Below are 72,089 nucleotides of genomic sequence, written 5' to 3'. Positions count from 1 at the left end.
TTAAACAGGAATAAAGCAACACAGTGAGAGGAGATCGGCCATAATCCCCACTAACACATCTCACCGGCCCGCCTTAGGAAATGAAAGCCAACCGAACACAAATTCATTCATGTTATCGTGCTTGCCACCCTCGTAAGGAATGGCTTACAGCTGGAGAGCTGGGCGAATAAATACAATTTGTTTTTGACACAAAATGGGGTGATAGCAAAAACTCGGCATTTTTGTCAGCTTATTTTTATAAAAATTGAGTATCTATTACAACCCTTGCTATTCATTCTAAAGGATTTTCTATCTATTTAGTTATTTTCAAGTTGGTGAAGATTTATCCTTGTAGCACAATTAATAATAGAAGCACCATTTTGAAGCAAGTAGTATTTTGACCTTCATAAGTGCCACTTAGTGGTCAAAATTTAATAAAATGTTTATGATTTTTGGATTTTCATTTTTTTTGTATAGACTTGGTTCTAAAAAACACAAACATAACACCATAAAAATGGCGAGCTGTAGGCAATACGTTAAAATTATAATCGAGATAGGTTTTCTGTGCTGCATAGATGTAAGTACATTTAGGCTGGGTTGCACCATCTTACTTTTACTTTGACAAACATCAAAAGTCTGTCAAACTCCATACAAAAAGCACCGGTTATCGTCATAGTACCAAGTTAGGTGGTGCAAACCAGCCTTATACTTACTTCATTAAACTGATTTTTAAAGCATAGCCTTGCAAATTAAGTGGACTGCACACCGAATTGCAGAGGAATGAGAGTTGCAGATAACTCGTCAGACACTAAAGCGGTTTTCATGCCAATTTGCGCCATCTCCAATACTATCGAACTGATTCCATTAGAGCGCGTATTTGTGCTCGTGTTATGTGGTCCACTCAATTCGGCTGGCTATCCTAGTGGGTCAAAGTATTAGGTCCTTACCTATGAAATTAGTGTTAATTCCTTTCATATTATAGTTGCGTTCATTTTTCTTATTTTATTTTAATTTTAATTTTAAGGACTTACTTTTACGTACAAAATGTTTAAATTTTCAAGTTTCAATTAGACCTAAATTTTCAAAGACAGCTCATCCTAAGTAGAGTCCGTTTCCGTTACAAAAATAAAAATATTTTTATACAGATACCAATATTCTATCTAAAATTTTCTAAGCGTTTTCTATAGCTTAATTTTATTTAAATCTACCCACAAAATTTAATTCATTTTGAATTTGTGGTTCCTTAAAAATTCGCAAAAATGTTAGTATGGAAAAATGAATTCGGCGAAATAATCCATACAAAACGCTTATTTCATAGGTAAGGATCTAATATGTACCCGTAGTAAGAGCAATCATTTTATCGTTTCAGTCTTTGACTGCCCATTTGGACGTAAGCTGCCAAAGAGCTCTACATCGCACGATCGTCGCTTTTTTTCTCCAGTTAGTTACAGACTATATTCTCTACATGTACCAATATTCTGGAGGTCGTCGGTCCGTCGGGTGAAGCAGGTGCTTATGTAAGCAGTCACATCTGTCTAGATGTAAGCGCAATTGTGGAATAAAACTATTTATTTTATCTTTTCTTTGAGTTTCATTTTATGACAGCTTTCTATAAATATGGCAAGTCTCTTTAAATTCTGGTTCGATTTCGATTATCTAAAGTAGTGTACTAGCTTACGAGAATACAAAACTAGAATTAGTAAGCTAGGTACATCATTTATTGTGTAAAAATTGTATTATAATAGAATAACATCAGCAGGCTCACACGATGTAATGATAATATTTCAGTTTGGATATTAGGATCCATCGATGTTACGTAACATTGTATACCCAGGTGGATGTTGTGGGCTAAAGTAAACGTACACTATCATGCTCATACGAGAACTAGTACTTGGATTCAGGTAAAATAAATAACGGTGTTTTCATTCTATCGAAGAGAAATTGGGACCAACACTAAAAGCTACCTTCCAATTTTTCTGACACTTCTTGGCACTTGACACTTTTTTGTCTCAAGGGTAAAATATTAGGAGACATGTAAGCCCTTAAAAGCAGTACCTAAGTAAATATAGTAATATTTCATAATATTCATAGAGTCTTTCTAGGACAGTCATCTGTGAAAAAACACACTGTCTGACACTGATTGTCTACCTCGGACAAACGATTCAGCTAGGTAGATCCATTTTTGAGAAAGAGGTAAATCATCGAATCCTACTCGGTTGGGCAGCGTTCGGGAAACCACAAAAAAATCTTTTCGTCTAACACTGATGCCAATAATAATAATAAAAACACTTTAAGAACAATAAAAAGAAATACACAGGGAAAGTATAATTTAGCCGGTCTTATCGCTATAAAGCGATCTCTTCCAGACAACCTATGGAGAGGACAGTGGTATCAGAAGTTAGATACATTTTACAGCTGCCGAAGTGTGATATTATTTACTAATCATGACTCTATTGAGTCTATATAATCCTTCTCTCATGTACAGTCACGGAATGAAAAGGTTCGTCAGTTTTCAAATTGATTCCTTCAACTAATCGCGAGCACATATTACCTTTTGAAACTATGTTACAGAATAATCTCGAGTTAGAGAAAATAATCTTTAACTGTTCGTCAGTAAAGTTCAAAATTATTCAGATCAAAGTTGTTTGACGATTTATCTTGTCCAGAAGATTAATATGATTGATAAACTAAAACCTTCTTGTTGGTTCAACCTGCCATTATTATTTATATTAAATAAAAAAAACTATTGTCAATTGGTCAATGTCATCATTGCATTGCACTGATGGGATAGAAAAATAAACAAGCAAAACCTTATTCGTTAGCAAACGTCATATTTATTTAAATGTTAGCAGCACTGTTTCTTGCACGGTTATGTTGGCAGGTTTGACTCTTACAGTACCTAGTGCAAGCGAAAACCGACACTAAGGTGACGAACCTTTTCATTCCGCGACTGTACCTACTATATTGATTAATTATATTGATCCCAAAACGTTCATATCGAATATATAATGTTGGCGACAGATCTGGTAACACCGGTGCTAGGCTATAGCTTATGGACTCTAGCCTAGCAACGGTGCTAGCCATCTTGTATTTCTACATACTTTTTCGATACGATGGATTTGTGTTCCTTGTTTTAGTTTACGCGATCTAGAATACAGTTTTGTTTAAAGTTAAAAGCATTTCATTTCTGTCGCTAACATATAACTAGTTTAGTATCAAACTGGAAGCTAAATCCGTATCTGAAATCTCATATCAGTGAGTACTACCTTCAAGATAAGGCCCACTTACAAGTATCAGATCCCGCGTTGAGATCCACGCATCCGTCGGTTCCTTGCGAAAATTGAAAATCTTATGGAATACCGAGAATTCTAAATATAGTAGTAAGTTTCTGAAAATGTTGCTGATGTTATATTGTTACAGTGACTAGTATACATATGTAAAGGTCTTACCAAGTATGCATGTAATGTGAATTATGTTTAAAAAAATGCTTAATTTTTTTTGTTTTAATTATAATAAGCTTCCAAGTTCCAATGATTTTCAGCCCTAGACTAGATAGATATCAGACATAATCCCATCTATTTTTGGATATTCTTGTATACCTACTAATGACAATACAAAATAATCGTATTATCCGATTAAGTATGGCGTCCCGAGATAATATAATAAATAATCAGCCGATAAGAATAAGCTGGATAAATATTACAAACCTGTTACGTAGATCCTTTTCTATTGAGTGGGTAAGAATAACAACCTTAATATCAGACTAAATGAACCACCACAGACTTAACGTGTTCTCCAAACAAAGAACTATATCTATTTATTTTTCGGAAAATCAGGTTGATTCAAGTTTGCAACGCTATAATCCCTATATTGTTGACATTCCACCAGCTCGCACTAAGCGTTTCGATAACTCTTTTATAATGCGAACAGCTAGGGACTGGAATTCGTTGCCTGCTGCTGTCTTTCCCGAAAACTTATAATCCGGGCCTCTTCAAGGCGAGAGTGAATAAGCACTTACAGGGCAGATATGTACCATCCTAGACTGCATCCCACTTAACATCAGGTGCGATTGTGGTCAAATACCTGCCTTGTTATACATAAAAAAAAATCAACTATCACCCGTATTCACAAACGATGATTGCTTAAGTGAAGCAACAAATCGAACGCACAGCGTTGAATAGAGCTCTGTGATTGATTCATGTGTCACCCTGTGCGTTCATGCGCACTGTGAGACCTTATAGTAATGTTTCTGAATACGGGCGTATATTAAACTTTAGTTTATTTGAGTGTTTACACTCAAATAGATTTTATACTGAGCTTGTCCCTCTTGGAAGTTGAACCTAGAACCTCTGAATCTAGAAATTCGCACTCTTACCACTGGACCACAGAGCTTGCTTATGTATGCGCACCTGTCATATTAATTCCTGCCACGTAATGTAGGTGTGAAACTTCGTAGGTCAAACCCCGTTAGAGCAACTTAAAACACAACAATGTTGGTAAGGTTTCCCAAACTAATATAATTTGAGCGGAATTGCCGAACACCTAAATACCTCTTTCCAACAACTTTAATGCACGAAACTACGAGTAAGTACGAAGGAAGCAGTTCTACATGCTTCCGTGTTTAATTAATTGTTGCTTCAAGGAATTATAATATGAGGACTTACTTAGGCCGAGTTGCACCACCTAAATTTGACCGTAACTTTAGGGATAGCGGTGTTTTTGTATGGAGTTTGACAGATTTTTGATGTTTGTCAAAGTTAAAGTAAGATGGTGCAACCCAGCCTAAGATATTTTTCCTAATAGGTAAATAGCAATACATTTTGCATAGTTGCTTAGTAGGTACATTATCCTGTAAATGTCATTTACTGTAATAAAAGAGGTTAGCGTTAATAATAAGAGTTTCTTCAGCCATTTCTTCTCCGGACCGGCTGATAAGTTTTATTTAGTTCTAAAATGTGATGTCTAGTGCGATAGTTTATAAAATAGTAAAAGCGCGTTTTAAAAGCCTATGATTAATAAGTGTAGTTTTCCAATATCTTTAATGGTTCATCGTTAACAGAAAATTAAAATAACAATATATTTTAAAATGGTCAATAATTTTTCAACAGTCTGCTCGTAAAATGGCTTATAGCACCGTTTTAGGTTCATGATGCAGTTTATTACACACGTGTGTTTTTATTATCATTGCCACACTAGATCACTACTGAAAATCGTTTAAAAGTACCTACCCGAAGAGGTCTAGCCAGCGTGGGAATTTTAAGCCAAATCCTCCTATTGCCTCTGTTGAATTAGGGGGGTCGTATTCCTGCAGTTAATACTGAATGTCTCGATCATAAAAAAAAATATTAATGTCTTAATAAAAGCTTATTTTCAGCTCATAACATGAGAGATGAGTAATTCAAGTGCAATAGAAATATTAATGATGTATTGTTATTATGTAATACCTACACAATTATCATCGAAAGTTAAGTTAAATAGCTTTAAATTGATTGTATCCAAAATTAATCCAAAAAGAATTTACATGGGGAATCATTAAACTTTATCCTTAAATATATTACATTCACTAATTCTAGCTAATTAGTGAATATAATGTAAAGGTAGAATAAATGGGACTATTTTCATTATACAGGGTGTTAGGTAAATGGGTATATGAGCCGACACTAGCCCACGTTAACGTGGTTATATAAATGGTATGGTGAAGTCAGAAAATGGATATCTTCATTTTAATTATTTTATTTTTCATACAATTTAAATCGGATTTTGTAAATTTAATTTTGTATGAAAATTAAAAAAAAATAAAATGATGATATCAAATTTCTGACTTCACCATACCATTTATATGCCCATGTTAACATGGGCTAGTGTCGGCTCATATACCCATTTACCTAACACCCTGTATGTATAATTTAATTACAACTAGCTGAAAATAATTTTAGCTCTAATGAGTAGGTATTCTCTTTAAACCCAATTCAATAAAACAAAACCATAATTAAAATTTGTAGAATTTCAAACGTCCGTTTCATTTTGAATAAATTAATTTCATAATATGTTTGTGTGTTATTCGTTGAATTTGGAAATTTAACACAGAATATTGATAATTCGAGTACCTACTTGATACAATTATTATTGATAGAGCAAATATAGCATACATATCTAATTAACATTGATGATAAGTGATGTTAATTTTTGCATGAATTTAAAAGTAAATTACTATGTTTTTTTATGTAAAATATAATTTGGAAAGTTGCAAAAAGTCCTACAATCACACCAATAGGGATGTTTCCTGGGTCAAAAACCAAGAGTTTTAATTAGTCCGTCAGTTAACTTATCAAAAAATACTCTACACGTATTTTTCACTTTTTCAAACTAATGAAAATCGAATCAAATCAAATCAAATCAAATCAAATCATTTATTTGTAAAACATAGGTAAATGTATAAATCAGGTGGTACATAATAATGGGTAGAGCTCTATGTTTGGCCTATGAGTGGCATACAAATTATAAGTCCCATATAAAGATACAAAAAAAATTAATAGTTACATAACATAATAATTCAATGTTTAAAGAGATAAAGCGCGCTAAAGTTCATAAGAAGAGGCCCGTGACGTCAATGCTTGCATAAAAGTGCCGCACGTTGTGACGTCGTGCGGAACTTCAACGCACCATAACTATGTAATTATTTGTTAGATTGACAAATAAAAATATATGTGTCCAATATTTTTTGATATTAAACATGACGGACTGAAAAATTTTTTTTAGGAAACTAGCCTATTACCAAGTCCCAATTGAAACGGCAATATGTAGTACAATCAGCGTCAAATACTTAGTTCGTGACACACAAAGTGGCCAAGAAGTTGACAACACAACCTTATTCCTAGTGTAATAAAGACGTGTAGCGAAATTTTTGGCTACTTTGGGTGTCATGAACAATATTTTACGCTGACTGTACCTAATTATCCAAAAATCAAGGCATCCCATTGTCCATGTATAGTGATGTGCGAGATGTGTTTCGAGCGAGCATATTAAATCGGAGCATTGCTGTCCCGCTGCGTCATGTCCCACTGAGCACCGCACTAATTGAGGGCACTGCATAACAAATTGTTCCTAACATGTATGTATGGACGGCTACGTCATGCTAAATATAGTGGTAAGTATAATTGGGTAGGATTTTACAACAAATTCTCTGATGCTGACGACTAAGGGCAGGTTGCACCACCTAATTTTGACGGTAACTATGACGATAACCGGTGATTTTTGTATGGAGTTTGACAGATTTTTGAGAACAACGCGAACGATACAGTATTGTACGATCAAACACAACAAATTGTAGGTATGTTTATTCAATTATAAGTAAACTTTAGCACTTTCTTCTACGATCTGAGATAAAAACAATTGTCTTTTTACTAGATTGATATTACAGTTTGAAACAAAAAATAAAATACATTTTTGGTGTGAACAAAGGAATATTGAATGTCAACGACGTTTTAATAAGTAACTGGGTTTAGTAATTTGTAGGTATGTCTTTTACTCTATTTTATCCATTTACTAAGTAATTGCTGTAGTAAGTTTTGGGTCTAAGTAGCTAGTTTATTGTTACTAGCTGAATATTGGTAAAACCAAGTGGCAACACAGTGCAAGTAGCTTATTTTTCCTAAATATGTATCAAGCCAGGCGACAAAGGTACAAAGAGCATGCCTGGTGAAAGGAAACTTGGTAATCTCCTCTTCTCGTCGTAGCCATCACCGTCGCAATATAGCCAATATACTGCGACCTCTGGAGACGCCTTAAGGTCGTACTTCACAATCGCGCCCGCATTGATAACGGGAGCCGCACGGCTCTACCAAAACTGGTGATTTGACAATCGCTTTGTAACTAAGTACTTGAGCTGGCTATGAACATTGTTATGTCTAATCTCAGTCAATAGCCCGTGAATTTGTAAATAAAGTTGGTGACCGCCCTAACCGAAGATTTGGAAAGTTAGGCACGTCACGCGGTCGATGTGCCTGAGCCCTCAATGGACACAAGAACGTTGTTTACATGCGCAATAATAATAAAAAGTAAAGCTCCCAAAGTAGCAATAACCGAGCTAAATGTTCTGTTTGCCAACGTGAAACAAATTTGATCTTATTAATTGCGCTGCTCACGAAATTAATAAAATATTTTTCTCAGAATTGTATTTAATGCAATCTTTTTAAAAGCGTTAATTGCAATTTTATTAAGCCTTAATATTTACCGTATTAAAACATTAATTAAAAGATTACTCACCTTGTATTCTTACTTTGAGTAGAACTGTTTGTTGAGTGAATAAACAAACTGATACGATACATAAAATATCGAACAAAAGCAACAATTTATTGTCTACGAAATAAAGTTAAGTATGCCTTATTTACCCTGAACGTAATCACAATGTTTGGAACAATATGTACGTCTAGTTATTGGTTATGCGGTTCAGAAGAACAACATTGTAACTTAACATTAATTTATTTCAAACGAGCTCAAGAGGGTATGTGAAATCCAGCCAAAACATCAGAAGTACTATCACGTACGATACGTACTATGGCGCATAGAAGGCGGAATTATAGTCGGGGTTGCTGCTCAACATTATGCGTCACAATTGGACTAAATAGACACATTGTGTCGAGCGCACACTAATATTAAAGCCAATTCAGTTTCAATTTTCACTTAGAATTCGCAGAGTTGTAATTAAACTTCTAAAGCATTGAACAATGTACGATTGTACGTTTGTCGTGTTTGGAATGGAATGTTTTACAAATAGCTTGTTAGGACATCGTAAAACATGTAGGGTAAGTCCAGGATAGATGCCCCACTTTTTGAAACAGCTCTGTAACTCAGTCAGTAAGTTTTTATCAACAATTTGACCTTAGTATCTGTAAACTTTGGTCTTTCGTCTATGATATTACTATAATTATTTTAGTTTAAGTTATACCGATTCTGAGTAAATACCATTTTAATTGACCTCTAAAAAGTGGGATAGACGCCTAATGTGGGGGATAGAAGACTCACTGCATGATTGCTTCAAAGGATAGATGCCTGATGCAGGGATATATGACTCGTTAATACAGTTTTTGAATTCTAAGGATCAAATGCTTTTTGAAAAACAAGCCAAGTATTATTATTTAAGATGCATGTATTAAAAATGAAATTTAATATTTTTTATTAAAAAATAGTACATAGTACATCCACCCGAAGTCGGGTAAAAAGGTAATTCGATCAGAAGGGCACCCTATTTATTACTTTCCTAAGGTCAGCCGTACTACATTCTTTTTTTATTCTTACTTGCTACTTGTGACAAAAAGAGCAGGTTAGGATAGATGCCCCTAGGTGCATGGGACATGGCCCTAAGGGCATCTATCCCCAAAAAAAATTTGGCAACTATCCTTTTAGCATAGGATAGGTGCCTTTTTTAATAAAAAATATAATAACACTAAAAATCAATTAAACATAGCTATCCCGTATAATTTATAAGATAGTCTATCAAATTATATAAAAATCTGCTTCATTTTACAGCTAACAAAAAAATTATCCATTGTAAGATACTTACCAATTTTATTTCGACGCTCGCTAAGGTTTGGCCGCGGAAGATTTTTGCTCTCACTGGCTAAACGAACGCACTGTTTGATGGTTTGCGAGGCGAAAAGTGGTACGGGGAGGTTCCTTTCTATTATACGTACTATAACTTTAGGCTAAGTTGCTTGTAACATAGTGTACTTAAAATCGCGGCACCTATCCCACTGGGGCATATATCCTGGAATTACCCTAAGTACTACTATAAATTGTTTGTAGAACAGTTTTAACAGAACACTATTAGGCTTTTCATTATGCGGTTTGAAATTTGAATATAACTTTTTCAAATTCCATTTAATTAAAAATATTTTTTCATAAACTATAGAAAGCCTTTCGATCATACTCATAGATATATTGAGACTATATTTTCTAAGTAACTAAAAACTTATATCGTGACGCACATCCTGTAATTTTTTATGTAAACCCCTTTTCAGCCGCGCATCAAAGTTCAGCCATAAAAGTGTCAGTTACGACATGTTACGTTTTCCGCGCGCGCTGCAATGTGATAAATCATCATTTGCGAACAATATGCCAAAGTTTAGACAATAGGTAAAGTACAAGCATATCAACTGTACTTCTATGTAGGTATCTTTAACTATATGACGTAACGTTCAAGATCAATCAAAGTTTAACAAAATAATATGTTGATTACTTAGTAGAATTGCTGTACGTTACAACTTCAAAATTGAAGGGCACGCAGACAGCAGACAATCGATTAAAACAGGTACATGATGGAAACCGCGATCTAATTAATTCTCATGAGAACGTAACATATTGTATTAGTCAAACATGTTTGATCATGAAAGATTAGAAAATCGATTTCCTCGACCCGCCCGGTGACTGCGGAATGTCGAATCTGGTAACAGTTGTAGTTAGTGGTTCCCAACCTTTTCTGGACCAGGAACCACTTTGTTTTGTTTAGTGTTCGCAGGGACCTATAAAAATTCCTAACTAAACTTTNCTAAACTTAAAAAAACTGTATTTAAAATAACTAAGCAGGATTTAAAAGGATTTCATCTTTATTTAGAAAAGCAACTAAGTACATTTATATCAATGTCATTATTGAGCTTGCATTCTACTGTAATTACTAGTTTGGTAATCCTAGTAGGACTAATATTACTTAATCCCTCTCATGACGCGGAAGTCTATCACTCTCGAAATTTAAAATCGTTCGCGGACCATATTATTTTAACTCAACGGGTCTCACTCTCAATAGTTACCGGTAGTCTGTGGACCACTGTTTGAGAACCCCTGGACCAGATAGATGCCAGTAACGTTGGCTTAATTGAACTTGTGATTTTCCAGCGATGTTACTCAACCAGATTGATAATTGTTCTCATGAAATCGAGTTTGCTACTCGATTAAAGCAATATTTATTTACTCAGACTCCAACTCTCGGCGTACACAAAATACTGGGAACAGAAAATGTAATCGTAATCCGAGACAATCTACCTAAATTGAAGACGATTACCGGGGATTATTATGATAAAATAAACATTTCGAAATATATAACATTTGGAAGATAAAATCAAATATCAAAAGAAAGTCTAGGTAAATAGGCAAGGTATTTCAAAGTAATTTCGTATAAATAAATAATAGTCGAGATCTTCTAGACAAAGCCCTCCCTCAAGGATTTTTAAAACGAGCGATTCTGCTCGGTCGGCATCCAAATACTTTTCAAGACGATCACCATCCTCCGGTCTACCTTATATGTAATTCTGATTTAAATTCATTTTTACTTCCAGGCAGCGAAATTTGAACCAATATCAAATCAGATGTTGTGTGGTATGCTAATCACCAGATCAATCCGACTAATATTATCAGGTAAGAAGTTCATGAGTTCCTTTTTGGTTGAGGATTCTGTGTGAAGCTCGCTTCCACTTTCGGCCTGATTATCACTTTCTATCAGGTGAGACACAGGCCAGAGCTTCGCGATGTGGATAAAAAAGACTTTTCAAAGATTTCTAACATCTGATATTGCACGTGAGGTTTGTCACTTACCTTTCAAATAACACGCGTTTGGTCCGTACGAGGGCTGTAAAACCTGCGCCATTTAGTAAAAGGCCAGTAAGTAAATAACTTTTGTCGGCCGTTTGGTGTAGTGGTTCGAATCGGACTACTATTCCGGAGGTTGCGGGTTCGATTCCCGCACAGTACAAACATTTGTGTGCATGAACATATTTGTTTGTATTGGACTGGGTGTTTTCTATGTATAATATGTATGTATTTACAAAAAAAAAAAAAAAGTATTTAAGTATGTTTATATCCGTTGTCTAGTACCCATAGTACAAGCTTTGCTTAGTTTGGGGCTAGCGGCGCAGTGTAAAAAATGTCCAAGGATATATTTTAATGTCCAAGGATATATATTTTTTTAAAGACCCACTAGTTTACTCAACACAATTAAAACCAAATTAATATAAATTCGACTACAGTTCAAAACACTAACTAAATATTATCATAATTAACCGTTTAAAATTAGCTTTTTTCTTTACTTTGTATACAGAGTGAACGTCCAGACGTCTATTGTTAATGGTAGGGGAGAGACCGAGGAGAGTTATGACAGAAGAGAATAGAGACATGGTCGATTTTTTTAAACTACTAGCGAGCTCGTAATAGTGCACGTTTAGTGCAAATCTCGAGCTAAAAAAACGCGCTGTTGCTCGCTTAATAGTTACTCGTACTTAATAGGTTGCCAAAAATTGACAATGTCGTAACTCTCCTCTGTCACAACTCTCCTCGGTCTCCTTTAAGTTCAATCCTTTTGTTGTGAAACACAGTTAGGTAAATTTAGTGGTAGCTTGAATTCTACATTACAATAGGACTCATCGGCGTGAGCTAGGTGTTTCGCATTCTAGTTCATCACATAGTTTCATAGGCGTGTAGTAAACAAAAGCATTGATTAGCATTCACGGACATGCCAGGAGGTCTCGTGTCAGCTCCCAAGGGGGTAATTCGGAGCACTGCCCACGCCCTTTCATAAAAGCAGCCGTACTCTCAATAGGTAAATACAAATACGGTATGGAGTTTGACAAGATCGACACTGTGACGTGAAAGTGAGTTAGAAAGGCATTTACCTGCCTCGGCAGAACTAAGAACTATGTCGTTGATACACTCCTTCCCAATTCTTTTTTATGCCACGTAGATACATATTCACGTAGTTTTTGACGCCAATTCCGATAAAACCTACTAACTCGATTTTCGATTCAAATCAAATCAAATTAAATCTAATTTCTTTATTTGCGTAATTCCAAATACAAAAGTGGTTGGATTACCACAAAACCTGAAAATATGAGTTTGTTCTGAATCGATTCCATTCTATTACAAAGAAATGTAATTATTTTTACACATCCGTAAGTTCGTTCGTTCGTTTCAGCCGAAAGACGTCTACTGCTGGACAAAGGCCAGGATAACAAAGGATTTCCACGGTCCGGAAGACCGATCCTGCGCCGCTCGCATCCAGGCACCTCCCTTCAAGGTCACCCAAAGGGCGATGGAACGTGCTATGCTTGGAGTTTCCCTGCGTGATCGAATCAGAAATGAGGAGATCCGTAGGAGAACCAGAGTGACTGACATAGCCCGCAGAATCGCTTAAATCAAGTGGCAGTGGGCGGGGCACATAGCTTGTAGAGCTGATGGCCACTGGGGCAGGAAAGTTCTTGAGTGGTGACCACGAGCCGGAAGACGTAGAGTGGGCAGGCCTCCAACTAGGTGGACCGATGATGTACGTAAGTAATTTTATAAAAATTTAGAATTTACGACAATCTCTACTAATATCCATGAAGAGTAATGTAAAACAAAACTGAAAAAAGAATTCAATTTAAAATTATTACCTTAAGAGAAGCCAATAGCGATGTTAATTAACGCTAACTTGAGATGTTCAAACAGACTGTAAGAAAACACATAATTTTATTTTAATATTTCACCTTGGAGGTTCAAAAAGAAACATTTATTTTCTCTTGCAAATGTTTTCATGCTGTTTACTTACCATTGATATATTTTTTTATAAGAAACCTTTTTATAATAAGATCTAACACCCGTATTCACAAACGATGCTTGCTTTAGTGAAGCAGCAAATCGAACGCACAGCGTTGAATAGAGCTCTGTGATTGGTTCGTGTGTGACCTTGTGCGTCCACGCGCACTGTGAGACCTCATAGTAATGTTTGTGAATACGGGCGTAAGTATTGGCGGCAGTTCTGGCAAAACCGATGCTAATGATCTACATTATAAATTAGGACTCATGTATAACGACCGCCTAATTTTAACCGCAGAATATTAAAATACCTACTGGGTTTAACTTTGGTAACAGCTACGTAACAAGATACTGAAGAATTTTCTCGATGTCATGTCATTCATGTCCTCTACAATATTCATCATTTTGTCAATTCATTAATGCTATGATTTGTTTATAACTAGTCACTAGTTGGCTTTTGCAACTATTGGTAGTCAAATAATTTAGAAATTAGTATCCGCATAGTTTTGCCCAAGCTTCGCAAACATTTATTAGTAAATCTGCGGTAAGTTTTGAAAAATATTTTTATTCTTAGAAACATTAAAACTTTATGAAATTGGATTATAATACTTATACTAAGTGCGTCTCACTGTAGGATAATAGGAATAGAAAAATGATATACAAAGAAATATAAAAACAGGGATTTCCTTTATTTTACGTTTTATGTTGAAGTAACAGTACGTACACATAAAAGTTCGTCAAGCAAAACATCACTATTTCTCTTAGAAGTTCTAATATAAAACTATTTACAAGTATAAAATTCACTACATCCAACTCACGTTGCTGATAAAATCCGTTTATTTTCATTGTTTATCATTCCAATCACTAAAACTTTAGTCTAAACACTGATTTTAGATGAGAAAATGATGATTAGTCTTCAGATCATCGGATTGACCTGTAACAAACACAAATTTTAATCAGATTACTTCTTTTTTATTTAGTAATGGAATTTGGTTTCATAATGCAAATAAATTAAATCGTGTCAAGTTGATTATATTACAAACAAATTATGTTCAATTAATGCTCGAAACGCATTTAATGGTCACATTTTACCTACTGTAAATTAAAATAGATAAATATTGCCATAGTATAATTGTATTGTCATTCAAAGTTACCAGTTTGAGTTTCAGTTATTATTTGGTTTTGTTATTTTCACTAAAAACTACTAAACCCATCTTTTTCAATCTTTACAGTATAGTCAGGAGCACTCCAACTAACTCGTGCATAGTCAGAATCTACAAGTTTGACATCAAAAGAAACTCAACAAATCAACCCTACTACTGATAAACCTCAATAAAAATGTACTGAGAAAATAAACTCACCAATTTGTGTACAGTAAACAGTTGAGCACAGTCAAGGCGACGACCCGCGGCGGGCTCCACCGGCGGCCTGCAAAACAAACGAACGTCAATGCCATTAAGCATGTCACCCAGAACGGCCCGCGATGTGACGGGCCCACTCGACCGGACAATCACCCGCGCTTTACACAAACAATATCGATTAAATCTTTCCCAGATATAACACTGATACTTCAAGCGTAAAAAGGACAAAGTAAACAGAAAAATAGCGCTAAAATCAATCAATCTTGTTTGAATACTGAGAACCACTCATGAAAGGTTCGAATCGTTTGTTCAGTTTTCTTGAGACAAGTATGACAACGAGAGAGTTAATATTACTACGAATTTCTTGCTACGACATACAGGGTGACGTTGAAATCGTTAGCATCCTTTTAATATCTCCTCTCCTCTACACATGATAAATACAGGGTGTTAGGTAAATGGGTATATGAGCCGACACTAGCCCATGTTAACATGGTCATATAAATGGTATGGTGAAGTCAGAAAATTGATATCTTCATTTTAATTATTTTAATTTTCATACAAATCAGATTTTATAAAATTTATTTTGTATGAAAATTTAAAAAAATAAAATGATGATATCAAATTTTTGACTTCACCATACCATTTATATGCCCATGTTAACATGGGCTAGTGTCGGCTCATATACCCATTTACCTAACACCCTGTATAGTGCATTCCCCAAATATGAGACAAATCATGAGTAGTCTTATTTTAAAAGGATGCCAACGATTTCAAAGTCACCCTGTATACCTAGCACGTAGCTTCGTAGCTCGTAGCACTGAGAATCATGCTACATCAAATTTTATTATTCATGTTAATGTTTTTATCTGTCACGAGCTGATTCGGAGTTGCAAGCGACGGCTTTGATGGACGCGTTAACGCGAATTTGCATGGGTCTCTGAGTGACACTTTTTTCTCTGTATCGTTTACGCACTTATCGAAAGATATTTTATCTCACAATCCATGCTGACGATTCTATTGTAACAGAAAATTTACCGCTTTTAAAACAAGTAATAACAATAGTAGTAGTACGTTAATATACCCAGCATTTTATATATAGTAGGAACGATTTTGCAACAAAAATGCGTCTATTCAAATGTGCTGTTGTTTGTACTTGCTGAGTTTTATATTGGTGTGATTTAATTTTGTTGAATTCCCTACTTATATCCTGATTAATTTTCCTTAAATTTCAAAGCAATTATTAGTACCTATTATTTCATCGAACCTTGATATTTTCCAAGTATTTCTTGCTACCACCTGCAAACGTTAGCCAATATAAGTTATTAACTTGTACTTCCGCAAGTGTTAGCAGCCTCAGGCTCTGCCATATCGCTTGCAATCCGGAAGGATAGTGTGTCACGTGGAAATCGTTCTCGGTGATCTCGCCCGTGTTATATTTCCAGGAATCGTCCTAGTTACACACACGAATAAATATGTTCCGTATTTTGGTCATTGGAATACACAGCGCATACGATTTTGTGTCGTTTGGAACTTATTTTGACGTCAAAACGCTTATTCTTATTTGATTCTCTGAAATCCTTTTACATGTGAGCTAACAAAATTTGCAAAGTTTACGGAGTAATACAAAATGTTTTCAGGAAATTATACTTTGTTCCTTTTCTTCCACGTGGTATGCACAAGATTAATAGACATTCGATGGAGCCAGTGATGTAGGTATTTATTGTGATATAAGATTATGTTCACGCATACGTGTTATTTTTAGCCCAAAGAGTACGTCACGCGTCGCGTACCTAAGCTACAGGTAGATTCGACCAAAAAAGAGTAAATATTAATCTCAGAATAAATTGTCAATTATTAGACATTTTGACATATTTCCCATTCTGAAACTGTCAATGTGCCAGTTATACCAGGAGTTATTTTCGGATAAAAGTTTGGTCGAATCGGGCCTTAGAAGTTTAATCCTGCTAATAGTTTTTCGCAATTAAAAGTAAGTATATAAAATAATATGTATTTACATCAATATATCAAATGAAAAAGATACTATTAGATTGTTGAGACAACTGTATTGAGATAATTGAACTGAAGTTCAATATAAATTTTCGTAAAGTAAAGCAGTAAAGACGAAAAGTCGATTACATGATTGCCTCTTACAGTTCTAGATTGCTCTACATTCCTAGATTGGCGAACTATAAAGTCAATCTATACCATGATGCCATTATTTTTTGCTTGAGTCCTGTTGATATTTTAATTGTTATTTTATTTTGTAAGGATATACTTACATGAAACATTTTTTTTAATCACACGATTAGCTCTCCTTACGGTTAGTAGCGGCCTGCATCCAGCGCTTTCCTGCTACCTTTATCAAGTCGTCGGTCCACCTTGTATGTGGACGTCCTACGCTACCAACCGTGCGATGTGGAAGTCACTGGGGGAGGCCTATGTTCAGCAGTGGACGTCCTGTGGTTGAAATGATGATGATGATGATTAGCTCTTACCTGTGTTAGAGTCCCGGGAGCCCATAACGGGAGCGATCTGCGGCCGCTCCTCATCCAAGAGGAGAACTCCGCTGGCGGACCACACGGAGAGTACGCGCGCCACGCACGTCACGTTCAGGCGTCCCTGCATTGCAAAAATATCTTTAAAGTCAAACAAGAAGGGTCTAAATCGCATAGTAAGACAGCACGCAACATAAGTCACGTTCAAATGTACCTACCTGTGTACCTACCATGAGTTTACGTTAGGTATGCTCGCTAGCGAGTACGTCAAAAATCTCTATGAAGATTTTGTTTCTTAAAAGTAGCCGCTAGGGGCGCTGTAGAATATGTCATACAATTAATGTCATTTTTTTACGCAGTCGCTAGCGAGCTCACCTAACGTAAACTCATGGTAAGCCTACTGCATCGTAAAAGTATTATTAAAATCAAACAGGTAGGTAGAGTCAGAATTATAAACGCGTCACGCACGTCTCTTTGAATTTATCTCTGTATTTAGAAACATATAGGTACTCTAGGTGTCTCGAGTACCTAATCGTATTAATTCGATGAGTTATCAGCTGTGTTAAACAATAGATTAACTAGCAACTAAAGAGTAAGCTATTAATTATTACAAGTATTTTCTGATTGACAATCCCAACTAATATTATAAATGCGAAAGTAACTCTGTCCGTCTGTCTGTCTGTCTGTTACGCTTTCCCGCTTAAACCTCGCAACCGATTTTGATGAAATTGGGCATAGAGATAGTTTGAGTCCCGGGAAAGAACATAGGATAGTTTTTATCCCGGTTTTTGAAACAGGGACGCGCGCGATAAAGTTTTTCTGTGACAGACAAAATTCCACGCGGGCGAAGCCGCCGGCGGAAAGCTAGTATCAAAATATTGCGATTTTCAGATAAAAATTTACTTATTAAAAATCAACCAAAATGGAAACTTACAACATGTAAGCATTGAAATCATTTTATGCTTATTGCAAGGAAAAATAGCTATTCATCTAAAATTGAATAACTTTTTACAAGGTTTATGTAATAAGTGAACTCATAAAATTATACGCCAATCAAACAGTTACTGTGAATAACGCGAATAACGGAGCAAATCGACGTGAATTTCATTTCATTCACTGTCAAATACAGGTTTCGATTCCGCTTCGTTTCGGATCGACACACAAACAAATTCTAAAAAGCGTTATTACTTACTTTACGGAAATGTACGGACTTGACTCTCATAACAAGCTGGCTGAACGAGGATGATTTATTAGATTTCTCTTCTTCAGTGCTAATGTTCAATTTATTTGCTATTTGCCCGGGCGCGGGCGTGAGGCGGGTTGGTTCCTTGTTTTTCCGATCGGTATAAACGTCGGCCGAGGGCAGTATGCTGGCGATATTGCCGGGAATGTCTATTACGTTGTCGGTCGTCTCGTCGAACCCTGAGATTGCGTCCCATGGACTGAATATAATTCTATTCGCGTCTTCGAGTGACGCGTCCGCCGTTACAGGCTTCCGCGCGTACGGGAGCTCCTGCACCGGGATGTCGAGTCCTTTCACCTGTGGACGGTTGACGGGTTAACATCTTGTCACAAATGTTATTGGATTTCAATAAACAAAAGACGTGATCGGCACATTTAATACAGCGCTTTCGAGTCTAGTGGCAATATAAAGTTCTGCAAAGTTTTAAGTATCTATTTCAGGCGTCAAATATCTTTTGAGATTAATAAACTCACATTTAACGATGACATTTCCAAAGTCATAAGATACATTCTTAATTAAAGTAATTGTTGTACAATTTCTAAATATCACGTTAACACGTATTCAATTACATCTCTACTTAATAAACGCTTCAATGTTTCTCGAACAAAAGAATGCAAAACTAAAAACACAAGTAGGCTTTGCCATATTAAATTCATGCAGGATGAGGTCCCGGGGTTGGCTAATTATTTATAATTGGTGCGAAGCCCTCAGGGTATGAAGCTTGCTCGCTCACTTTAATTAAATATACTTTTAGCTGTAATCCGTTTATTGACAAGTGTTTTATAAACAACTGTCTATTTCACAAGTTCGCAACCCACTTTCTAGCTACTAGAAATCCAATATTCTTGGTAAATCAGATCAGTACAAAAGTTTTGAAAGTCTACCACAACTTAGTTATCTTAATTTCGTAGACAGACATTATAGAACATGTTTCGAAGACCTCCTGAATAGGGTAATTGTACGAGCAGACGCGCGACGAATTTTTGATATTAAATATCATGGTTTGTATTCAGAAACTATACTCAAACCTAGATTCAAACTCAAGAATTCAACCAATCAGAGTTTTGAAACTAGGGTTTTCGAGTTTGAAGGTAGATTCTGAATAGACAATAAATCGGTACTGGAATTGAAAGCTTGTGAAAAGAAAATGTTTTTGTTATAATTTTTCCTTGTTGTTAAATACTTAAGCCTTTAAGATTTAAATTCCTTACACGTGACGGCCGTTCTTAAGGGATGTTATCGATCTCCGTAGCCGATTCAAGTTTCTGATAGTTTCGGATAAAGCTTAATGATTTTTAATATTTGATACTTGTCTGACATTCCCTGGCATAATCTGATATCCCCGCCTGTTTTACTATTATTATAGGTGCCGTCATAGTACATAAAGTGGCTATAATTATGGATCGCGCAGCATCTTGTAACTTGAATTTTACATTTTTTAAATTCTAATAGGTATCTGTAACCGAAATTATCCGAAACTTTCGGATAATCCGAAATGATTACATATCTGTAACCGTATCAGAAACCGGTATAATATTATTCTAATCAAATCAAATCAAAATTATCTTTATTTGTGTAGTAGACTAATTAAATTAGTACTTAAAAATCGTCAAATGCTCTTAAGGAGCCTATACATGTCTCATTCTTTTTTTGCCCTACCATCTAATATCCGTAACCGTATCCATAACCGAAACTTCATATCCATAACATCCCTTCTTACCTCCTGCCCGTTGAGGAGCCAGGTGAGGTTGGCGGGGGGGTCGGCGGGGGGCGAGGTGCAGTTGGCGCGCAACATGTCGCCCGCCGAATACCAACTTTTCTGCGCTTGCACTTTCGGCATTGTATCCGGCAGTTCTGTGTACAAAAATATATGTTTTTTAAATCGAGCTTAGAAAAAATTGCAAATAGATAAATTGTAGGTAGTTGATAAAAAATACAGTCAGCGTCAAATAAGTTCGTGACACCCAACTTTACACGTCTTTGGTTGAGTTATAAACTAAGTAGGTANATAAACTATTTGGCCACTTTTGATTATAAAAACTATTTGACGCTAACTGTACCTTATATAAAACACGATTTGAACAATACAGTAACACGATAATATTATCCTTTCTAATCTAACTAAACTCAACTTCAGGAACTCATTAATACGTTCATTTATAATTGAATATAGGACCTGAGTATCCCACTTGCACGTAACTGGCTTAATTTAATCGCTTTATTATTCAATCAAAGGAAGCCAGCACAAGTTAAACTGGGGAAGTCCCATTAGTATTGCGCGTAGATTCAATAATAGCAATCCACTAGCACTGCAGTTAAGCTTTGCGTTGGAAAGTTAATCGTCTGTGTTATGGCAGCGATGAGCGACCTGAACAAGTCAGCGCAGTTCAAATCACGAGGGAATAAGCAAAATACTGATCGCAATAAATAACCGAGCGGAGTGTGCAGGTTTCAGAGCGCGACGGGTGGCGCGGCGGCGCGCGCGACTCGGCGCGATGCATATTCATCTTTCATACGCGTTTCCATTTTGCCCCACAATTTTGTAGGAAGCGGTTAAAACGCCGAACAGACAAAATGGCCGCCCAAACTAAAACTCGGCGTGCTTTTGTTTGCTAGCAGCGCCCTCTATTACTGCGAAGCGGCGGAACTCGGCGCCGAGCAAAGTTTTAAGTGTTTACATTCCTGTTCTGTCGCTTTTTGCCAATTCTACTTAATGGGAACGCAGGGAGCTTTCCAGCACCTCATTTAATTTGGCCGTCGCGGGTGTATTTTTAGTGTTTATTTAATTCAAGATTTTGGCAAAGGCGCCCTCCTTTCTCAAACAAACAATTAAGTATGCTTTCTTTACCAACGATCCTGTAACTTATATTGTTATTTTATACAAGCAGCGCGGCTAAGTAAACAAACGCGGAACCCTTGCAAGTACGATGCAGAAAGTTTATTATTTGGTTTTAACTTCGGCAATTTGAATAAAGGTTCAAAGCCATCGCATACAAATAATAAATCTAATTCAAAAGATTTACATTGGCTGTTGAATATCCAAACAACGTACACCTTTTATTACACTTTATAAGTACGAGGATACCCGACACATTCCTGAAACCGGTCCCCTAATCTCATGCAAACTACAAAATTAGTTCACGTTACACGTAATCTGTTTTGTAGCTATCTGACGGACGTTATTACATTATTTGCACCTGTAGGTACGGTTGCCTGTTTACCGCTACCTCGAGAAATACATCAAACGGGGATCTCTACAACCTAATTATTCAGAGCACTTACCTACCTATACAAATTACATTTCCCGTCACCTAGCGTTTATGACGTCACGGGCTGCCAACGGCGCACTTGGAGGCTGGCGCGACAATAATCGTAAATTAACAAAGATAAACCTTAATCAAACATCCCTTGTGTTCGATTCCGCATTTATTGCACAACAATAGTTCTGATTTACGATTTAGGACTGTAGGGGGCGCTGGGGGATTGTTCCTATTATTATTTGTAACTGCTGGGCCACCTTCGGACGACCTGTTAAATGTTTGAATTACGAATTAGATTTCAGTATTGTTTATTTTATTGTTAGGGAAATAAACAGCATTTTATAACGCACATAGAGTTACTAATTAAAGTTCACATTTGCCAAAAGAGATTCATTAAGTACTATACTGAAACAAAAGATTTATTAATATACTGAAACACCAAATATTAACAACATTTTCCTTATTTATATAAATAGAGTAGGTAGCATTTCATCAGAAATTTTCATTTCTTAGAATTGTTTACGTTTTGGTTCTTTATCCGATCATCGAACATTGAGAAAACAATTTTTTTTTAATATACCATTAATTAATTAAAAGCTCCTTTGTTTTTGCAATAACCTACTTAAGGAATTAAGAAATACTTTACGTGATGCTTACCTGAAAGTTGTTACTATAACTACAACTAGTCCTTATTAAAATTTTTGAGATCTATTGACTATTGTTTATTGGTCTACCTACGAGTATGTTCTATTTCTCCAAGGTCATAGTTTTTGATGAGATATATACGCCCGTCCGTATACACAAACGATGCTTGCATAAGTGAAGCAGCAAGCGAACACACAGTGTTGAATAGAACTCTGTAATCGGTTCGTGTGTCACCCTGTGCATCCACGCGCACTGTGAGACCTCATAGTAATGTTTGTGAATACGGGTGTTAAAGTAGGTATTCGCAAGATATTTATTTTGAAGGTATAATTATTCTAACATGGATCTTAAAAGCAGAGTTCTTTGGTCTCCGCTTCATTCGTAACAGCGTCAGTGCTGGGACGTTATGCAATCGCACGACCCACCGCAAACCGCGCGGTTGAGATTTGCGCGGTGAGCCGACCACCATCACTGAGACTCGTATTTACAAAATATAGAACTCAAAACTCGATTCAACCACCAACGAGACTCGTACACAAACTAAGTTCAAGACTCGATTCAAAACTCAAGAATGTCATTGGTAAGGATTGATGTAGATTTATACTTTAGTGTTATTATACCCGAGTAAGCGGAGTAAGTATACCTTGAATTAAATCACTGCGCCTAATCCAGAAACTTTCTTTAAACTTTTGGTGAATGATAAAGCTATTTTTAAATAAACTGATCTATTAGTACAGGTCGTCACTCTATGGATCAGCGAGCTTGAATACATATAGATAGATGACAGCGGCTTGATGGAAAAATCGGACCCGTTCGTGCATTTTAGCCTTCCTTACGACAGTCAGGGGACTACCATAGGCTTAAATTATGATGATGAGATGAGTAAAGTCACAAACATCTGAGGAAAAGATTCAGACAATGGCACAAATATGCAAAGATTTTTACTTCGCATAGTTAATTAGGTTTGCGATAGTTTAACCAGCCGCAAGCCACAGCTTGAGGTTCACTGCGGCAGCTAACTCCTCTAAGCCAGCTCTAAGTAGCATCTAATCGATAACGCAAACTATCATTGCTGCAACGAGATGCAAACTCGATTTACCCACGACACTTTCCTCCGATTAAATATTGAACATCCAGCTGCACAGATTCATCGGCTCCGGCATCTTATCGATTATAATGCAAATTCAATTTCGCCTCGATACTTTCCTCGGTTCGACACATGGATGTGGCAAAAAGATTCAGAAGGCTCTCTTGTGCCCAATAACACATGTGACAGATAATAAATGAAGGTGTTTTATAAACTCGCTTTAACTCATCAAGTGCCTGTAAACGAGATACAATAGTAGTCAATTTTTACACCGCTAAAGAAGTTTTTGGTTTAAACTAAAAAGTGAATGAATATTGTTTTTGTAAAGAACTTAATAATGCATCTGAAAATTTAAATTTACTAAGGATGTAGGTAAAGGGTAACTTTTTAGTGCTAGAAATTGCAATAATCTCATTTAAATAAAAGTACGGATACAGGTAATTGATGGTTATTGTCCGTGGTGCATGTCTTTTCTGCAAGGTTACTAAACCTTTGTTTGTCACCTGTCATCTGCTTTGCAAAGGGAAGTCGAACCTTTACTTCGAAATCCTCCTATGTTTTTCTGATTAATATCGTTGCTGATCCAGTGACAGTTTAACTTTCACCCGGGACAAACTTGACCTTCACTGGTTGGGTTTTTATTGGCGGTCAAGCTGTAGATCCTGGCTACACAGGAGTTGCAGCGGTGGGAAGGAGAGGTGGGAATAGAACCTACGGGTATAAACATTGTCACTAAAGGCCTACTGTAATAAATCTACATTGTCATATCGGACTCTAATGACGCGTATTGTACGATTCCCATTGAAGGTGCGTCAATAATAGCATTAGTTGGTACATTGTGCAACCACAAACCACCGTCCTGAATTTACCATACAATGCTCATTTAATCTATTCTGTCTATAGATTAGATCATGTCCAATGAGTAAACGCACTCTATTTATAATTTTGCAGTGTGTTAGCGCATTGTATAGTTGTCCATTTTGAACAGTGTGGATTAACTACCCAATAAAATGACAGGATGAAGTTTTGCTTTGTGTGCATATTGTTAAGTAGACGAATTAGGGCAATGGGAAAATTTTGAATTCTAGCTCTGTATGAAATATGAAATCCTGAATTAGCTATAGTTATCCTACAGTATCTTTCAAATGTGTATATTAACTATGTATCGCATGTACTTATATGTATAGGCAGTTGCATCCCAACTTGAACACTGAATAATAAACAAAGGGATTCCAATTCTTTAGTCAGAATGACGCAAATTTACGGATGTTCGCGGAGAAACGAATGCGAGGACAGCGCGGAATAACCTATTTATATGCATGGCTACATAATAACTTTGTTTTCGGCAAGTGATCTGTCACGAACTTACGAACTCACAACTTCTTACTACTTCTAACATAAACGAATTTATCGATATTTTCAACTCTTTCACTGTCCTTGATTTCCGTGTCATTGATTCGTGTTACTACAGAAAATTAACTAATGAACTGTTATCTGAAAAACAAAAGACGTCGGTGAATTTAATTTTACTTTAATGTAAAAGAAAAACTTTGCTATGATGATTTTATTTTCAGTTGTCAGAGTGTGGGTTTAATCCAGTTTAAAAGGTCTGAATGAAACTTAAATATGTAGAAACATTGCAATTTAAATAAAAGCTTGAATATAAAAATGAAAATATTCTTTTGACTCCATATTTCGCATTGACTTTGTAAATAAATTTACGTTCGATGTTTTACTTTTTATTCTTTTTCCGGGTCCCGTAAAGAATAAAATTTTAAAAACAGAATTATGAGCGACTGGCTCGCCTATTAAAAGGCACTTGTTCCCAATAAAGGCACAGCAAAAATCTCGAGCAAGCGCGACAAGAGGCCCCGGCTATTACGCCTTAATGGAGCTTTATCGATGAGTTTGCCTGTTTTTTATTTATTTATTATAGACTACAATGTAAAGTCATTATTAATAAATGTTTTGTATAATGTAGGTACTCGTACTTGTATCACAGTTGACACAAGCAACATTTACAATGTTTTTAGCTCTTCTTGCTTATCCCATACATCCAGAACTATTTAGGTCTCAGATATTTATGTCATTTGTTTAATTTACACCTTTTTTATAGGCATCGCAAGAGAACATGCACCATTGGGCCGTTTTCGTACCTCTATAATATGGGTTATCCATAGTTTTAATTTTAAAGTAGACAATTATAAGTACACGTTTTTACATTAAAATGCAATATTTTACTAGGTATTTAGATTATGAAAACCAAAACTGTTACATGTCTAGCTTTGGCACTAAAAGTTATAAGCTCTCTAGATAGGTGGATAATGTTAAGACAACTAATTATATTGTGTACAGTTTACACAACTTTAAGCCATGTTTCAGCAGCAAACAAACATTATAGAGCAACTATGAAATTTATAAAAGGTCTTATCATAACAAAGGGTTTGGTTCATATAAATGACTGTCAGAAAACGTAAGATTAAACAATTCCACACCTACAAGTACATTATTGTTTATACAGGAAAAAGGAAAATAAAAACCAACGTAATCCGCTCTTATTTATTGCGTCAGAATTGAGGGTGTTGATCTACTTACTTTCATAATTAGTGAACCACCTTGGCAACCCTTAGGTTGAATGCACCATCTTACTTTAAACATTGAAAAACATCAAAAATCTGTCAAACTCCATACAAAAAACACCGGTATACCGTCATAGTTACCATTATAGTTAGATGGTGCAACTCAGCCTTAAAGTACTTATGAAAGGTTTGGTGCTATCACGTAATGCTTTGTTTATTGCGAGAACGCCTCTGGTAATATTGACAACAGGTGCGCTATATTAATGTTCTTCTGGACGGAAAATGGACGATGGACAGTGTGAGACGAGAGATATTGCTTTTTTTCCACATAAACGTGGGGTAACGCCCGTATTCACAAACGATGCTTGCTTATGTGAAGCAGCAAATCGAACGCACAGCGTTGAATAGAGCTCTGTGAGTGTTTGTGTGTCATCCTGTGCGTCCACGCGGACTGTGAGACCTCATAGTAATGTTTGTGAATACGGGCGTAAATGTTTTTATAGAGACTAGAAAGTAAATATTAGAGCTGTAATTGGACTTCTAGGAACTACAATCCATGGCTATGTTTTTTTAACCGCACTAAGGGAAATCCTCTGATATACAGTGTGAGTCACGTTAAAGTGTACATANATCACGAAGTTTTTTCTATGCATAACAAAGCAGGTAGGATGCAGTTTAGGATGGTACAAAGTGCCTATACACTCTTGCCTTGAAAAGTCCCATTGTCTGTTGATTTGTTCTCTTTTGTTCTTAATGTGATCACGCCAGGTAAGTGTCACTGTTGGAAAATCTCATCTTCTTAGGGCAAAGGTATTATGGATAGATGTTAATGGTATTATATTAGAATTAATCAATGATTTAAGATGTTAATATCAATTATACTAAAAGTAAAAATAAATATCTGGTACGAGACATGTTTCATGCAGGGGTGACATCTCCTGGCCATCAGAAAGCCCCGATTTCACTCCAGGTAACTTCTTTTTGTGGGGTCACCAGGGCAGTTGCTGCATGGTTGTTGGATTTAAGAGTATATTTTAACCCCTGGTTAAAATAGCAACTGAAGCTGAACATTCGTCATGAAATCGAATCTATTTCGAGGTTACTCTAACGAAAGTTTTTTTAAATTTTGATTGTCAGATTGGAAGAAAAGTCAGTACAGTTGTTATGCGAAAGTCTAGGTATATTTCATATTTTATCATCATACTTATTCAATCGTAAGTGCAATTTGTAGGTAATAATTTCATACAACGGTGATTATAAATATACGGTAATTAGTACATGGAAATTATAAAACGATAGTTTTTCTTCAAAATTTCCAAAATCTTCAGCGTATGCAAATACTGTCTTACTACAACGTATGAAGGCCAAAGTACTGAATCTATTTAAATTAACAACGTGGATCTACCTTCAAAAATCGAGTATAAAAATAAGGACATGGTAAATAGAAAAATTGAAAACCAAAGATATGGTAATTATACTCTTACGCAATTCATCGACGGTACGCCAACGCAATAGACGTCTACTTGCTAACAGGTCTTAGAACTAACTAAGGGCTCGCGCCGCGCGCGTAAATGATGTGTCAAATATTATTATTTAGGCTTGTGTGCCCAAAAACAGAAAACGTCACGGGAATTAGGACTTTCGCTCGGACAAGCAGTTTTTTAATTCTAATTATTTACAGAATGGTTCTATTGAATAGATATTTTGCTATGCGTAAGACAATCTTTTGTACTCTTTAAAATGTTGAATGGAGTAAACCAAATCTATACGACATAAAAATTACAGCCAAGTTTTAACATTAAGTCGGTGTGCGGACGCGTAACGGTAATTAGAGAATAGAGGTTCATGAAATTAATTAAGCCACAAATACTTAAAATAGAGGCCTATGATTTAATGCACAACTGGATGGGGTTTTTAAGTAACATATAAAAATACTTGCATGTCTCTAATTTGTCATTTTTAACGATTTAACAGCCCGGACACCCAAAAACTAGCTCATCTGAGAATGGCCGTAAACATTGAACATCCAGCTGCACAGATTCATCGGCTCCGGCATCTTATCGATTATAATGCAAATTCAATTTCGCCTCGATACTTTCCTCGGTTCGACACATGGATGTGGCAAAAAGATTCAGAAGGCTCTCTTGTGCCCAATAACACATGTGACAGATAATAAATGAAGGTGTTTTATAAACACGCTTTAACTCATCAAGTGCCTGTAAACGAGATACAATAGTAGTCAATTTTTACACCGCTAAAGAAGTTTTTGGTTTAAACTAAAAAGTGAATGAATATTGTTTTTGTAAAGAACTTCATAATGCATCTGAAAATTTAAATTGACTAAGGATGTAGGTAAAGGGTAACTTTTTTCTGCTAGAAATTGCAATAATCTCATTTAAATAAAACTACGGATACAGGTAATTGATGGTTATTGTCCGTGGTGCATATCTTTTCTGCAAGGTTTCTAAGCCTTTGTTTGTCACCTGTCATCTGCTTTGCAAAGGGAAGTCGAACCTTTACTTCGAACTCCTCCTATGTTTTTCTGATTAATATCGTTGCTGATCCAGTGACAGTTTAACTTTCACCCGGGACAAACTTGACCTTCACTGGTTGGGTTTTTATTGGCGGTCAAGCTGTAGATCCTGGCTACACAGGAGTTGCAGCGGTGGGAAGGAGAGGTGGGAATAGAACCTACGACAGGGATGGCGAACCTTCAAGTATCAACGTGCCACTATTCTAAAAAAATGTTTGAAGTAATCATAGACACGTGCCATTAAATTAACACCTAATGCTATCAAGTGCGTGAGTGAGCACCACTGGTGAGTGACACGACCTTACTCTACAGTGGCACTAACTGATGACGGCAAATACGATAGCTCATAATCAAAACACATTATTTACTATTGAATTACTGAATTTGTGATTGGTGGCGTGCCATTGGTTCGCCAACCCTGACTACGGGTATAAAAATTGACACTAAAGGCCTACCGAAATAAACTACATTGTCATATCGGACTCTAATGACGCGTATTGTACGATTCCTATTGAAGGTGCGTCAATAATAGTAGCATTAGTTGGTACATTGTGCAACCACAAACCACCGTCCTGAATTTACCATACAATGCTCATTTAATCTATTCTGTCTATAGATTAGATCATGTCCAATGAGTAACACGCGCTCTATTTATAAATGCTGTTTGAAGCTATTATTCATTAATCAAAGAGAAATCATGGTCCATGATTCATTCTAAATCTCATCAATTCATGGAATTTGATGAGATTTAGAATTACCTTTGTACCTACAATAATTACACGGTCTGAAGGTATTAGGACCATTCTCTAATTTATAAATTCTACTACTGATAAATAATGAACATCATAATGAAGTTATTTTCATTGATAGAGGTTTTAAAAGTTAATAAAATGACCACGGGCTTCTGGCATTTCAAATTCATTAACTCTTTTATATCGCATGTATGTAGGCAGTTGCATCCCAACTAGAACACTGAATAATAAACAAAGGGATTCCAATTCTTTAGTCAGAATGACGCAAATTTACGGATATTCGCGGAGAAACGAATGCGAAGACAGCGCGGAATAACCTATTTATATGCATGGCTACATAATAACTTTGTTTTCGTCAAGTAAGTGATCTGTCACGAACTTACGAACTCACAACTTCTTACTACTTCTAACATAAACGAATTTATCGATATTTTCAACTCTTTCACTGTCCTTGATTTCCGTGTCATTGATTCGTGTTAATACAGAAAATTAACTAATGAACTGTTATATATGAAAAACAAAAGACGTCGGTGAATTTAATGCAAGTTACTTTAATGTAAAAGAAAAACTTTGCTATGATGATTTTTTTTTCAGTTGTCAGAAAGTGGGTTTAATCCAGTTTAAAAGATCTGAATCAAACTTAAATAGGAAGAAACATTGCAATTGAAATAAAAGCTTGAATATGAAAATGAAAATATTCTTTTGACTCAATATTTCGCATTGACTTTGTAAATAAATTTACGTTCGATGTTTTACTTTTTATTCTTTTTCCGGGTCCTGTAAAGAATAAAATATTAAAAACAGAATTATGAGCGACTGGCTCGCCTATTAAAAGGCACTTGTTCCCAATAAGGGCACAGCAAAAATCTCGAGCAAGCGCGACAAGAGGCCCCGGCTATTACGCCTTAATGGAGCTTTATCGATGAGTTTGCCTGTTTTTTATTTATTTATTATAGACTACAATGAAAAGTCATTATTAATAAATGTTTTGTATAATGTAGGTACTCGTACTTGTATCACAGTTGACACAAGCAACATTTACAATGTTTTTAGCTCTTCTTGCTTATCCCATAATATCCAGAACTATTTAGGTCTCATTTTTATGTCATTTGGCATATTTACAGCTTTTATATAGGCATCGCAGAGAACATTTAACATTGGATCGGTTTCGTACCTCTGGGCATATTATGTGGGTTATGCATTGTTTTAATTTTATAGTAGATTATAAGTAAACGTTTTTAAACAAAAAATATAATGTCTTACTAGGTATTTTGATTATGGAAGCCAAAACTGTTACATGTCTAGCTTTGGTAATAAAAGTTATAAACTATCTAGGTAGATAAGTGGATAATGTTAAGACAACTAATTAGATTGTGTACAGTTTACACAACTTTAACGTGTTTCAGCAGCTAACAAACATTATACAGAAACTATGAAATTTATAAAAGGTTACCTTATCATAATAAAGGGTTTGGTTCTTATAAATTACCGACAGAAAACCTAATATTAAACAATCCCACACCTACAAGTACATTATTGTTTATACAGGAAAAAGGAAAATAAAAACCAACGTAAACCGCTCTTATTTATTGCGTCAGAATTGAGTGTGTTGATCTACTTACTTTCATAATTAGTGAACCACCTTGGCAACCCTTAGGCTGAATGCACAATCTTGAAAAACATCAAAAATCTGTCAAACTCCATACAAAAAACACCGTTTATCGTCATAGTTACCATTATAGTTAGATGGTGCAACTCAGCCTTAAAGTACTTATGAAAGGTTTGGTGCTATCACGTAATGCTTTGTTTATTGCGAGAACGCCTCTGGTAATATTGACAACAGGTGCGCTATATTAATGTTCTTCTGGACGGAAAATGGACGATGGACAGTGTGAGACGAGAGATATTGCTTTTTTTCCACATAAACGTGGGGTAACGCCCGTATTCACAAACGATGCTTGCTTATGTGAAGCAGCAAATCGAACGCACAGCGTTGAATAGAGCTCTGTGAGTGTTCGTGTGTCACCCTGTGCGTCCACGCGGACTTTGAGACCTCATAGTAATGTTTGTGAAAACGGGCGTAAATGTTTTTATAGAGAGTAGAGAGTCCATATTAGAGCTGTAATTGGACTTCTAGGAACTACAATCCACTGGCTATGTTTTTTTAACCGCACTAAGGGAAATCCTCTGATATATTAACCAAAACCTCGCGTCGATACTTGATGTCCTGTCAGGTAACGTAGTGACCACTAAATGTCCGGCTTGTAAAACCAGCCAATTAAATTTTACCTATTGTTTTGCGCAATACGCTCAGTCAGTGTCACTGATCCGATCCGATAAGGAGAGTAGATTTAATATCAACAATGGTAGATTAAGGGCCGATTTACCCTCAATCGGGGTTTCAGATAGCTTTTAACTGAAGAATAAACTTGTCATTTTGATATATTTGTCATACTGAAACTGTCAATGTGCCAAACTTATTCTTCAGTTAAAAGTTATTCGACGATTGGAAAATCAGCCCTAAATTGTTGTAACTAAATCCAAGCTACGAAATTCGTAGCATCGTAGCACCGTAGCACTACTTATCTTATGCAATGAAAATTCATCCTGCGTCTTTCAGTGATGATAAAACCGGACTAAAACCAGTACCATAATAACGTTAAAGACGTGTTAGCAAAAAAAGTTTAGCATTGCTTAAGTCGTGCTTAATTAATATAACCGTATAATAATATGAACACACGACACTAAACACTTTTGGGTCTTATACAGTTGTAATAGGAGCAAAGGAACAAAAGTGAGTACGAGTAGTCTGATTGTTATCGTCTGACATAATTTTACTCATCTTCCCCTTATTTCATTACAAATGTACCTACCAAACATTTAACCGCCTCTATGGTAAAACAGTCATCTAGTAGTTAAGCTAGCAATATCAAGCGTGGTGAGATTTTTTTTAAATCTGTCTGGAAGAATTTATATAGCATAAGCATTACACTTACCAACAACTCGCATGTAAGCGCTCTTGTACACCGTGTGGAAGAACGGCGCGTCGGCGGAGACTTCGCAGCGGTAGCGGCCGCTGAGCCCCCTCGTGGCGCCTCGTAGCACTACCTGCTGCGCGCCCGAACGCGATACCTGCGAAGAATACACATTATTTATTATTGCAATTTTATAATAAAGTATTGTATATCAGTCTCGAAGTTAACGCATAAGAAACCGCATTTAATGCCAGTATAGTAAACGCAGATAGATTGTTATTATAAAGGCGCACTTAATCCAACTACAATAAGTTTCCATAGTTTTAAACTTGCTAGGTATATACACAACGAAAAATGCCTTGGTAAATTTAGGGAACTAAATTCCTGGTACCCCANGTTTTACAAAGATAATACGATGGAAAATAATACAAAGTAATAAAAACCACCGGTTATAGGGGCATTTTTTTGAGAAATTTATAAAATAACCAAAAAAACACGAATTTTTAAGCAGTTTTTTTTCAAAAAGTATCATTTTTTCATATTTGTTGGATTTTTTTGTGTATTCTAAGTATTTTTTTAGTATCGCCTGTTATTTAGCATTATTATTGTTTTTATTTTATCAGGATATACCGCTTAGTTTAAAAGTTATTACGTTTTCTTTACAATAAGTAATTTGAAGAAAAAAAAATCTATAAAAAATTAAAAAAAAAACTCAAAAATTTTTTGACCTCTTTTTTGTCGATAAAAATTGGTCTAGTTTCATCTATTTTCATATGTACACTTTAACGTGACTTACACTGTATTAACCAAAACCTCGCGTCGATACTTGATGTCCTGTCACGTAACGTAGTGACCACTAAATGTCCAGCTTGTAAAACCAGCCAATTAAATTTACCTATTATTTTGCGCAATAAGCTCAGTCAGTTTCACTGATCCGATCCAATAAGGAGAGTGGATTTAATATCAACAATTTAATCTACTAAAATTGTTGAAATTAAATCCACGCTACGACATTCGTAGCATCGTAGCACTATCTTATGCAATAAAAATCCATCTTCGCGTCTTACGGTGATGATGATATTACCAGACTTGACTAAAGGTACCATAATTCGAAAGCATATGTGAAAAATGTTTTAGCATTATATTAGATGACTTAAAGATTAACTTATTTGTTGAACAGCTTAAGAAGGTACAGTTAAGGCCGAAAAAAATTTTTTTATCCACAATGAGGAAAGTTCTGATGATGAAGTGAGCTCATCTTTAAAAAATCTCTCTGGAATAATTGATATTCACTACACTTACCAACAACTCGCATGTAAGCGCTCTTGTACACCGTGTGGAAGAACGGCGCGTCGGCGGAGACTTCACAGCGGTAGCGGCCGCTGAGCCCCCTCGTGGCGCCTCGTAGCACTACCTGCTGCGCGCCCGAACGCGATACCTGCGAAGAATACACATTATTTATTATTGCAATTTTATAATAAAATATTGTATATCAGTATCGAAGTTAACGCATACGAAACCGCATTTAATGCCAGTATAGTAAACGCAGATAGATTGTTATTATAAAGGCGCACTTAATCCAACTACAATAAGTTTCCATAGTTTTACTTGCTATGCACAACGAAAAATGCCTTGGTGAATTTAGGGAACTAAATTCCTGGTACCCCAAGGTATTTTGGATTTTTATTATGTAAGCTATACTATTCTTTTAATATATAAAAGCCATTGGAATTCGTTCTCTATTATATTATTGACAAAGCCATTTTTGAAAGTCACTACTCTGCAACCAGATATTAGGAAAATCATTTTTATGTTCGGTAAAGCCTTTGTTCGTTCGTTCTTTCCTGTTCTTATCTTTCCAATTTTACTTTGGTGAAATTCAATGCTATAGATGACCACCTGGCCTAGTGGAACTCTTATCAGATTATGACGTGAGTTGCCGTCATGGGTTCGAATATCGTCGGGGGAAAATTATCTAGTATTTATACCCAGAGTTTTATGTTTGTAGTGTAGTTTATGTAATATTACCTATTTAAGGATTTATTCAACATCTAGAAGCTGCAGTAAATTGGGTGCGATGGTGGATAAAACACTTATTATTACTTATTACCGAGTTTACGGTTTAGGTCGTTACGGTACCATATCGGTGCCGGAGCGGCTTAAAAACACTCGCAAATATTTTCTCCAAGCCAATTTATCATTGATTACAGGTGGTAGTCGCTGCTCATGCGTAATTTATACGTAAGCCGCATAATCCCATTACAAGGAGACGTGTGCACTTTACCGTACGCAGCTGCTAGCGACTCAAATTGAGCTAAAAGCTTCGATCCATCTTACGGAAAGTCGGTCCACTTTGAGAAACCTCCGAACTAAATCATGGCGCCCGTTTCAAGACGCCTGACCCGATTTTCAAGGACTCGCTGCGAACGGATCCGAGGGTGGTTTGACTTATCCCGATGTAAAGTTTGAGTGTTCGTTATTCTCTGAAAGGGTTTTTAATGTATTATTTTGGCACAATGTTATAGCTCCGCGGTGGCGACGTGCCAGCAGCTAAAGGTTTAACGTGCCCGCCCGACGAGGTTCTTAAGTGATTTTTTGCTGCGCTCTCCACGAAGGCAGTTTAACGAACTAGCAAGATGTCGCAGAGCCATTGACCCATATATAATCACAGTTATGATGTTGTTTATGGTCGCGCTTAAGCGGGCCATTTGCGTGAGAAATATTGTTTCTTTCCACTCCAGCGTTTACGTCTAAGTTAATGACGGAGGTGAGAGTTTACTCGCATACTTTCAATGGCCACTCTCGTTGTTGAAAACGAAACGACTTTGCAGATAAGCTAAGTTAATTCGTACTTTGTAATTTAGTTTCCCTTTTAGCTGTAATAAAGGCGATACCAATCTGTCTTTTAAATTCTCAAAGTTGTTGGACGAGGACAAAAGGAAACATTAAAGCGCTGAAAGTAATTTCAAAGCAGGTGTTTCGAGATATGAAAACAGTATACAGGAATATTTGTAGTGTTGATGGATTGCTCTATTAAAATTGTGAGCCTGGGAAGGTGATCTATCATTGAACTATTTATCATTCAGCAGTCATTACTCTTATCGAGTGGCAAGCCTGTCGTTAATCACCAACTCTCGGTCGTAGAACACTTAAGATTATTCGCGATCTTTCAAATCGATGGAAATTACTCCAAAGTACTTTAATAATAAATCCTTTCGATATAATCGATGAGGTAAGTTTCAGATTTCGTCTGATTTCATTTACCTGATTTTGAATAGACTAACTTTACCGATTTAATGGAGTCAAATACATGTATAAGTACATCTACACTACTATACGTAAATAAAATAATGTGTTATTGATTGATTGCATCTTAAAGGTTTTATCAGTCTTTTCATGCCTAGATTTTGATTGCTAACGTTTTTGTTACCTAAAATACAGCCTGCACAAACATGAAAGCCATTTTGCGAAGTTATCCAGCCTCGTTTACGAGTTGTCTGTAGCATACAAATGATATTGCGAGTGCTAATGAAATTAATTAGCAATTACGGTAACATTTTGGATTTACATCAAATTACATTTCGTTTTTACGCTTGACATATTAAAGTACCTAAAGAAATCAACCTGATTGTGAAATATTTAATTTGAATGAATGTTGCGTACTTAATATCGTAGGTACAACTTTTGTTGAAGAGTTTACAATGCAATTCGCACATTCACAATGTTGTGTGTCATAACAACAAGAATTACCGATAAATTCCATTTGAATATTTGTTTAATCATTTGTTTGTCATTACATTGTTATTGCTTACCCAATTTTGATAGTTACATTAGCATACAGACAACATTTTCGGTTTTGCTGTGAAATCTGATGGAATCCCAGGGGAGTAGCACATTATGGAATTATTAGTTCAGTGTTATTAGGTAAACATTCCCTCTTCCAATAACAATTGTTGTGTATTTTATGTAACACATTGTTTAGGAATAGATTAGCTTTATCCATTATCAAATAAAATTATTCCCGCCGGGTCCATGAGATTTTAAAAATTATTATACTAAGAAAATGATTTTTTATTTTTAATTTCGTGAAACTCGTGGACCCGTTGGGAATCAAAGTATAAACTTATTTTTTTTAAACCTTGGGCTGTGGACCTTTGTGAATAACACCCGTATTCGCAAACGATGCTTGATTAAGTGTTGCACGAGTGATGCATCAAATTGAACGCACAGCGTTGAATAGAGCTCTGTGATTGGTTCGTGCGTCCACGCGCATTATGAGAGCTCATAGTAATATTTGTGAATACGGGCGTAAATCATCTTGAGATATACCTACTGAATATAAATAGCTAATCAATTTTTAAAGCTGATTCTCTAACAAAAAATGTGCGCCATTGATTGCAGTCAACTACCGTGACTAGCGCTCTATTCTCACTTTATCATCAAAAGGATATCGAATCTAAAGGAAATAACGACTTGCATTTAATAGCATTATCTTACAGTAATTCATTTAAGATTGTTATCACGAATATTGACTTTTGATTTACCTTGACAGTTTTCAAGGGAAGTTTTTTACTTAAAGTTATCATTGATCTTTGAATAACCCAAATCATTTTAAATATCTCTAATATCCCAGTGACATTCACAGTCGTTACCAATAACAGAACTGAATTTAGCGAATATATGCACACCTGGCATAATACTGAAGTCAAAGCAAAATGATCCAATATCAGTTTCACACTATGATATTCATACACTATTCTTGGAAGTAGCACGTTGTCTAATAACACAAAATTACTGCGAATCGAACATAATAGGGACAGGTTATTATCAATGGACAATTTAAGCGCCCTTTCAGACTTAGCAAAAATCACGTATTTGGTTCCAAAAACTTCGTTCGTTCGTTCGTTTCAGCCAAATGACGTCCACTGCTGGACAAAGGCCTCCTCCAAGGTTTTCCACTCCAATCCAAATACTTACGTCCACGCTAATTCCAGTCTGCGAGAAGACCCTAGTGTTGGGCAGCTCTTTTGGCACGAATCTGAAGAACTCCTGCGCGCCGTGGTACCACTTGACGGTGTACAGCGCCTCGCCCGTGTCCAGCGACCAGCGGCAGCCGAGGGTGGCGCTCGCGCCGATCCCGACCGCGTCTGGCACGCTTAGCTGGATGTCCCGGAGGCCAAGCACACCTGTTAAGGAAAATAGCTTTTAATATTTAGCCAAAAAGGTACAATTTGCTACCAACATAATCATAAGGTAATCGTGTTCTTGTAGTGGCGATCAAATGACATAATGATTAAATGACCGATTCAGCCTGTTTCTGTTTAATTATTTGTATAGTAGGTATCAATTACAAAACATTATTGAAAGGCTTGTTGCTCCTCGAAAGTTTAAATCTAGTCAGACTACAATAGATAGGTATTGTGAACTCGAAATAAGCCTGCAGGTCTTAAATTGTGAAACTAGATGGCCATTCTATAGAAAAGTTCATAATGTCATTGGAACCGCCGAGGCTATCTATAAATCACTAGACTTTGGGCTTAAAGCTTTCATTGTAAGCGAGGATCTGGATCGCAATCGTAGTTTCGTAATCCCTCTCGCGAAAATCTGCCTAAATCTTTCCTTCGACTAACAAAAGAAATTACATTTTGTCTTTTCATGGGTACTGTTCCGAGGACGGAAATACATTGAATATTCTATGTGCACTCTAAAAATAATAACAAATTGGTAAATATTATTGCATTACAGTCTCAGAGCTTTCCCTAAGGATGTGGGGTATTTTGTTCCGTCTGCGTAGTATTATTTAGTTTCTACTGATCCCGTGGAAAATGTATTGTGAGCTTTGTAACGTTTCAAGTTTTCCCAGGGCAAATCTTTAGCTTTTATATATTTGTGCATACATCCAGGTGAAGTATGTACGTGAAGACCTCTACTTGTAGTAAATGTGTTTAAACAATAATAATAACAAAATATATAAAGTTGTAAATATTATTTTGTGGTCTTTCTATTGGGTCAAATTAATAAATAGCAGACTTACTTATTATTCATAAAATTATGTGTAATGAATAATAAGAATAATATTCAGTGTAATTGCAAAGTTTTGTAGCAAATATTTTACATTATTACAGGTACACCAATTCAACCTGGTAAAATTATTACAATATCAGTTACACCAATATTGTGAAGGAAATCTGAAAAGTTTACACCTGAAAATTTCCATGTAATTGTATTTTTTTAAAGCTAGAATTTTTTACGTATTCCTTTCGAAAGAGCAAGAAAAACTAAGAAAAACTGTATATTTAACTCAAAAACCGTATTTTATCAGTTACCCCAAGTGAACCTGCAACTGACGTTCACGGAAGTGCAGTGACGTCGTTTAGTAATAAAGACTAGGTACCTATACCTACCTACAACTTCTGTATATTGTTAAAATCCGAAATTCCGAATGGTTTAAGACAAAACACAAAATGAACAAGTTTCTTTTTAGGATCTCTGAAACTTTCCATCGAATTTTCTTTGTTAAATATTGACTTAATTAAATGCTTTTATACAAAAAAACACAGTTTTAATTGTAATTAGGAAAATTATGATTTAAGATAAGGAAAAGTGACGTAATACACTCGTAAATAACAAAGGTCGCCGCCCGAATATAAAAGGTCACCTATAAAGATAACAGCGGGGAAGCGTTTTCATCTCGTCTAAAGAAGCAGAATAATTATGGTGTATTTTGCCCATTATCTGATTCGGCTCGTCGCTTGACAGATTATGAAACGACACTGAATGATGAATCTGCACTCAAAAACCACAGCGTAATTCGAGGATATTCCACGTAATTTTAATAGTGACCATTTTAATTGAAAACAGATTACAATATAATTAACTGGGTAGGTAGTTACCTAAGTATGTACTCACATCCACAGACTCGTTTGCAAGGGCCAGAAATAAATCATGAAACGTAAATATTATGAAAATAGAAATAATTTTCTTTCCACGAATAAGTATGGTAACCCAGAGTTGAAATGGAAATGAGTAAGGAAATACTTGTTTCATAGAGCCCAACTCGAAGTTGTACGTCTGCAAATCCATGCGGAAAGTATTAATGAATTCGAAGTCAACGGAAAATCTTTAAAACAGGAAAAAGTTTATCTTATACAAAGTCCACAAACTTTAAAGCGGCTAATTTCAGATCCACAATTAATTAAAAAGTCATCCAACAAGGGCAGAGTCATCGATTGGCCTCGCCTCCAGTCTGCTCGTTCCAGCAAACCACATTACGAAGCGTACTTAGACAAATAAAAAGAAAACATTTATTTGTGAGAACGTACCAACCACCCCCGAGAAGCTTTATTCTTGTAGGTACTTTTTTCTCGTGCAGGTAAGTTTGCGGTCGAGTCGAAGCGGTCCGCTGAGCAAAATTCCAGACCGACCGACGTAACTAATCAAATCTTGGCCTTCAGCTACACTAAAGGTGGTCGGAATACATAAATCAAGTGAATGGTAGGGTAAACCAGAGAGTGATTGCCCACTTGTAGTGATTGCCCGCTTTAAGATTAATATTGTCAGGAGCTGACTTTAAATCACTCTAGTTAGATTTTAATTTACTAAGTAGATGGCTCCGAGAACAATGTACAGTAGATTTAANTGATGCGGAATTCGTTTCGCCGGTGCCCTCTGTTTAAATAAGAATAATATGTGTTTATTTCGTATACATGATACGTGGAAATTTGGCTTTAACGAACAGTCGTTGATTAAATGCATGTTTTCTTTATTAAACTCCTACTTACATCGTGTAGTTAATAGAGGGAACATTTTAATTTTCCGCACACTTATCACTTTTAGACTAAGTAGTAAAAACCCAATAGTGTTTTTTGTTTGGCATATTACTTTGTTAAATATCTGCCTAGGTCTACAACTATATCGTAACTGGGTCAGTTATTTTTTGCCTATTTAGGATCCATGGATTTCATTATAATTATTGATTGGGTCGGCTCGTATCAGTTTGTAACAATTTGGCTAAGGCAAATCACTTGGAGGCTCAATAAATTCGTTAGCCATTAGTACAACAGTGATAAAAGTGTACAGATAGAAAACCATATTTCGACAATAAGCTTTTACCAATAAACTATGTGCAAATTATTTTTCTTTATGAAAGGGCAATGAATCAAAAAGGTTGCCGATCGCTAAATGACGTCACTGTTCATCCATTCGTACTTTTCCAAAGCTTTTGTGATTCATCCAGTTTTACTATACCTAGTACTTATTTGGTAAAAACATTAGTATGTCCGTAATCTTACTAACAAAGCTACTTGATTACTCGTCCCTTTTTATTACGGGCATTAAAAACCTCCGGCTTAGTAACCAAGGAATGGACTTCCAAACTTTGTCATTCAATTCATTCTTTATTCCAACCCTTTTCCGCAATAAATTTATTCCAAAAAATAGGTTTATGGCCCGGAATTCCCGTCTCATCAACAAAACCGCTGTCGTAGCCTGGTTACTTAATTTCCAAATAGATTTCTCTGAGCCCGCCATAAATGTCAAGAAGGTAATAATCCAGTAAAACTTCAGAAGTTGGAATGAATGACTTGGATTGCCAGTGCAGTTGGGCGCCGAGCGAGCGGAGTCGAAGCTATCGGAACTGCGGAACCTTTTACAGCGTCTCTCTGAACGAATCGACGCACTCAATTGCATCTAATTCAACGAAATATACCTAATACTAAGTAAGTATAACTTTTTCTCCATTCTTAGTAGCCGCAATGTTGGCTGATCAAGATCCCGATTGTTTCTTCTGAGTCGTTCGTTCTGACGGAGGCGCGAGCGCTGCGGCCCAGCGCTGGGCGGCTTCTCCGCCCTAGACCCATGTATAATAAATGAATGGTCCTGCGTGTTCCGAACCAATAATTTCAGCGATGGCCGTGCGGAGAGAGATTGGCACTTTACAGAATTTTTCGAGAGCAGCGCGGTCTTCAGGGAATTCCAATAATCAGCTTTACTTAAGGGATTGGATTCGAAAACTCAATTGTATCCGGAGTGATTTTAATAATTCATCACTTCTGTACGGATACTCCGTCTCACAAGATGAAGGACCTGATTGAGAAACGTACTAACTGATCAATATAATAAAAACGTGCTTCAAAGAATATTTGATGGGTTTCATTATGCTTTAATACGAACGTATTTGCCTCCTTGTGATTGCTGTCTTTGTATCCAATATTCGTAAATCTCTGATCTTGTCGAGAGATGAAAAAATATGATAATACCTAATCTCATATTGACTTTAAAATGAAAAAAGACGAAATTTTTGCAGAAAATTACTCTGACGAATTGAAAATTGATACAGACTGTATGTTGTTTCTTTAATTATAGGGGAAAAGTCCCACCTCCCATGTCACACTAAAGTATGGCCAAAATCAAATTGATCGCCAATAAAACTTAATTTAGAAAATTATAAAAAGCCAGTCTTACAGAATAGCATGCGCAAAAAAATAAAAAAGAAGAAAGTAGGAGGATCTACAAACAAAGGTATAGAGAGGTCGGTATTTTACTATGTACAGCTACACAATAATCTACAATGTACATGGATCTTGAAAAGAGAAGTTGGTATTTCAATAGTAGTATGGTATGTGTGATACTTACTGCCACCGAGCCACAGGATAATGGCTGCCAGCTGCGGCGCCATGGCCGCGCGCGGACCGAGCCCGCCCGTCATGTCACCACCGCCTCCTGCCTCTCGCGCGCCTTCCTTACATCCTCCCACATTTTTAAACCCACAATCCAAACATTACACTCTCCCGCCACAACCAATTTAAACTACAGCCGCGATTCGTGCAGCCCGCACTTCACCATCGCGCTCAAGTGACCATGGAACCAATCTGAAACAACGATACCTTTATTTAGCAAAATTACACGATCGCAACTTTGCCAATTTTCATTCATTGAGTATACAGATCGTTTATTTTGATTAGAAGTTACCAACTGTACGAAACTACAAACTGAGCAGAGCGGACCGGGGAACTTCTACAGCGGCGCGATTCGGACACGGAATACCTATTAGGTGGCAACGACGCTAAGTCATAGATTAGGGCGCGCGCACACAGTGGGTATTATAAACAGATGTGGAGAGAAAGGAGCTTTCATTAAACGTATCGGAGACGTCGGTGATTTATCGCCTCGTGAGACACTCCATTCACAGGGTGCGTTTTGTTGTCTGGAGATCGATTGGGACCGAATAAAATACATTCAGCAATTGAATAGCGCGCCCCGGCGCAATGTTTCAGCGAAAGCGACACTTTTTCAGGCGGGGGAGGACTAATGGCCTCACGCGCTGCCCTCCGACTTTCAATAAACGGTCGCCCGACTGCGTCGCCCGTCGACGAATCCGAATGTGGCTAATTTACACGCTCCGGAATGCTTCGCCAGAATTTACCGGCTGTGAAATTAAATCGTAAAAACCAAGCTGCACGCGTAAACCAATCTAAAGTTCGCTGGGACGGTAGCACTTCGATTGAAATGCCTCGTAAATCGGATGAATTTTGCTAGGTATGTTACAAAAATGACGCTATGGAAATAAATATTAAAGTCTCATTCATTTTTGAATATATAATTCTACCTATCTCAATTTAACAACAAAAAATATCCCCTAGTGGATGCATAAATGAATAGTACTGTAATATTTGGTTATTAAAACAGGTTTTTGGAATTGTAAACGCAACTGTTCAGTTTTTTAAATTCATCCGCATCTTTTTTGAGTCTATTTTTAACTCCACTTACTTTATTATAAATGCTTTATTATTTACTCAACCACCGATCTCTTTTTGAAATTCATCGAGTAGCATGAAATTCGACAGTAAATATTTAATATCTGTCAATATTACTGCTTTGTATGTTTTTCAACATTTAAAGGACAAAAGTTTTCAACATTGAATTTGAAACTTAACCAGAAGTTTAACTTAAGGTGTACACACAGTTTCGTATACAAACTCCGAGTAACCTCTTAAACCGGGTTAAAGTATTTAAGCCGGTTAGATTTATAGATTGTGGTGTCGGCACACATCCAAACGGCATCGGACGATATCGTATCGTATCTGTTTTACGTTTGCGAGTGTAGAAACGATAGAAAATGGAAAATTGGCCAGTCGATTCGACAATTGAAATATTTTGATAACTATTTGGTAGTTCATAATGAAATTAGCGTAATATGATTTTATTTTGCTGAAATAGTTGCCTACTACAACTATTGTTGTTTAATAAATAGCAGTTTCACTAGATCAATTTAAACAAACAATCTCTAAACAAATGTTGGTGTTTACAAACAAAAAAGGTACAAATAAAACGTATTTTTAAACAGTAATTTCAAGTCAAACATCAACAACTGAAAGCAAAAACATTAATTTTTGCTTTCAGTGCAAAGTTTCTTCCTTTAAAATTACAAGAGCCTTATAATGTAGAGCTTAGGTGGAAATAAATAAAATGTACTACTTAATGTACACTTTTTGTACTACTTACTATAAGTACGAGGTCAAAAAGGAAGTTACTTCGGCGCATTAGGGCTACACAAAGAACCGCCAAGTCCGTGTTTAACAGTGGAACTCGAGTATACAATAGCTACAAGCCGCTCTAAGCGTAGACTCGGTGCATATTTGTAGCTAATGCTGCAAGATAAATAGCGCAAAGTATCATAAAACTTCGTTTTCATGTAAATATACAAAGATGCAATTGCTTTACATGGTGTGTATATGGAGAAAGTGTTTAAACGAAATTGCATAAGTACCTAGTCCAATATAACAACCCTTTCGACCGCTATGGCAACTAGTCTTCGCAACCAGCCTTCTTTTTTCTAGGTGTACAAAATCAACAATCAAATCATAAAAACCATAAACATATAGCATATAGTTTATTATATGTTATGAGGTGAGGCTAACATACAGGGTGGAAACGATAAGTGATCTCACTCGATAATTTCTAAACTATACAATATATCAATAAACTAGTTACTGATCCTGAAAGTGTTTCATAAGCTCTATCAAACGGTATTAATAATAGATTACAGAATAAACTGGATCTATCCGAAAATTCAATGTTTCTAGCTTCCATACATTTGGTAAAGTCACATTATTTTAAAAACTACACATGATATCGTAAAACTGATTACTGATTCTAAAAGTGCTTCACAAGCTCTATCCAATGGTATCAATAATATGTTACAGAATAAACTGGATCTATCGAAAAATTAAATGTTTCCTTATTCCATACATTTAGTACTACCACAGTCATGACACTCATCTCTTGACAATATTAAAGCAAGTAAAACCTAAAACCAATGTTTTCCATGAATAATTTTCAATAAAAATACAATTTACGAGTTTATTTTAAGAGTTTATTATTAAATAAAAATAAATACACTTCTAATATTGTGTGTCTGGCATACATTTAGTATGGAAGCTGGAAACATTGAATTTTCAGATAGATCCAGTTTATTCTGTAACCTATTATTGGTACCGTTTGAAAGATCTCATGAAGGACTTTCAGGATCAGTAACCAGTTTTTCAATATCTTGTATAGTTTAGAAATAATCGAGTGAGATCACTTATCGTTTCCACCCTGTATACATATTAGCCTGTAAAATAATGATTGGGATTGCATTAGAGCAGATGATTTGCTCATTTTATTTGAATAGTTAAGTTCGCTTCTATCTTCAGAATGATCATCACTTCCTATCAGGTGAAATGCAGCCCAAGAGCTTGCTCGTTGTTGATTACAAAAAAGGACGATAACTACTTACATGTAAGTTCTAGTGGAATATGTTCATTTAAAAGGATTCCGTTTCCAAGCCATTGCAGTGCTGAGTTGAAGATGCAATCGCCGAATGCAGTTTAGGTGGAAAACGGATTTACAGCGATTTCGATAGAGAACAACCCTCATGGGGCTTACACAATATCTGAAATCTCCAGGATCGAAGCAAACCTAGGTAAAGACGAATGCATATCAAGCGAAACGTGGCATCTTATGGCGTTGTAATAGATGCTATTTTGCAACAAAAATGTAGTCCGATGTGCTCTCGACTGTACATATCCTATTTACCGGGAACTGGATAATAGATCTAGAGATATTCGGGACTTATTTTGTCTGCCTGCTCGTGTCAAGGAACTTCTAAGTATTTATTTATTTATTTATACTTCAATGCCAAAAATATTAACATTAGTATGTTGTAGAAGCTACCAATTAGACATAAGAACTTGATATCTTAATTATTATCCTATCATAGAACATTAATTAAGGTTCCTTCCAGTTTTAATTATTATTAATTGTAGGTATTTAATACATATTGCTACCAACCGGTCATTATGAAAATCATTAGGGGAGGCCTAATAGGTTCAGCAGTGGACGTCTTATGGCTGAAATGATGATGATTCTGATTCCTGAGAAAAGTGTTTCCCAATTCACATAAATTCAATAAAGAAAACAATATTTCCGTGCAACTTTGTATGTACGAGTATGTATACAGGAGCAAGTATTCTCCCATCGAGGTAAAGTTATATAAACGAGTATTTAAGCCACCTAGATTCAGAGGTTGCGAGTGCAGAAGGAGAGCAGGCAAACATCCAAGGAGTCTTGTTTGGCAAGCTATCTAACTAATTGGTACTTTACCAGCACTCCCCCGCTCTTTATGGGAACCACGTTTAAACATTTAAAACTTGAAAATGGAGTTTGTGCAAATAGTTTTATTTATCGCGCAAAAAAAAGTACTGGAGAACTTATCCTATCTTTTGTAGGAACTCATAAAGGATCTAAATTGCATTGGAATGTTCCAAAGAGTTCTACTTTAGTTTAGCTGATTAATGAGTTTCATTTCATGAAACTGAGGAGTCAATTTGCAGAATCACCGATGCAGTTTTTGGAGTTAAACAATGCTGCCGGAAAGAGCTTTAGGAACAATGTAATAAGGTTAAAAATAGCTTACATCTGTAAACGTGCGGGATCGTCGCTGTACGTGTGAGAAAAACATGTACATACGTTAGGGTTGTCACTCCGTGAAAAATAGCCGTCGCTGTAACCCGATGAACGACAACGCAACGAGATCGGAGCCGATTCCACTTGTTTTTTAAAGTTTTCTACACTGATGCGCAGTGACGCGGAATTATTTCGATAAATTCAGACTCTGTCTCTATCACTCAATCTAAGTGCTGAAGGAGCAAGAGAGATAGATATCTAAAGCCTATGCCGTTACATGTAAAACGTTTTAGTGAGAACCTAGATCCGATATTGTATCGGCTGTTTGTCTCGAATACCGCTCAGTTTGTTTAGGAAGTTTGTTAGTAATTGGATCAGCTTAAAGTAATAGCACTAGCGAACCAACTGTTAATATAATGTTGATAACACAAACAAAGATAGATAACCATTATAATTGCCAAGAACGTGTAGTAATTAAATGTATTATCTTATTCAGACACTCTTTACACGTATTCTTAGATCTTATATCATAGATAAGTATACGAGTATCATTTCCCTTTACAGCATTCTACGAGCATCGTAGCAACAGTAATTCTATAGCAAAGATTAATAAAGAAATCATAAAGATACTTTAATCATCATGACTCATAACTACGAAAATAATGAACTTCAACACACTTTTTATCCACACATTGAAAGTCTCTTTTCATTTCGAAAAACAACTACGCATCACACGCTACATCGATAACTCTGCTGTGTAACACTTCGCCCTGGATACCTACTTTGTTTTATTGCCACGATATAGGACTTACTAGTAAGTAAGTTAATTCGTAAGGCATGACTCACTACTAAGACCTAAACGTCATGATTCGTGGCCATGATGAACCTTCACAGACTTTTGATCCACACATTGTATGTCTCTTTTCACTTCAAAAACAACTACGCTTACATCGAAATCTCACCGTCCGGCTCTACTGTGACAGTTCCCGCTTGATACTTTGTTTTATTGCCATGATATGGTAGGTGTGGTGAAAAGAGACTTTCAATGTCGGCCGTTTGGTGTAGTGGTTCAGAACGGACTACTATGCCGAGAGGTCCCGGGTTCGATTCCCGGCCGGGCAGAAATTGAAATGATGAATTTTAATTTCTGTGACGGTCTGGGTGTTTTCTATGTATAATATGTATGTATTTACAAAAAAAAAGTACCTTTTTAAGTATGTTTATCCCGTCGTCTAGTACCCATAGTACAAGCTTTGCTTAGTTTGGGACTAGAGGCGCAGTGTAAAATGTCCAAGGATATTTATTTATTATTTATTATTATTTATAATGTGTGTCAAAATTCATCAAGACATGAGTCATAACAATGTAGGTCTTTCGAGTAGGTAAGTTAGTCATTACTCGCGACTAACTTACTAGTAAGATAATATCGACATAGCTCGTCCCNCTTTACATGCTGTGTATATGGAGAAAGTGTTTAAACGAAATTGCATAAGTACCTAGTCCAATATAACAACCCTTTCGACCGCTATGGCAACTAGTCTTCGCAACCAGCCTTCTTTTTTCTAGGTGTACAAAATCAACAATCAAATCATAAAAACCATAAACATACAGCATATAGTTTATTATGTGTTATGAGGTAAGGCTAACATATACATATTAGCCTGTAAAATAATGATTGGGATTGCATTAGAGCAGATGATTTGCTCATTTTATTTGAATAGTTAAGTTCGCTTCCATCTTCAGAATGATCATCACTTCCTATCAGGTGAAATGCAGCCCAAGAGCTTCCTCGTTGTTGATTACAAAAAAGGACGATAACTACTTAACTACATGTAAGTTCTAGTGGAATAAGTTCATTTAAAAGGATTCCGTTTCCAAGCCATTGCAGTGCTGAGTTGAAGATGCAATCGCCGAATGCAGTTTAGGTGGAAAACGGATTTACAGCGATTTCGATAGAGAACAACCCTCATGGGGCTTACACAATATCTGAAATCTCCAGGATCGAAGCAAACCTAGGTAAAGACGACTGCATATCAAGCGAAACGTGGCATCTTATGGCGTTGCAATAGACGCTATTTTGCAACAAAAATGTAGTCTGATGTGCTCTCGACTGTACATATCCTATTTACCGGGAACTGGATAATATATCTAGAGATATTGGGGACTTATTTTGTCTGCCTACTCGTTTCACTAAGGAGCTTCTACTAAGAAGTATATTTTATAAAATCCGATTTGTATGAAAATTTAAATAATTAAAATGAAGTTATCAATTTTCTGACTTCACCATACTATTTATATGCCCATGTTAACATGGGCTAGTGTCGGCTCATATACCCATTTACCTAACACCCTGTATAAACGAGTATTTAAGCCACCTAGATTCATAGGTTGCGAGTGCGGCAGGAGAGCCGGCAAACATCCAAGGAGTCTTGTTTGGCAAGCTATCTAACTAATTGCTACTTTACCAGCACTCCCCCGCTCTTTATGGGAACCACGTTTTAAACATTTAAAACTTGAAAATGGAGTTTGTTCAAATAGTTTTATTTATCGTGCGAAAAAAGTACTAGAGAACTTATCCTATCTTTTGTAGGAACTCATAAAGGTTCTAAATTGCATAGGAATGCTCCAAAGAGTTCTGCTTTAGCGGAATAATAAGTTTTATGTCACGAAACTGAAGAGTTAATTTGCGGAATCACCGATGCAGTTTTTGGAGTTAAACAATGCTGCCGGAAAGAGCTTTAGGAACAATGTAGTAAGGTTAAAAATAGCTCACACCTGTAAACGTGCGGGCTCGTCGCTGTACGTGTGAGAAAAACATGTACATACGTTAGGGTTGTCACTCCGTGAAAAATAGCCGTCGCTGTAACCCGATGAACGACAACGACGTGTCAACGAGATCGGAGCCGATTCCACTCGTTTTTTAAAGTTTTCTACACTGATGCGCAGTGACGCGGAATGATTTCGATAAATTCTGATTCCGTCTCTGTCACTCGATCTAAGTGCTGAATGAACAAGAGAGATAGATATTTAAAGCCTATGCCGTTACATGTAAAACGTTTTAGTGAGAACCTAGATCCGATATTGTATCGGCTGTTTGTCTCGAATACCGCTCAGTTTGTTTAGGAATTTTGTTAGTAATTGGATCAGCTTAAAGTAATAGCACTAGCGAACCAACTGTTAATATAATGTTGATAACACAAACAAAGATAGATAACCATTATAATTGCCAAGAACGTGTAGTAATTCAATTTATTATCTTATTCAGACACTCTTTACACGTATTCTTAGATCTTATATCTTAGATAAGTATACGAGTATCATTTCCCTTTACAGAATTCTACGAGCATCGTAGCAACAGTAATTCTATAGCAAAGATTAATAAAGAAATCATAAAGATACTTTAATCATGACTCATAACTACGAATATAATGAACTTCAACACACTTTTTATCCACACATTGAAAGTCTCTTTTCATTTCGAAAAACAACTACGTATCACACGCTACAAAATTACTTCACCGCCGACTACGCCGGGCTCTGCTGTGACTGAGGCTGTGACACTTCGCGTTGGATACTTTGTTTTATTGCCACAATATTAAGTTACTTCATAAGTCATGCCTCACTAGTAAGACCTAATGTCATGATTCATGGCTATGATGAACATCGACACACTTCAGATCCACACATTGAAAGTATCTTCTCACTTCGAAAAACAACTACCTACTAACAGGCATCACGCGCTACAACGATACTTCAACGCCGACTGCGCCCGGCTCTGTTGTGACACTTCCCAATGGATAATTTGTTTTATTGCCACAATTTAAGTACTCGTGTCTTGACTAACTTACTAGTAATACTTACCTAAATCGTCACGATTCATGGCTATGATGAACTTTGTGTCTCTTTTCACTTCAAAAAACAACTACGTATTATGCGCTTAAACCTATCGAAACCTCACCGTCCGGCTGCTGTGAGTACTGTGACAGTTCCCGCTAGATACTTATGCAACGTGAGGTGAAAAGAGACTTTCAATGTGTGTCAAAATTCATCATAGACATGAGTCATGCCGATGTAGGGCTTACTAATAGGTAAGTTAATTGCGACTAACTTACGGCAAATCGACAAAGCTCGTCTCTTTCACTTAAAAAAACAAGTACGCATCGATATCCACGCGCTACATCGATACTTCACCGCCGACTGCGCTCGACTCTGCTGTGACACTTCCCGCTGGATACTTTGTTTTATTGCCGCTTACCGTCTGCAGCGAACTTCGCAGGGTTTCAAACTTTAAAAAATAGGTATGAGGTGCACCTAACTCGTCACAACAAAAGTTACGACACGTAGAAGTATTGATTGCTGCATTTCAAAGATTCGACGTGAGCATGCTCGAGTGTGTCACGGGGTTTTTAATCTTTTTTGCAAAAGTGTGTACAATGTGTGGAGGTAAATACAGATTAGCACTTTTTTGTTTGGGTACGTAGAGTGACATGACCTTTGAATTACTTACACGTTAAGCTTTACGCTATATGCAAAATGATTACTGGCGAAAAATATAAGAAATTCAACTTTAACAGACATCTTAGCAATCTATAGCGCAATTATTTTTTAATGTAAAAAATTAGTGTCTCAAAACCGGTGCCTATGCGCTGGTGCGAGCGAACAGCACAAAACTGAGTGTGTATAGTCAGCGTCAAATAATTCGTGACACCCAAAATAGTCAATAATTTCGCAGCATATCATTTTTACAATCGGAATAAGGTTGTGTTTACAACTTTTAGTCACTTTGTGTGTCATGAACTATTTGCTGAGTGTACGCTCGGGCATGTTGTCACAATAATATGTTTAATTTGATCCTCCTATCCTCCGTCGCGCCCCTCACTAAGATACCCGTGAGTGTTCATACTCACGCACAATTTAATTACTCACCTTGTAACTGAATTAGAAAAGTTAAATTAGATGTTACACCTACATTAAGGCTGGGTTGCACTATCTTACTTTAACTTTGACAAACGTCAAAAATCTGTCAAAATCCATACAAAAAGCACCGGTTATCGTCAAAGTTGCGGTCAACCCAAGCTAAGATATTTATCACTCAGTTAAGTTCATTGTAAATAGATGTATAAATCAGAAAGTGAATACATCAGCAGAATTCGTCGGCCGTTTGGTGTAGTGGTCCGAAACGAACAATTATTCCGGAGGTAGCGGGTTCGATTCCCGCACAGTACAAACATTTGTGTGCATGAACATATTTGTTTGTATTGGACTGGGTGTTTTCTATGTATAATAAGTATGTATTTACAAAAAAAATATATTTAAGTATGTTTATATCCGTTGTCATAGTACAAGCTTTGCTTAGTTTGGGACTAGAAGCGCAGTGTAAAATGTCCAAGGATATTTATTATTATTATTTATTTAGATAGTTCATGGCACCGAAATCACAAAGATCATTAAAATCTGGAAATCTGGGATCCAGAGTCCAAGGAGTGACTTTGATTTTTCACCTTGACGGAACCTGCTGTCTGTGGCACTTTTACGTTGGATACACTATTTTATCGCCACCTGTAAAAAAAATACTGAAAAAGGATATGCGGAAAGAGTACCTGACCGCACATTGCATAATAATCATTGACTATTGGTCCACGGGGAAAAATACTTATTGAGACACACTCAGTACAAGTAAATTTACTTCAGTTAACATATAAACGTAGGTACGAGTATTTGTAATCTCATCCAGAATTAATCACTTTAAATATTTGACATAAAACAGAATCACAATGAGCACATGAAGCAATTCCTTTGATTAAATTTACTAATGCACGTAACTTTCCAGTACCAAATTAATAATTCTCAAGTAAGTACGCCATTCGCGTCGTATAGGTACTTAGGTAATTACTTGTTACTTATTGAGTTGTGTCCCGATAAGGAAAATGCTCTCATTAATCATTCGTAGGCAGCAAACCTCATTAACACATAATTAGGTACGTCCAGCATTATATTGGGGCTCTGTGGTCGCGGTTTCATTGCATATCTGTTTTTGATGGGCATCTGCTGTAATATTTGATATTTCGTTATTGTCCAATTAGCTCAATCGTACAGTTTGAATTTATCAGAGAAATAATGCAAAATTAAATTGGGTATGTATTTCAGTCGTTTTGATCCGTAATTATAGGTATGCCTGTGAATACAAATTACCATGAAGTACTTACACCTTAACGCGTCCTAGATTACTTTGTATTTGTACCTTTATTAAGGCCCAAAATCCTTATTTTTCAACCAACTTCGCAGATTACAGTACTGAAACTGGTCTACATAAATGAAATTTCTTATTATAGAGCTATTTATATAATTGAGTTATTTCAGTTTAAATGCCCCATATCCTTCAGTAGTAATTAAAAGTAAATATTAATTAAACAGCTAAAATAATCTACGAAATGATCACTGTTTTTAAAGAAAATTTAGACAGAATCCTTCGATTTTCGAGCAAACCTCAAAGGTATCCAATATATTACGCAAATGTACCTTAATTATGCGAAGCATCAAGATAAGGAACAAAATTTTAGGATGTCTGGATAAGACAGTGTAGCTTATGATCAAATCAAATCCTAAGAGCCTTTTTTGTAAGAAATACATGTCGACACTTTTAGAACAGACTCAAATTGTACTACGCCCATATTTTTTTTATATAATTGCGAAAACACTGGCGTATAGGTACTTACTTAAAAAAAGTATTGCCACTGAAATATTTCCTAGGGAAAATACCTTATAGATTTTTAATTTCGATACACACGAGCGAAAGGATATAATGAACAAACATTGCGTGGTATCGCACTTTGTCTCTTGGGATTCAAAACGAATGCATTTTAACACTCGGGTATTGTGGATACTAGATTCTTTTAAATTTCAATTATCCCATATTCACATTGTTCTTTATTTTATTGCAATAGTAATCTTTGTTTAATGTTCTCGTATTTTTTAAATTCCCTCGACATTTTGCACCGCCATGTGCCAACACACTAAGCTTCGGTAAGTGCCTCTATCTTTAAAACCTAATACGATACAATTACCGGTAAAATCGATAACGATAAGTTAGGAAACCGGTAAAAAGTCACCTATTTGACGTTAACCTTATCTTCGTAATGGAGGTAATATTACCCAATAAATTAGGCAAGTACTAGTTTGGGGTTTCCACGACATTACTTCAATATTCCTGAGAGTTATTACATCTCTCTACTTACTCATTATGGACGAAGTTAAAGGATTCTGTCATAATCTGAAATACTCGTATATGTACTGACTTGAGTTGCTCAGGTATTTAATTATTACTTACCTAAATGTTAATTACTCAAATCTGCTTTGAACATAACTTAAGTTTTCCGTAGTCTTCTTGATGGAAATGACGGTCTTGTACGACATACTCCCTAATTACGGCGTGTAACAATGTAATATCTTAGCTATTTACTGAGTCATATTCTCATTTCACGCCGAAATATCGTGTTGTTCTTATTCCACAACAAAATGACGTTTACCTCGGAACGGCGACGAAGCTTGGAGGTGCGAGCTTTACTCACTATAAAACATTCTCATTATAAATTCTTAAAGAATTTTCATATTCAGGCTTGTTCACAACTGCTCTGTGAAACGCCAAAAATAAAATGTACAACTTTTAATATAAACACTGTTGCAGTTGTATTTCATAACTTAATATAATTGCTATTATTTTGCCTTCAACACAGAACTCTTGCTCGCAGCTTCAACCACGTAAAAAACTTTATTTCTTATAAAGCTTACGTCAATCTAAAACAATGTAGGTAGCTTTCTATTGGTGAAAGAATTTTCAAAATCGATTCTGTAGTTCCAGAAATCTTCTACAAACATGACTCAGAAACTTACATACACTTAATAATATTAGAATAGATTAATATGAAACGCTGTAGAACTGTTATGAAAGGACAAAATAAATTATTCATAATCGAAATGAGAAAATTATTATTTCATTTTAGGCCATAATTTAGCACTTATGGACGTCTATAAAAGTCTCGATTAGTCGACCGACCGCGTCGCGAGCGAGATGAAAAACAGACATTACAGCAGGATAATTTCATCAATATTCATTCAATTTTCTCGTTTAATAGGCAGTTAAAAGCTTTTAGGTAAACGCACGTCTAAACAGCGTTAGAATCTTACGTAATATTGGGTACTTTCCAGACTTTTATAATGTAATCTATGAATAAAACGGTTCGTTTAGCACAGTCTCAGCTAGTACTTAAGTCTTAATAATTTGGCACATGTACGAGTATGTTTGTTTTGGAACGACTTTTTGTCCAATTTCGTATCCATTTACGATATCATTGTTTGTATTTGTCTAACATAGGTACATAATAATGCTTAGAAGAAATGTTTATACATTATATACTTAGCATGTCGGCAAACGTTGAGTTTTCTCAGGACAAATTCCACTGGTTAGTGGTTCACATTACTAAGTTTTTCCTCACTTCCTGTATCAAATGTTGTTTGAACCTTAAATTGATATAATAGTGTGCTTTACATACTTTCCTTCTTTCCACGAACTTAACGAAATTGGATACGTATAGGATCGCTAACAAAGAAGGAATTTTGCGAGCGGCTACGTTGAAAAATTACCCATAGCGGTTTGATATGAACAAATTGAATAAAGAATACCTGCGCTAAGTATGGGAATGTTCAAATTTCCCTACTACCTCGTAGGTGTTGGATATTTTAACCCACAACCTTAGGCTTACTTTTTATACAAAAGCTTTCTCCGTGACGTTAAATCCGTTCTGCTCTATGGGTGTGAAACGTGGAAGGTCACCAAGGTTATCTCGCACCAGCTGCAGGTCTTCATCAACCGCTGCCTTCGCCGAATTCTCGGCATATACTGGCCCGAGAAAATCTCCAACGTCAAGCTATTGGAACGCTGCCACGAGATTCCGATCGACCAGCAGATCAAGCGCCGCAAGTGGAACTGGATTGGCCACACTCTCCGAAGGGACCCCGATCACATCCCTAAGCAAGCTCTGGATTGGAATCCCCAAGGAAAACGCAAACGTGGTCGACCCAGGCAAACTTGGCGGCGCACTGTAGCGCACTGTAGCGGACGAGGCGAAGAAGATCGGCAAAACCTGGAGCGAGATCAAGCGAGAAGCTCAAGACCGAACGAGATGGAGGACTGTTGTGGACGCCCTCTGCCCCATCTAGGGGACATAGGACCATAAGTCAAGTTTCTCCGTGACCAACTTTAGCGTCTTACTGAAGTCGCGATTGCACAGAAAAACATGCCACTTGTGCAATTAATACGATGACACTTATAACCACTTTAAATAAATATTGCTGCTATTTATTTACTGAACAAAAACATTGAGTGCAAACGAAATAGCTGTTTAAAATCTCGAACAACTGAAAGGTTAATAATGAGTTTTGATTCGCGTGACAATTTATTATATGCATATCGTGCCCAACCACCGATTCGGTATCTCATACGGTCACCGGTTCCAGTTGAACGTTTTAATTACAGTTTTATTGTCGACTCCATAAAATACAATAAACATTTGCGAAATGACGCACATCGTTTGCCACGCCAAACAGAAACAATAACCGTGGCAGGATTTACGAATAATAGCGGAATAAAATTATATCCCCATAGGTTAAGTCCTTTAGTGTTATGTGAAGATGCTATGTGCCGTTTTTTTGGCTATATACTTCGCTAATCTCTGCATTTTTTTTTATAAAACAACGCTGTGCGTAAAACGATGGGGAAATATAACCCAAAAATTAAGAAGGCTACGGAAAAACAAAAGTTTTCAATAATAATATCCTAAGTAGGTACCTCCTTTAATAGATAGCTATTGAGTAAGCTACGAAAAGCTTAATTTTCACAAAGGAAACACTTTTTAAACAGTTTATGGTTATATCTAAAGCATAATAAATTAGGTCTATACCTTTTTTGATGTTGATAAATTGTAATACCTATTTTAGAGCTCAAGGTCCAGCGATCAAAGGTACCTAAGTATTGTTCACGTTCACTTTTATAAGTTCAGGTATAAAACGCCTCACACCCTGTAGTGTCTATAAATAACATCGCTTGTCCTGAATTACTTTACTACACAGCACTATGTACTAAGTCTAGAAAGCTGGGAATATTGTTTTATTTTACATAGAAGGTAAGTGCGATTTGCTAAGAATGTAATTTTGGAAATTTCAACTGGAGAGAATAGGCAAATACTTAAACGTGATCTATTTCGAATATTAGTAATTTGCACTTTGTGGACGTGTGTTTAGCATCGTAACTTAGAAGTTACCTTAGAAGGTATTTTTATTATTTTCACGAGGGAAAAGCTGTGAGAATATAATAAACCTTAAAACGCTACTTTCAACTTAATGCGCAGTTGATTCTTGAGAAGAATACGTGTTTGTTTCTGCCTCAATCTCCACTATGAGTAATTTATTACTCTGTTTATAACACCAAGTTACGGGCGAGCGTGTATCTACTTTCGTAGTTTCCTATTAAGTATTAAAACTATATTATTATGTAGTATCAAGTTCATCCAACACCGCGGCCGACGTGGGCAGAACTTTATTTTATTACAAGTTCCTGACACGTCGACTGCCAACTTCGGGCATGTTAGACATGTTTGCGGGGCTGAATTCGACATTCTTGTCAACAAACGAAATGTTTAGCCGCGCGTGCAAACCTAACTTACCGCTTTGTGAAAGCGGAAAAAATCGATCAACAGAATTTAACGGCGTGAGGCGTAGCTTCGATTCAAGTCTATATAGCCTGTATTGAAAGCTTATTTGGACAAAATCACGCAATTTCAGTTAAATATCCTTTACATGATGGATTTCAGAACGCTAAACATTGGTCATAATATCAGGTAGCTTCATTAGTTACTAATAATCTAATTTGCATTGCATCATAACTGATTTGGCCATTGTTTCAGTATTTCGCGAGTATTGAACTCTACATTATAACGATTCACTGAACTCAATAATCAATCAAAATCTAATGAGCTTTCACGTGAAACCATTTCAACAAAAAGAATACAAGTAAATTAGAAAAAAGATTAATGATCTACCGCTTACTTAGATGGACTAGCACACGCCACGAGATGAACATTGAACATTGTTGGATTTTAAACAACAAATAGAAAATGAGAGAATTCTTATCTTTCGTTTATTTTCTTGTTTACTTTGTTACAAAGAAACACAAGACTGGGTATACTTTGTGTAACGTTCTCACAACTTTTGAACCTTTCGAGTCATCATTGTCATCATAAGGTTATTTAGTCTCCACAGCAGGAACACGTCTCTCTCCAATTTTCCGGAGGCAAATAAAGGATTTACCAGGCTAGACGAATTCGGGAGGCCTAACTTAGCATATTTTACGTCACAACCATTCGGGTGATCTTCTTGAATCAAAATTAGGTCCGAACTGAGCAGCAAGATATAATTAAGTACCAATACGAGTATACGCATCTTCTAAATAATCTTGCAAGCAACAGAGTACCTTTGTCCAGTACACTAGCGTAGGTAGACACCTAATGACATGAATGATACAATGAAATACAAACTTTTTCATGATATTTCATCCTTAACTTTAGTTTATAAAATTTATAGTATACCTATAAAAGATACTAATAATTAATATTTATCAAAATTGATTGAATTATTTAAGTACTACTACGGAACAACAACCAAACTGAGATTCGCATTTACAATATGTATTTTCAATAGATGAAAACCGTTTATTTTACATCGTTAAGCGGATATAATTTAATAAGTACATACTTTACGCCCGCTCCGAAATACAATTACTTTTCTAATTACATTCCAACTCAAATAAATACGAATTTCATTTTAACTCGTCAACCATAAAAATAATTAAAAGGCAAAGGATTCGTTCAGTCGAGATTCATGTATATTCATAGAAAGAATTTCATTGGTTTTTATTTTTGGTGTTCATTAGATAACTTAACTAAACATTAATCGACCTATTTAAGAGGTTAAAATGTTTAGTGATGAATAGGAACCCGAACTATTTAAACCAATTTTTTTAATCTAATCAACTTANCGCTCTTAAGAAAATGTATCGTAGGCATAGAATAAAAAATATACAACATATCCAATCTACTCGGAAAATAAAGAGAACCTACCTAATTATTTCATATTTTTTGTACTGACAATGCTATTCCATCAAAAACATAACATAAAAAATACAAGCCTTTACGAGTAAACAAAAATCTTATTACTTTCATTTGTCACATAAAAATATGTCATTGAATTCGAAAGAACACGATTTTGTAAATAGCTTCTAAAAGGAGAGCACGTTTAAAAATCTTTCGAGCAATATTTTAATTCTTGGCCCAATGGACCCAGAAGAGCTCTTGAATTAATGTATTGAATTGACACTGCGATCGAGCGGCTCCATCTCACACTCCACTGAGCTTTACTTCAATTTTCCCGCTTATGACTGGTTTTCGCGATAGTCATAAAAATATTTTCTATTTTTTCGCCCGACAAATATTGCCAACTAATGATAAGCACTTTTGGCAATACGTTTTGTTTTATCGCAAATGGGGTGCCAGTAAACGGAAACTGCCTATAATGCCTTGTTGAAAACAAATATTATAACAATAATATTATAAATACATAGGAATATCAGAGCTTTCCTAAACATTATATTCCACGAAATCGTGATATGCCAGGTACTGAAAAAGCTAGTTTTTATTTGACATGAAAATAACATATTATGTAGTTAGGTACATAATACAAATGAACTAGGGTGATTGCTATAGTAATTAGCCAATGCATAGTTATTGGCCACCTTGCCTAAAATGAAAAGAAACAAGCCTAATGGAAGTTATTAAGAGAGGAAAAGAGACCAATGTAGTAAATATTTTTCTCTCTTACTTATTAACAATCCAATATGCCAATAACTATGTATATTCTTCAGAAGCTGTTCAAAAGAAAAAGAAAGAAAAACGCCTACGACATGGCACAGAAGTGTGGTGATACTCTTCTTCAAAAAAGGTGACAAAACCTTGTTGAAGAATTATAGACCCATCTCACTTCTGAGCCATATCTACAAGCTGTTTTCGAGAGTCATTACGAATCGTCTCGCTCGCAGGCTCGACGACTTCCAGCCTCCCGAACAAGCCGGTTTCCGAAAAGGCTTTGGTACCATNAAAATATGCCACATAGATTTTTTTTTATATTTTTCTGATAACCAGCACAACTTGCCTCAACACCCAGTTCCGGCTTGACGTTACATTACGGGACACCCTGTATAAAAATGAAACCCGTTTCGCGTTGTCACGGCATCACGTGTGAACGGCTGAACCGATTTCGATAATTCTTTTTTTTTAATGTTTGTGGAAGTCCAAGGATGGTTCTTACGGAAAAAAATATTAAGAAAATCTCTACGCTAAGGCGGTACGAAGTTCGCCGGGTCAGCTAGTAATATTATAAATACATAGCAATAAGTATCAGAGCTTTCCTTAGCATTCTATTCCACGAAATCGTGATATGCCAGGTACTGAAAAAGCTAGTTTTTATTTGACATGAAAATAACATAGGTACATAATACAAATGAACTACCTACAGATAGAGTAAATATTTACAAATAAAAAATATGTCCCAAATCGCTGTCCAAACACTACCTACTGAAAGTATGTAGTCTTAATGGACTCTACATAAAGTATCTACAGTATCTATCTAAAATGAACCAGTTTCCAATAACCTTTTAATAATTATAAAAAAATTAGATAGAGCGAACTTTACTTGGGATAAAGTTAAACTATCTTTCGACCCGGAACGAAATTAATCAGAAGTAAATAGGAAAAGTTCTAAGATTGACTTCTCGTGCGTGATAGAGGCGACAGGTGATAATGTAACGATGGGCTTGGCTCCCATGGGCAGACCAACGAGTTTGTTTGCTAACTTCTCAGACTGGATTGCACCATCTTACTTTAACAAACGTCAAAAATATGTCAAACCTATACAAAAAGCACCGGTTATCATTAGGTTAGTTATCGTTAGGTTCAACATCATCATCATTTCAGCCATAGGACGTCCACTGCTGAACATAGGCCTCCCCTAATGATTTCCATGTTGATCGATTGGTAGCCGCCTGCGTCCAGCGCTTCCCTGCTACTTTTACGATGTCGTCGGTCCACCTTGTAGGTGGACGTCCCACGCTGCGTTTTCCGGTACGCGGCCTCCATTCCAGAACCTTGCTGCCCCATCGGCCGTCAGATTCGTCAGTTCATCGTTAGGTTAGTTATCATTAAAGTTAGGTGGTGCAACTCAGCTCAAGCCTAGGCGCAGACTACCGACTTTTAGTTGGCCGATAGTTGGACCCGATTCTAATTTGCATGAAGAATCGACCGATACCAAATCGGTGTAATGCACCTTCATGTATATCCATACTGATTAAGAGTAGGCGCACACCGTTGATTTTTCGTCGGCCGATAGTTTAGTCGGGCAGTTGATCAGTATGGGCATGTATGGGAGTGCGCACACTACGCCGATTCGATTTGGCCGATTCTTCATACAATTTAAAATCGGGCACAACTATCGGCCAACTAAAAATCAACAGTGTGCGCGCTTACTAACAGCCCGACCCAACTATCGGCCGACAAAAAGTCTGTGGTCTGAGACTAGACTTAGGCTAGGTTGCACCATCTTACTTTAACTTTGACAAACGTCAAAAATCTGTCAAACTCCATACAAAAACACCAGTTATCGTCATAGTTACGGTCAAAGTTAGGTGGTGCAACCCAGCCTTAAGAATTCTAACTTGACCAAAAGCGAGACTGCAGAAACTAGAACATTTAGTAAATAGAAGCTTATTTGAATTACACGGTTTCAAGTGACTTAGCTTAAGTGGCATGTATAGTGGGGCACTGTCGTCGACCGGGATTTGTGACGTTAGATGCACGACGCATCGTTCTTGCTGAAGATCATTTGGCTTAGAGTTCAGTTGCATTTCTTTATTTTTATGGTCGTAATGCTAGAGCTAAATAAATAAATATCCTTGGACATTTTACACTGCGCTTCTAGTCCCAAACTAAGCAAAGCTTGTACTATGGGTACTAGACAACGGATATAAACATACTTAAATACTTTTTTTTTTAAATACATACATATTATACATAGAAAACACCCAGTCCAATACAAACAAATATGATCATGCACACAAATGTTTGTACTGTGCGGGAATCGAACCCGCAACCTCCGGAATAGTAGTCCGTTTCGAACCACTACACCAAACGGCCGACAACAGCTCTATGATGCTTTGAAGATATTTGATAGCTATAAAACAAATCTTCAGGAAACTTTTACTATAAAATTGCTGAAATGTGTCCACGGACAGACATGAAAAAACAGTGACATATACAGGGATTTTTTTTTTAATAAATAAATACATAGCATTTTCGGAGACCCGCTGGATTAGTAGTTAGTAGGGAGCGTTGCCAGACGTCCCGATTATGGCGGGACGTCCCGATTTTTAGATCAAATTTAAATGTCCCGCGCGGGACAGGCTCGGTCCCGCTTTTCGGAGAGAGACACTTCTTCTTTCTTTATTCAAAAGACGAATTTAACGATACAGTAAATCTGATTTTAAATATAATTTTTTTGTTAAAATACATTTTCTATGGCTACTTTTGCTATCTATTGTCACGTAAACGTAATTTTAAGTCAAATAAAAAGAGAAATATTTGAAAACCTTCTTCTGACGGAAGAATCCCGCTATTTTCACTCAAAAAGTACCAAAGTCCCGACTTGGCGAAAAAAAAAACTGGCAACGCTGTTAGTAGGTGAGTCCACTGAGTCAGTGGTCTCCTGTTCGAATCCTGTAAAAGGCAAATGTTGGTATGATAGCTTCTATTGTAAGTAATATGAGTAGATGCGTATGTCAATACATACTCATAGTTTTATTTGGTCAATTAGCTGTTTAATTTTGGTTATACCCGTAGGTAATTTATCCTACAAGAATCTTGTACAATATCCTGATAAACAGGATCCATTTCCTTACTGATTGCGTAAGAAGAGTTATTGTTTGTTTACAAATTCTACGTATCCTATCTAAATACACTATACTCAACCATCAACTGACACACCTAAGTAAACTTAAATACACTAAGCAAGCAGCAAAGATCCGTGACTCCGGCACAGAATACTAAATTCACATAATATTCATTACACGAACATTTGCTAATTGTGGGATTAAACAAAGCAAATATACTGATATTACAGTACACAAGTAAAGCCACTAATTCCAATCGTTGATAATAATTATCTTCCATAATGCTAATTTGAATTCAGGGCAAAACAAGATGTCGCTTTTTGGGCTAGATTTTATTAATTAGTAACAAAAAAGACGCTGCGTAATAATTTTAGGGATATTTTTAATTAATCTGTGAACAGTACTATCCTAGAGTTTACGGATGCAGATGGATAGAGACTGGTAGAGACAGATCATCCGCTCTAAATATGAGTATAACTACTGACCACGACCCTCAGGCATGAAGGAAGAGATTTTTTTTAATGATCTGTCAAGAGTTGGGTTTACATGCGGATGTATAAAAAACGGTGAAGTCGGATCACCCGCTCTAGATGCCATTAACTCCGAAATTGGCTACATGAGGGACCGAGAACAGAAAGAGAGTTGATAACAATCTCATTTGCACGGTGTACTTAGAGAGAACTTGACCAAAAGTGTCCATTTCTTCTACCGTAGTGTGAATATTTGGTATAGCCACCATATAGAAGTATTATACAGTAAATTGTAGCTTATTATTTCAAGATGAAAAAGAAAGTAAAGTATATGGCATACAAGAATATGCTAAAGTAGGTGTATGGCACACAAGAATATCTTATGCTTAGAATATGAACTCTACAGGACAAATTATTACCTACGTACAAATCTGTCAAGTTAATAAACAAAACATACCTACTTTTAAAAATATTTTCTACGGTAACATGACTTCGTTCTGAAGGCAAGAGCAGGCACTTTGGAAAATTTTATAAGTGCTAAATATGAGGCAAATTAAAAAGAAAACCTTACGGCGAAAATACCAGAGGTTTTTAATATAAGAGATAAATGGAGAGTGGTGAATGCTGAAAATACCTTGAACCTTAGTAATTGGCGCCTGAAATATGAGAGGGTGATGAAAATAATTTGGCTTTTATATGAAACACCTTTCTGAACTTTGACATTGAATATGATATCTAATTTTGGTAGGTCAGTGTCTTCTGTTCTCGAAATAGAAAACCAGTACCATTATATTAATGCTAGGTAAAAAGGAGTAACTTTTTGCCAAAAAAGGAAATCTAATACATATAATATTTCAAGGATGAAACTGCGTGCGTTTTGTTGTCTAGAATAGATTTACAGGAAAAGTCTATCTAAATTACAAGAATAAACTGTCACAATACAAAAATAATGCAGTTAAGTATTATCGTATTCCTAGATAAGAAACATTTTTTTTCTTGATCATCTAATTATGCTATTTAAAATTGGGACATATTATATCCTAGTTTGTTAAAAAAAAAATACGACAGTGTTGCCGATGGCTCTACTTCACCCTTAATATCTTACAAAAAATGTTCATAATTTTCTTAAAATCTTATGATCACTCCCTTCCCAAGGCTGTACAAAATTCTCGAAATTTTTTCGCGAAAATCTCCCAATGGATTTGACCAATGAGAATTCCCATCAAAGGTAGGATATCTCCAAATATACCGAAAATCATCCCCCTTCCCACCACCATCTGACATTACTGAATAATGAATATTAATATACACCCTTTTTCTAGAAGAGGGGGTAGCGATTGAGCATGTAGGTTACTGATGGCAAGCAATTGAGATCATAATTGTTTATAAATAAATTATATAGTCTATACAATCAAATATAGTTATAAAAGTATTTGATTATTATTTATCCGTTATGACTTCGTGTTCAGTGTGTTGCCATTATTGCGTAGGTCCTGTATTTTCAGATATTTAAAGTATTGTTCCGTTAAATTATTGCTCTAATCTCATCACCACCTTTCTTACATCATAAAAAAATAAAGTGTAAGTAATTAATTATTTAAGGTTGTGCGCATTGCCCCAAAGTTTCTTCAGGTGGTAGAATAATTTGGCGGCAAGCAATTCACAAACGGATAGATAACCTTTACTATTTTAATTATGGTTTTCTCGACGTTATAAGATGATACCATTTACCGATGTAAAAAAGGTAAACTTAATAACTAATTAAATTAGCTATGGACAAAGCATCAATCTCTAACTACGAGTAAATGATGGAAAATTTTTCTTGTTTTATGGCTATCATAACAACATTTAACTTATTTAAACCATTAAAAATTAAACTACGTAGCTCAAAAATCATTAACGGAATTTCAACCTCGAAATTGCCTAAAACAATTACTCCAGATTCGCTTAAACACGAACTGCTTGTGATAATATTAATTTTATAATCAAACTAGGCAATTACGCAATAGCGGGAAGAGCTCTTCAAGAAGCTAACGGTCTTTAATAGTTGGATGATAACATTCCGCGTAACTCAGAAATAGGTACAGTCTGTAGATATTTATTAAGATTTAGGGTCCTATTTTATCGGATTACAGCGGTTTTTTTTTAAAATTCAGCCCCTGAAAACATCACTCCATGCAATAATAGTCTAACCTTTATTGTTATCATATTTTTTGTTTTAAAAAGTTCTTTTTTTAAACTTATTTAAAATTCGAAACTTACCGCAAAGTTCGAAATTCACAGCGCAATCAAACAAAACATCCCACAGACAACAGTGCACTTATCACGTGTTCGCACACACTAGCGCCGCGCTCACGCGTCGCGTCCGCCTCGTAGGGGCTGCCGGGGCCGACTGGCGGCAGGCTGCACCGGCCGACGGGATGCATCCGGGGCAGGGCTGCGAGTAACCGGATTTATCCTTGTGGAAGCGGATTTTGATTATCTGATTTGAGAAAAAATCAGGATATGCCTAGGTACTGCGTTTAGAGATCGCAGCGAGAGACACTGCTCTATTTACGCGCTACTTAAAGGTCACTGCTGAAAGGAGGGCAACCTCAGCCTCTTATCTAATTTCACAAAATATTTTGAATTTAATTTTCATATTAAATATCTACTTATTAATGTAATTGTAACTAGCGGCCGCCCGCGACTTCGTTCGCGTGAACCCCGTTTTACCCCCTTAGGGGTGAAGTTTTGATTTTTTAGAGGTTTCCCGGTAATTATTCGAACTTTTATCGCCGTAAAAACCATCCTTGGACTTCAACAAACAATTTAAAAAAAGAATTGGTAAAATTGGTCCAGACGTTGTTGAGTTATGCGCTTACCAACACATTTTGTCTCATACAGAATACGTGGAATCTCAGTGCCTTTATATTGCATTTGATCGAATTTACAGTACCTGACGTACGAGTGTAACATACGAATTTCAAGAAAATCATTTTTCATTAATAATATAGGTACCTACCTACTTCAAGAAAAACTATTTCGTCTTACGTCCTGCTAGCCCTGGGCTTCACCCAGTTATCCTTCCCGATTCTTTACAGTCACGACCTTAATTGCTTATGCATTTCGAATTGGATTTACAGAATTTAAATTGTGCCTTAATCAGTCAATGGCTCACTTCGGGCTTAGTGTAGAGTCGTTAAGAGCTCGACCGGTCACAGAATCGGGGCCGGGTATTAGAAGAAATGTCAGAACTAAATCAGTGTGCTTACCATGAGTTTACGTTAGGTGTGCTCGCTACCGACTGCTTAAAAAAATGACATTAAAATGTATGACATATTGTGCAGCGCCCCTAGCGGCTACCTTCAAGAAATAAAATCTTCATAGATTATTTTGACGTACTCGCTAGCGAGCGCACCTAACGTAAACTCATGGTAAGCACACAGGATATCGTAACTTCACTATAACTTTTTCAACCCCTTTAAAAATCGAATGCAACAATCTGCGAAGTTGCAAAACTTAATTTAACTTATAATAGGGTAGAGTTGTATTCTGTATGTGGCAACTGTACCGTTTTGGTCACTTAGAGTGAAATGAGTATCAAAAATACTCTAATATAAAAAAACATACTTAGTCATAAAAAATAGATTGAAGAGGAAGACTGAAAATTAATATAAATGTTATGAAAGATGGATAACCTATAAAATTATTATTTTAGTTTCATATGCTTTACATAAATAAGTGTGGCCAAAAACGATGCAAAGATGGCAAAAACCGGTACTTAAACTTGATAGGATTTCACTATCATTGGTATAAAAATCGTAGGTATCCCTTTACATGATATCTGTAGTTATACTTACTTAATACTCGAAATATTCTGAATATAAGATACGTGCTCAATAGTAATGACGGATAAAATGGTCATAGCATAGCAGTGCAAACAACAAGCAAAAACATTTTATTGGGGCCATAAAAATAAAATATCGGATGGTTTATCAGGTCTGTGTTTTCCCAAGCAATACATGTAGGCCATTCGCGTCCAACGTCACGTGCGTTTGTATGTATTTTATTAGTTATTTATCTTTCATATTTAGTCTTATTTCTGTATTTATTTGTTTGTTGGCTAATAAGTAAACATTAGTATAAAGTAAATTACATGAAAAGGGAACATTTTATTACTATTTATCTATTTACTGACAAAANAGATGGTGGTCAACAATGTGTTTGCAGGCCATTTGTATTGCAAGCATTTTATCTCCATATTTATCAGTACATTACTAGTACATCAATAGAACTATGAAGACCACAATGAAGACTTAGAACAAAATAGACACAGACATACTGAAGAACATAGAACCAAACACTGAGATGTTTTACCAAACAGTGCAATACAAGAAAGAATTGGCCGTATGGATATATATCCAAAGCCGTAAAACCTCTATGAAAAAAAAAATATTCTAAAACTGATAGTTTAGCTGGAAAAAAATCTTTTCCATCCCAATAGTACGCCGGCTGCGCTCGATTCGGATATAGTGACGTCACGCGGCCCTGCGTACGTTGACTTTTAGCGGCAAAAACGGGCTATGTTTATTACTTCATATCTTCGTAAGTAATGGTCCGATTTGGATAATTCAAAAAGATATATCTTTCTTATGTCTTAAAGATTAACGTAGATACTAATAACGTAGTTTTATTGAATTTTCTACAACAGTACTGATCCTCATTGCTTATGCATTTCGAATTGGATTTACAGAATTTAAATTGTGCCTTAATCAGTCAATGGCTCACTTCGGGCTTAGTGTAGAGTCGTTAAGAGCTCGACCGGTCACAGAATCGGGGCCGGGTATTAGAAGAAATGTCAGAACTAAACCAGGATATCGTAACTTCACTATAACTTTTTCAACCCTTTTAAAAATCGAATGCAACAATCTGCGAAGTTGAAAAACTTAATTTAACTTATAATAGGGTAAAGTAGAGACCCTGTATGTGGCAGCTGCACTCTTTTTGGTAATTTAGGGTGAAATGAGTATCAAAAATACTCTAATATAAATAAAGAGACCCTGTATGTGACAACTGCACCTATTTTGGCCACTTAGGGTGAAATGAGTATCAAAAATACTCTAATATAAATAAAGTTATAGTTAGTCATAAAAAATAGTTAAAGCAGAAGATTATTATAAATTATATGAAAGATGGTTTACCTATAAAAATATTATTTTGATTTCATATACTGTAACATGTTAGAGTGGCCAAAAACGATGCAAAGATGGCAAAAACCGGTACTTTTACCCTATTGATAGGATTTCACTATCAATAGTATAAAAATCGTAGGTATCCCTTTACATAATATCTGTAGTTATACTTACTTATTACTCGAAATATTGTATAGATACGTGCTCAATATACGTGTAATGACGGATAAAATGGTCATAGCATAGCAGTGCAAACAACAAGCAAAAACATTTTATTGGGGCCATAAAAATAAAATATCGGATGGTTTATCAGGTCTGTGCTTCCCAAGCATTACATGTAGGCCATTCGCGTCCAACGTCACGTGCGTTTGTATGTATTTTATTAGTTATTTATCTTTCATATTTAGTCTTATTTCTATATTTATTTGTTTGTTGGCTAAGAGGTAAACATTAGTATAAAGTAAATTACATGAAAAGGGAACATTTTATTACTCTTTATCTATTTACTGACATAANTGACAAAATCTATTTCACAAAAAGAACTTACACGTGTATTTCTGACTCAGTAGAATAAGGATATCTTATATTTTTTGTTATACCTATGTAGTCGTTCGTGCAGCTATTTAGGCTCACGTACAAAGAAGCTAACACTGGCAAAGATCAACGTTAGGTACGTGCCCCTAAGAAACACGTAACTTTCATCCTATTTACTTTATTACTAATCTTACTCGTACAAGACTACTCAAACAGTCCGTTCCAAATAAGCCTAGCTAATACAATTAAAAAGTTATAAACTTAAAAAGCAAAATGGATATTTTGTACTTAACCCTGCCTCTGAACCACCAGACAAATGAAATTCCATTACGATATTAAAGAAAATCCCCAAAGCCGTCAGTGGCTTTATGAAAGAATTTAATAATAAAGACCAGAATATTATTCAATTTTTCCTGAAAACAAAGATGGAGCAGGAAGAAATTCTGTACCCACCTGGGGCCTGGGGGCTAGTCGAATTTATTAGCATTCAAATGATTTATAACTAGCGAGCGGCAGCTGAATATTTTCTGATTCGTCTTAAATTAAATTCTTTCTTTCCTTTGACTGGATTTCATTAAGGGTAACGAAATGCCACGAAGATGAAAAAGATAATCTGGGTGGAGCGGGCGCGGCGCGATCACACGAGCTCGAGCCCGCCAGCTCTCATTTACTTCAATTTGAGGGCCTTTGGAAGATCAAGCAATTTCTTATATCGCGTAATTGGATAACATTCGAGCAGGTAAGAAAACGTTCCGCCGATATTATGCATCGTCAGCTCTAAGGATTTGCTCATTAAAACGAAACAACAAGCGAATCGTTCAAATGGTTTACGTTACGTAGTACAGAAGACGGAACATCAAGTGGAATCAATCAATATGATGTGCCATTTTATAAAATTGTAATAAGTACCAGCAAATTCTGATATGCTGTTAAACTATGCTGAACTACGCTAACCCCTTTATTTGTAAACTACTCGTACCATTCTATATTTCTGGTAAAGGCTCATTTATACGATTACAGAAGAACATTTACGGTTATTACAAACCCGGCTCCAAATGGCATCGTTTATGCTAGTAGGTCGCTTCCGTTGTATTTCGACAATCGCCAAAAATTGTCAAGGTTACTAACACCCATTACTTTTATAACCAACATCGAATGTGTGTAGGAGCTTTAACTTAGTTAATTGTCTGCACGAACAAAGTATTACGAGTAAGTATCTTCTGCTTAATTACAGTTTCATAATCATGTGGTTTCTGGAATGTTGTTTAAATGTTTACAATAAAAGACGTCAATTTAATTGATCTTAGTTCAAGTTATATTTTGTCCACTTTCCCCCTGTTTATCTCATAATGTTAAGCATAGACTGCATGGTGAATACTTAAGTGCAGCCAGAGAGCCTGTTTATGCCCACGAATACAAAGTCACAGTCTAATCTAAAGGAACATCCAGATAGAAATAAGCTCTACAAAATTCACACTAAATTCGTATTCAAATAAAAATTGCGCCCTTTATGCAACTTATCCTAAACCTAATGTCACAATTTTCAGACCTTTTGACAAGCCCCAATCGGAGGATGTAGCTTTGACGCCCGTATTAAAATAGAAGGTAGATGACAAACAACGCTATGTTCACTTTTTAATTTGTTTCACAAGAAATCTCCTCTGGTTTATTCGTGTTTTTGACTCGGTATTGTGCAAGTGACATCTGTTTCCCCTGAACTGTGGTCCCGCTAAAATATTTAACGAGCGCAGCGTAAAGAACAAAAGCCTTGTGTTTAGCTCATGTCTACCAAAAGCCTCGTCATTAAATTCAACGCTCTTTTATGAGTGTCTGACTTCGTTAACTGTGCTGAACTGCGATAAAAATGGCCGCAGACTGCATTTCGCGGGATCTTTAGGCGTTTCACACCACTATGATTTGGACCGCGGTGCGAGTCGCTGAAGAGCTGTTATTGGAGGAGGCTTTTTGCACTGTAGACTTGGAGTAGTACAAATGGCCAAGGGAATCATATTGCCATGAATCTACCCATGAAAGGATAACTGTTTTGTTGCCTATCACGATCCGAATCGACCCATTACAAAAAACAATCGCGCCCATTCTTCACCACGGTATGCAAACTGAAAAGTCTCTTTCAAAAAAACTCACACCGCATTCGAAATCACTAATGGTGCGATACTCTTAAAGTCCCTTTCGCGGGTTACCGAGATATCTACATTAATGCAGTCCAATCATATGCATTACAGTTTTATCTAATGCAAAGCCACTGAATACGGAATGAAGGTTTCAACCATTGTTTCAACACGGTTTTAACCACTTATTCTATTCGCGCTTATTCCACGAGCTTTACTTAGATAAAAGTTTCTGACTTTCATATCTCTACAATCTACATCCTACCCACTTTCCGAATATCTTATCAGCACTTGAATTAAAGAAAAGTGTTTTTGTAATACTAAAAGTTACATATCGGAGACTGAATGCAAAATATAATTAATGTTGTTTTAAAAGATAAAAATCCTGTATAATTATTGTTAATTAACCCTTGTAAGTTATGTTAATATAATTAGATGCAACCTACGTCAGGTTGTTGCTTAAACTCTCCCATTTGCGTAATAATTTATGTCACAGGGCAGAAAATAGGGCACCGTAAAATTTCACAAACAAACAAAGTAATATTACCGCTGGGAGAACCCGGGTTTAATATTTTTAGTTTCTAATACACACACGACTGTAAACCGTACAGTGGTCCAAAATATCCACGAACTAGAGGCGAAAATGAAATCCACGAAAGTTACCGTGAATATGACTGGATATTTTAATGCAAGTTCTTTACAAGTATTACATTATAAATGTAGTGTTAAATAACATTTCAAAAATTGCCACCGCTATCAAAAAGCCCTCTATTGACTATCGTGCGAAGATTTTAGAACAGTATTTAAATATTATTCTTAAATACTATACACTTATCGTTTCCACCCTGTATATCTAGTAACTACTTATCGTGCAATTTCAAGTCTACTATTGATGGAATTATGAATGTGAATTATGTTTGGAACGTAACGAGAGCTAGTGAAGAGATATATTATTATATTACCAACAATACAATATTGCCAATCTACAATACTATCCTACTTGTCCAATATAAAGCCAAACAACCCAAGAAAACAGAAAAGGAATCGTAGTACAGTGTGTTCTATCAAAAACCCGAACAGACGTTCCGAACATCATTATAACTTTGTCTCCGAGTCAAATATTACAACGTGATTGGAAACTCCGAATAATAGCGATCCAAACCTTCATTCCGAATTATCTGTATTGGATTTTTTTATACCAATAGAAGTTATAACTACTTATCGATGTCTTAGAAGGAATAAAAACTAATTTTAAAATAAGTAAGCACATCTTATCTAAAAATGTATCTTTGATCAATTTAGTTTCAAAAGATCAACATCAAAT

General features: G+C 36.1%; 1 protein-coding gene across 1 annotated transcript; it reads right to left on the bottom strand.

The window, feature by feature from the left end:
* Nucleotides 1-14,429: 14,429 nt before the first annotated feature.
* Nucleotides 14,430-65,315, bottom strand: LOC114360567 (uncharacterized). Its single transcript, XM_028315303.1, has 9 exons — nt 65,191-65,315; nt 42,100-42,335; nt 37,444-37,652; nt 33,769-33,904; nt 20,356-20,489; nt 18,585-18,932; nt 17,393-17,516; nt 14,898-14,964; nt 14,430-14,470 (listed from the first exon to the last, which is right to left on the bottom strand). The coding sequence occupies exons 2-9, from the start codon at nt 42,170-42,172 to the stop codon at nt 14,458-14,460; spliced, it is 1,104 nt and encodes a 367-aa protein (XP_028171104.1). The 5' UTR covers nt 42,173-42,335; nt 65,191-65,315; the 3' UTR covers nt 14,430-14,457.
* Nucleotides 65,316-72,089: the final 6,774 nt, after the last annotated feature.

This window comes from Ostrinia furnacalis, unplaced genomic scaffold (genome assembly GCF_004193835.3).
Source record: "Ostrinia furnacalis isolate ACB-3 unplaced genomic scaffold, ASM419383v2 OfSCF5082, whole genome shotgun sequence".
Classification (NCBI taxonomy): Eukaryota; Metazoa; Arthropoda; class Insecta; order Lepidoptera; family Crambidae; genus Ostrinia; species Ostrinia furnacalis.
Note: the sequence above shows the minus strand (reverse complement) of the source record. Positions and strands in the feature narration are given on the sequence as shown.

Excerpts from the sequence above, each read along its gene's own strand:
- LOC114360567 (XM_028315303.1), bottom strand. The coding sequence starts at position 42,172 with ATGACGGGCGGGCTCGGTCCGCGCGCGGCCATGGCGCCGCAGCTGGCA. Across the intron at positions 33,905-37,443 it reads AGACTGGAATTAGCGTGGAC|GTATCGCGTTCGGGCGCGCA; the intron begins GTAAGTATTTGG and ends TATTCTTCGCAG. Across the intron at positions 20,490-33,768 it reads CGCTTACATGCGAGTTGTTG|AACTGCCGGATACAATGCCG; the intron begins GTAAGTGTAGTG and ends TTTTGTACACAG.